The 65,953-nt window shown below is 39.3% G+C and overlaps 1 protein-coding gene across 3 annotated transcripts; it reads left to right on the forward strand.

Annotated features, from left to right (window-relative positions):
* The first annotated feature begins 1,604 nt into the window (after window positions 1–1,604).
* Window positions 1,605–35,138, forward strand: LOC125246034 (stonustoxin subunit alpha-like). 3 transcript variants are annotated; one of them, XM_048156884.1, is made up of 4 exons: window positions 1,605–1,924; window positions 1,988–2,176; window positions 33,101–33,136; window positions 33,345–35,138. In XM_048156884.1, exons 1-4 carry the CDS (start codon window positions 1,762–1,764, stop codon window positions 33,899–33,901), a joined length of 945 nt encoding a protein of 314 aa, XP_048012841.1. In that variant the 5' UTR covers window positions 1,605–1,761; the 3' UTR covers window positions 33,902–35,138. The 3 variants fall into 3 exon arrangements, with proteins under 3 accessions (XP_048012841.1, XP_048012842.1, XP_048012840.1); XM_048156885.1 differs by having other exon boundaries at window positions 1,606–2,113; XM_048156883.1 differs by having other exon boundaries at window positions 1,608–2,176.
* Window positions 35,139–65,953: the final 30,815 nt, after the last annotated feature.

Genomic DNA, 65,953 nt, shown 5'->3' on the forward strand with positions numbered 1-65,953 from the left:
ATGATGTCTCAAAAAAACAGGAGCAAGTGGCTGTAAGTGTATTGTTAGGGTGAAGAGCACCAAATGTGATGTGTACATGTGTCTCACCTCTGAAAAAAAACTGCTTTTTGAAGTTTCGTACAGAAAAAAAGGTGAAGTTTCAAGGATTATGGGGGGTTCATGTTCATAAACTTCCTCTCATAAGATTGCGTAATGTTGAATTTTCATGAACTGCAATGTTTTTTGTTTTATGTCAATGTTTTATGATACATGATGAACAGTATTAGATTTGTTTTTAACTGTCTACATTTGCAATTTAAATAATATTCACAAAAGACGTAATTAAAACGTAATATAAAGTATTATTCAGCAAAAGAGAATGGAATAAATAAATAGATGTTGGAAAATAAGTATAAGGTGTTGTTTATATTTACTGCTAAAGCTTATAATAGCACCAATTGATTCAATACAAACAACATTTCTGAGGAAAAATATTAACTATATACACTTACACTTATTCTAATTTATTTCCACTATCTAATTTATTTCCACTTTATGATATGGCAACATATCATAAAGTACTTTAAAATAAAAATAAAAAAATCAAATCAAAACACTGCTTCAGGAAGAAGAATTGGAGTGTTATGAATCAGCATGTCGAATCAGCTGTTCGGAGGGTTCAGCTGACCAAAAGTCAGACCAAAGTCACGTGATTTCAGCAGTTTGGCGGTTTGATACGCGATCTGAATCAAGATTCAATACACTGATTCATAATGCTCCGAAGCTTCCTATATAATGATTTTATGATATATTCTTAGGGCTGGACAATTAATCGAAAAGTAATTGAAACTGAAATTCAGAACCTCTAACCGACATAATTTTGCCATGTCGGTTCTTTCGGTTTTTTAATCCTGTTAATACTTCCCTCCTAAAAACATACTACCGCGTATGTAGCCACATGACTCTGTCCCGTCCAGTCAGTGGCATAAAAGCAAAAAATGGAGGTGAACGTCGGTTTGACACCCTGTGGCGCGTGAGCCTTACCTCTTCACTAAACTTTGTCAGTTGTATTTGTTTTATGGTTTGGACATTCAAGCGATTGGACGATCGGATGTGTGTTGTTTTATCGAGCTACCGCGCTCGCGCAGCTGCATTATGGCATGAACACTCATACAAACAGTAGCTGCGCAAAACGTGAAGATCGCGCACACAGAGAGGAACGCAGAAACTAGTTGTCAGCGCTGTCTTGTGATTTATCACTAAAGTAGCTTAGAAACTCAAAACCTATTATAGCATATATTTTTCTACTTTTGAAGGAACTATTTACAACCCACAGCTTCACAATTAATAGAGAGACGGTATGACTAATTCACACACACAATAACTCTCTCATTACATACTGGTACTGTACTAATTTATCTTTAACTGATTTACAACGAGCAGAAATCTGTAAGAAAGAGTAATGCATGTCTAGTACTGGATAGTTTGTACTGTTATTAAGCCCAAAGTTCAAAGTTCAGTGTTTTTGTAAGATCAAAGCTGCCAAAGAAAACACAACTTTAATCTGTCAACATTGCATACATTTGTAAAACATTAAGCCAACACAACAATATTTTCTGAGGAACAGTCATATGCTGTAGGCTATTTTGTCTGTCATTGGCTAAATTGTTAATCATGTGAGCATTACTGAAGATTATGGTATAAAAGCATTCGATTTGTAACACTCTGAACATACAGATACAGCACACACATCTCCAACACGCTTTAGCTAAAGCATTAAGAATGAAGTTCAGAGTAGCAGTTCTTCTGCTTCTGTACAAATGTCTTGTTTTCGCTCCGAATATCATATTCGCGACAGAATCTGCCGTCTCAGGATTGACTTGTCCTTTGAAAACATGCACAGATGTACTGAAGGAACTTGGAGCCACAGAGAAGCAACTAAAAGATCTGGAAATCAGACTGGCTAAGAGTGAAAATCAGACTGAGGAAATCAAAAAGGAAAAACAAGATCTGGAAATCAGACTTGCCAAGAGTGAAGCTCAGATTGAAGAAATCAAAAAGGAAAAACAAGATCTGGAAATCAGACTGGCTAAGAGTGAAGCTCAGATTGAGGAAATCAAAAAGGAAAAACAAGATCTGGAAATCAGACTGGCTAAGAGTGAAGCTCAGACAGAGGAAATCAAAAAGGAAAATCAAGGTGAGACGACACTCAAAAAAGTGATTGAAAGCAGATTTTTTTTTTCAAAAACATGAAAAAACAAGAAATTCAACTAGATTCAGGGAACGACTCTGTCCATAAATTTGGCAGCTTACGTGTGTTTATCTCAGAAATATTATCCTTATACTAGTTTATCTCAGATATAATAATTTCTTCGCACCTGCACTCACAACTACCTAATAGCCAACAGCTTTGTCACACTGCCTGTTTTATTATTGCTGACCACCTATCAAAATCTGTGTGGCAATGCTGCTCGACTCGCTGGACAGACAGAGATATAGTGAAGCCCAGACCTGTGTCCATTTAACCCTCATGTACTGTTCGAATTCTGGGTACGATCGTGATGGTCCTGGGTCAAATTGACCCTAATTGGATTCTATACATTTCCACAAAAATCACACTATAAAAAAAAACATACAATCATGTTTAAATAATTAACTTTTAATATCAATATTTTTCACACATTACAAAGAATAAATATCTGAATTTATGATTAATAAAAATATTTTTAACCACTATTTTTAAAATGGCCCCTCCCCCGACCTGTGGGACATTTACCATTATACATTTATAACAATAATATCTTAGTCTAAACCTAAAGTAATCTTGACAAACTATATATCGTTTGAAAGCTTTCAGACTCTAGTTTTCATATTTGGTGACTGATTTTCAAAATAAATGACAGAACAATAGATAAATAGCGATAGATTCTTCATTTGTGATGCGGTGCCAAACTATAACACGCTCTGATTCTTTCCTTATGTTTTTTTTTATGTGTTTTAGGGATCGAATTCAAATCAAATATTAATATTACTCCCCAAACTTCTAATGAATAGGATGTCTACTTCATAAATATTTTGAAAAGTATGGAAAATATGGTTCAGATCACTCAAACCATATATGGAAATTGAAGAATCACCAGTGGAGTTTTGATGTCATCTAGTGAAAAAGTTTGGTACTGCGCACAAAAAGTCTTACTAAAACTTGTTTTTTTGAGATATCAACCTAAAATTCAGCACAGAACTTGTTCAGATATGTAACTTTGATTTTCTTGATGTTTTAGAGTTGAAAATGTTTTGTAAAATATATATTTTATATAAAATATAAAAAATATATATTTTATATATTTTAAATTTTCATAAACTTTTTTAAACTTTACTTTTACAACTTTTTTTTTTTACTTTTTACTTCTACAATAATCTGTGAAGTTTTCCCTTTAAAAAGATACCAAACTTAAGTCTGTGCTCTGAAGTATTCAACATTTTTAACAATTTAAATTAGAAAAGTCATTTTAATATCTATGCTCAAAAAGTGGGATAGATAATTAACAGGTAAAACAACTTTATATTTCCACAAACTTTGAAAATAAAAAGCAGTTAAACTCATTAAGACACTGACACATCAGTACTAGAGTTGAGGAGTTCTGACATACAACACAGAAGTGTTTTGAATTTAGGGTCTGTAGTTGATTTTGAATGGTTGCCTATGGGGGTCAAATTGACCCACGAACAGTACGAACGTATAAAATTTCTGTATGCACATTTCACAACACATCAGTGTGTTGAAACTTTGCATGCATGTTCATGACCCTAAATGAGAAAAAGTCACAAAATTTCAAGAAAAAAAACAAAGGTTTAATATTATATCAGGTAGCTTGAAAAAATAAATGATAGGTAATTTTTACCATCTGTGGCTGACAAAATATTTTTCTGTATTGAAATAAGTGTGGAAAACCTAATTTTTTAGCTTCATAAGGTAGTAAAAAAATAAAATAACAAAATATAACCAAGAAATGTTATTATTTTGGGTCAGTACAGTTGCCTTAGAGCGTTAAAATATGCGGGTCAAATTGACCCGCGAACATCACGAACGTAATAGTAATTTTGTTTGTATATGTCAAAAAACACCAGCATGTTGAAACTTTGCATGCATGTTCATGATGATAAATGAGAAAAAGTAACAAAATATCAAGAAAAAAAAACATAGGTTAACCAGTATTTCCAACAACTAGAAAATCTAAACGGGTCAAATTGACCCCCAACCTAACATAAGGGTTAAATCATCATACTCAGATGTCATAACTTTTTTAGGAAACACTCTGAGATTTGGACAATGGAGGATCTTGAAATAATATGACAGATATAAAAAGAAATTAGAGGCGGGTGACGTCATGGACCAGGAAACTATAAAGCATACCGGTATTCAGAGAATGCTAGCTTCTGTTGTCTTCAGCAAGCGCTCTATGTTATCGTGTGTTTTATTTGGTGTTGTTTGTCTTATTACATATAAACAAGTCACAATCTCTTCGTCAGAGGACAAGAGTATCTCACACCAATCCAAATATTTATATATAAAAAAGACACGTATTATGTTGAGAAACAGCAGTTTATTGGGAGTTGAGCATGCCCCGGCAGCTCTCGAGGGAGCTGTCTGTGTGCACTGGAAAAAGAAAAAAGAAACTCGCTCTCAGAATACTGTGTTCCAGTGTTCCCCGCGGATCACGTCCCACTTCTGCTGAGGCAGAGCGGCGGCTCCATTCGTGGGGTTTACAAATGGATCTGACAGAGGGGTTAGAGACGGGCGCTGCCCTTTCTCTGCCCTTACCTGCCAGGTTCAGAGCCGTCTCCCAGGTGGAAGCACGCTCTGCTATTTCTTCCCCTGGGTTGAGGCACCGGTATTTCACATGCCCAGCTCTGAGGACGTGGATACTGTGATATCGATCTAAGGACTCGCCACCTCTCAGTCACACACATATCGTGTTCCAAAAGCACACGTTTATTATTCCAACATCAAAAACGATTCAGTTGTGTTGAAAACCATGACTGTTGTTTATTTGAAATATTCAAACCGTGATATACTTGTCTGATTATTTTCTCGATTTAATTGAGAAGTTAAATCAAACATCTTTCTGAATTTAGGGAGTGGAGCATGCACATCAGTTCAAAAACAAAGCACCTGACGGGGTTCATTCATAAAAATGTCCCAGAGTGTAAAGAAAGAAATGCACTAGCAGGAGTTTTTAGCTCCACTCCTGTTGGCTTTATTCTCGAGGGAATAAAAGTCTAACACAAGGCTCAGATCTCGCGTTTGCCGAGGCAGCGCGTGGATTAAGCCTGCAATAAAGAATATCCCAGCCAACATTCTATCATGGCCCCATATGGACTGTAAATATAGGGCCTACATGGGTTTGTCCATGGGTTCCATGTGGGCCCCATCTGAATTAGCCCATATGAATCCCATATGGGGCCTGACTGGGGTTAATGTGGGGCCCAAATGGGCAACGCATACAAGACCCATATTGGTCCCACTTATGACCCATCCAACAAAATAAAGTTGGGGCCTGACTGGGGCTAATGTGGGGCCCAACTGGGCAACACATATAAGACCCATATTTGTCCCATATATGACCCAGCCAACAAAACAACTGTGGGGCCAATGTGAGCCCCATATGGCTGTAAACATGGGGCCTAGATGGGTTTGTCCACGGGTTCCATGTGGGCCCTGTATGAATTAGCCCATATACATGTCATATAGAACCTAAGTGGGGCCCAACTGGGCAACATTCATAATCATACATCTGCTTGACTATCCCACTGGTCATTCATCTACAAAAAAAAAAAAAAAAAAAATTCACAAAAAATGCAAGGTGCAATTTACAAAAAATTCATCAGACCTTTAAAAGTTCAGTATATCAAGTACTTTATTACAATTCAGACATTTTCAATAAAAGTTTTTGAAAGTTTAAACACCAACATTACCATTTAAAACAGGGTGATACTATGCCAACAGCTGGTTTTACATAACCAAACTTATGTAACATTTCAAAATATTACTAATAAAAAAAATAAAAACAGTCAAGAAATTAAAACACTGGGAACAAAAACCTGGTAATTTTCTGTCTGTTCACCAAAACATCTGATGCTTCCAAACAGTAATAATATTTAAAAAAGAGAGCATTTTCTGAAAATTCATGAATAGACTTTATATGGAGAGACAGAAATGTCTTAATTTCATTAATAACATCACTTGTGTTTCAGAGATGAATGAAAGTCTTATGGGTTTAAAGCAGGGGTGTCAAACCCCTGGAGGGCCACAGCCCTGCATATTTTAGTTCCAAACCTATTGCAACACACATTACATCTAGTTTTCAAATAATCCTGAAGGGTTTGATTAGCTGGACCAGGTACTTTTAATTAGGGTTGGAGCCAAGTTCTGCAGGGCTATGGCCCTCCAGGATCAGCGTTCGACACCACTGGTTTAAATCAATAGAAGAGAGAGAAAAGATTTTTATATTTTGGGTGAACAATCCCTTTTAAACACTTAAAATCTCAACGACAACATAAAACACAAAAACGGTTTAACTTACAATACAGTATTAAAATACTTGGTCTCAACAATTTGTATGGATGGACACACACAAAACTGATCACAGTCCTGAAGACTGCTGTGACCTGATTGCTCTCTTTCCGCCCCTGTGAACCATTTTGAGAGTGCCTTTTCTATGTCTTTCTGGTTCACAGTCTTGGTCATTGCATTCTTCTTCAGTCCACCTATGAAAACAAAAGTTTACACACAATCATCTGAAATGTCCAGCTACTTACATTTTATTTTATAGTGTCCTTGTCACAGTGTAGGTGTACATGTAACTACTTAGTAATGTTAATTAACAACATTTTACTTACTACAGGATTAAAATGTTAGTTCTCCCCAAAATGAAAATTGTAATTTACTCACTCTCATGTTTTGTAGGTTTGTACTGACAGGAGGCTAAGTATATGATGAATTAACTAAATGAACTAAATTAATGTGCAATATATTTCAACAATGTGTAAAATGTAACAAACACTGTAAAATAGTGTTACCCATATTTGTTAATATTTACTGCTGTAGATAAGAGAGTAACTAAGCCAAGTAGTAACTAACTTGATGCTTTACGGCTCTGTAACATTACAAGCTTTAGCAAGATATGATAAGTTTGATGATTCAATCAAGATTTTTAGACATGTATCCAGGGCCTAAAATGAATTACCCTTAGGTGACTTGTGAGAGGGGATTTTTTAATTTGAGGGGTGGAGAAGGCATTTTATTTTTTAGACATTTTAAAATATATATTTATCTCATCTAAATGTTTGATCATGCACTGCATTTTTGTTTTGACATTCGTGAAATTGTTGCACAATAGCTTACAGACAGCACAAGCCTGATTTCATGAGCTGTATGTGAGGCAGTGTTACACCAGGTTCACACATACTGTTTGCAGTGTGTATGCAGTCTATGTGCAGTATGTAAGTTGTGCAGAAGCAGCACAGACTGTCCTTGTGCTTTCGCACAGGAGTCTGCAACTGATCCGTGGCTGTTTACTACAGACACTACATTTATCCATTATTTTAAATTCAAATCCAAACATTGTTACTGAAAATGCTTTTTCAGCTTTGTGATTCTTTTTTTTTATTATTTGTACAGTACAGCAATACAATCTTTCATAGATGTGTAAAATAAAAAAGAAACACATTATTCAATGATTTTTACTTTTGCATTGCAGTGCACATAAAATGCATGCTTGGCCACTGCTTTTATTCGCGCTTGGACACCTGAGTGGGCCCCACTCATTACAGCTGCCCCATCATACCCCTGACCTACAAGATTTTTCTTGTACTCCAAACCATACTTCTCCAAACAGCCAATTATTTTCTCAGTTAACCCAGCAGCATCCAGCTTCTCTGCCTCTTGAAATTCTAGAAAGCTCTCTGTTTTTTGTACCAGTTAGCATGGAAGCTCCGCTGGACTCCGCCTTGAAAGGTCTTTGGGAACTGTAGTTTTGGCTGGGTTGGGCCATCAGACCTAAATTTTGATATATCTAAAAGACAAAATAAAAATGTCAGATAAAGTCAAATAAAAATCACTTATATTCAAATACTACAATATTCCAACATTTAACACCTACAGTAATAGTTTATTTATAGTTACCTGAAATATCTATTTCTGTCAAAGATATTTTTAACATAGGCCAAGTCTCACCAGTATCTAATAGCAAAAGCACTGTGTCACAGACACGTCAGGTTCCAACATCACCCAATCACAACGCACACCGTCTCCAGAGTACTGATCACCGCCACCTGCACCTCATCACCTCACTAATCAACAGCACCATAAAGAGCACACACACACAGCACTCCATGTCCGGTCTTGTTCGCATATACTTCCTGTTATGCTTACCTCAAGGACTCCTCTTCGTATACTCACCTGTCTCCAGCGTGTCTCCTTCCCTCTGTGTGCCTCGTCTGCTGTGTGGGTGTGTTCCAGTCAGCTCCAAGTAACTCCAGCGATCTCCAAGCTCCAGCGTATCTATACCTGCAACGAAAAGGACAGTAACTATTCTATATACCACCAGTCTAACTTCATCTACATCCAGTTTACTTACCTGTTTGATGTCTCATGCTCTACTGTGGTCAATAAACAACCCATACCTGTTGATATCTGTGTCTGCCTCCTGTGTACCGTAACACACTGATTGTAACCATAATAAGCAAGGTGAACAATTATTGACATATGGTCCTTTAAATCATAACTTATAGGTTATAAGAATAAATAGGTTTTGACTTTTGTTAATGTAAAAAATATTTGAAAAGGCACTCTAAACACAACATACCATGGGGACCTGACACACAGGGTGCTGGTGTTTCAAGCTTTTTCTCTCTTCTCTTTCAATGTCTGAGCTTTCTTCCACCTCTTCACTCACTTCATGCTGTATTTCTTCTGTCTCATCACCTCTATCTAGCTCTTTGTCATCCATTTCTATATTTCTCTCTTCCACCACTTTATCTTCTCCTCTGCCTTCCACAACTTCATTTGTACCTTTTTCTGTCTTATCTGCAACAACTACAACACTCACCAGCGCAGTAGTTTTGCAAATATAGTACAAGAAAGAGGAGGTGGGTAATTTGCAAATACAGTACACTCAATGGAGGTGGGTAATTATTGAAATTGTCTTATAAAGTCATAATATATACACAGTTTTTGAATTACCGTAAAGCATTTTGTCACTCTCGCATTAACGTGAACATGAGGCGAGATTGTGTCGGGTCGGCGCAGCTCAAGTTGCAAGTGCTGTTTTCTGGCATAGACGTGCCAGAGGGGGTTAGTGCACGCCTCAAACACACCACTACAAGTCAATTAACCATCGTAAGGACTAAAAAAAAAAGTTATAGTTCTGCTTTAATCGTATATTTCGCCTTCTCGAGCTATAAGCTACAGGTCTTGTATTCTGTTTTAATCAGACACCCGCCCCCTCCTGGCCTAGTCTCTCACACACAGGCGCACACAAAACCAATGTCGCCAACGAAGCAACTTTGTCACTAGATTTTACTCTTTTTGAATAAGCCTTAGCTTACATCCAGTGGAAAAATACTGCCAATATGGCCCTGCGACCAAGCTTTTTCTCTCCCAGCTCAGGTCGTCTCTCTCGGTGTCTGTGCAGTGAGTGTTATATTAACCGTACCGCAGCTGATTCGTCATTTGTTCTCTGTTAATATCCAAAATCACTGCATATAGCTGCTCTTTAATGTTGGTGTATGGTGATTTTTGTCAGATCATGTCACAATTATATCAGGATTTTTCATGTCAGTGAAAGTAACTGCTGTTTAACGGGTCACGTTTAGTGACTGTTTATATTCAAGCCTGATGTTTTTAAAATCTCAAATCCCCCACAGTTCACAAGTTTTATGTTGTTAGAATGTAGTTTTTAAATTCTTCTGCATTATTTTCATCACCTGTAAAGTTAAGCAAAATTTTAGGAAGCAAAACTTTTTTTTTTTTTTTTTATTTTACCACTTCCTAAACATTTTATATTGTTTTTAAACAAAAAAACCCATACCCACCAAAAAAAGTAACTTTTTCCTCTCCAAGTCCTGCAGCTTCCAGGTCCTCCCTTTCAAACTTTGTTGGTGCAACAAATGCCTCGTTCTTAATGTGTCATGTCAAATTATATGTCATAGTATTGGCATAATGTCATATGTGAACACAAACATTCGCATACAGACAGACAACAGCTTTTTAAAGGGATAAGCAACGTATCTTACCGTCCACTGCGTTATGCCCTTGTGTTCCAGACGGAGTGGCTGTTCGGTCTGGGACATTTGATTGAGAACCACTATCCACTTCATTGGCAAGTTGTCTTAAAATATTAGCAATATGAGCCATGGTACTTGCATGATGTTTTATGCACAATAACTGATGCACAAGACATTAAAATGGCGCCACAAAACCAAATTAAAGTGGGATGAAGATTTGATCTCTCACTGTCCAATGACAGTGAGTGTTACAAGTGAGAGAGGGTTGGCTCTTCAAATTGAGGCTAAAGTTGATTGGTTGCTCCCACGTATGTACTGTCCAATGGCATTTTACCACTCGATTGACAAATGGATAAAGAAAAATGCATTTGCCAAATTCTTTTTAAAAACATGATTTAAATGCACATTTAAAATGATTTACTAATGTACTTTTTATTGATCTACGTTTTAAAAAATCAATTAAATAACCCGTTTCAAATCTGTCTTTATTTATACATTCAAAAAAGATTTTTTAAATTTGTTGTTTTATTAAACTACATTTAAAAACAGGAATTAAATAAACAAATTTAAATATGTCTATTAATTTGCCCATATAAAAAGTGATTCATTTATATATATATTATATAAAAACACACATTATAACATTCTCATTGCTTTAACATAGTTCACCATTTTCTTATTAATTTGCTGACATCACAACAATGAACACCTGTAAAGTATACACAAACCAGCCAAATGCCTTTGCCAATTTTGTAATTTTGTGATTGGAATCTTCTACTGCTACTTAGAAATATATAAAAGGACTACATAGAAGTCCAGTCGGACCATTACAAACAAAGTTGACTATAAAAATAGCAATGATAGCAGTGATGAACAATGGCAAGATCTAAAAGAGGTAAGGGTGCATTGAGAAAAGACTTGTGGGAAGCTGCTGGCGGAACAGAAGTGATAAAAAATTTTTTCATAGCTGAAAATATTGTAAATAAAGACACCACTCAGAAATCACCTATCTGGAACACACTATCCAACCAAATATTCGGAAAAGATACACAAAAAAACAGGCAATGTTTATATGGATGTATGACAGGAGAAATATAAGAACTACGTTACAACCAATGTGTTTAAAGAAACAGGAAAATGAAGCCAAAAGTATGCGGACAGAAAATTTGGAAAAAGACGAAACAGAAATGGATAGAGAGGAGTCTGAGGAGATCAATGACTGGGGACAGACAGACACTGAGTGTGACAACTTTGAGGTGATGGAGGTTCCTCCAACAATTGACAACCACAGTAACTCAATCCATGAACTAAAAAAGAATCCAGAAAAAAAGACAGAATCAAAAACAGGGGACCAAACTTATAGACGTGCCACAAAATTTAAAGTTTTTCTTCATTCAAAGGTATGGAACAAAATTTGCCCTTTGAAATGCTCCAATAAACTAAGACAACCATGGACCCACTACTTGTACAATCAGTTCAAGAAAAAAAATCCTTGTTGTCCCCTCCGCTTTACATACCAGCATGTCCGAGCAATAGGGAGCCGGTAGCGTATGTGTGGGTACTTAAAAATATGTGCAAAATGTACATTTTCAACATGCCGTGCAAGGTATTCCTTCACCATGAAGACCAAACCAGCCAAACATCAAACAGTTATTCCTTTAACTGTGTGCCGGACTGGAAACATCTTACACCTAAAAAAAGAACAACAGTTCAGACATGCCAGTAATGTCAGAAGGGGAAACATAGCAAAAACTGTCCTTCAAGGTGTAAGTACAGAATATTATAAAAGGCTGCAAAACACACCCATTCAGGAACTTCTTGCTGGTAACATCACTCACAGCCTAAACAGAAACATTTTGAAAGTCATTTCCCATGAAATCAAGAAAGCCATGCAGCAACATGACAACATTCTTCTGGAGACTCAGCTCACACAATCCTTAATCCGACAATGTGACACTGCCTCTTATGCCGAGTTCAGACTGCACGATTTTCAAAGTAGTCGGGTCACTGTTCTTTTCACACTGCATGACTATCTTGGCCAGCATTCAGTCGCTGCTGTGTTCAAACTGCACGATGGATCGGCGACAGAAGGTTTCACACTGCATGACTTTACAATAGGAAGAATCGCAGACAACTCTGTCTGGCACGCAAACTACGTTTTACAGCCAAACTCACGTGAGACATGACGAGGAAAACACGCGATATCACATGTTCAAGACCGGAGTTCTCACGTGAGACTGGCCCTGCGTCTCAATCAGCTCCCTAGCTCCCTAGGTCGTGAATCAGTATATAATGAAAGTGAATGTGGCTGATACCCTGATCAGTGCCCTGACTACTGAACTAGGGAGCTGATTGAGACACACGCTGGGAAATAGTGGAGGAAGATGTTAAAATGTATATTATACAGTTAAAAACATATTAGAATGGTGAACGCTGGCTGTGTTATGAACTATCTGCATATACTGACCAGCGTGGAAAACGAATGTGAAATGGAGCGCCATTTTGTCCCATTTTCGGGACATTCTAAAACGCTTAATGTGGCGTAATGTAAGTAAACATCATACTAATAGCCCAAAATTTGAACGCAACGCGTTTAATTTCACGTTAAACGCTTTCCTCCCATAGAAACTATGTACAGCAAAGCAGATGAGCCCAGAACAAAATGCGTCTTATTACACGTTAAGTCACTGTCATTAAGCGTTTTCATATTCTGGCTTATCTGCTTTTCTGTACATAGTAAACACCAAACTAATAAAGCATACTAAGTTTAGTGTGTTAATAACACTGTTTTCAGTAAATTAATTCACGTTATGCATTTTCACATTATGCGAATGTCCCTAATTTTCTGCATTCCAGCTTAGAAACGACACAATGGTGAAAGTGAAACTCACTGAAAATAAACTTGAACAAAATGTGGCTTTGTCATTTGTATTTATTACAGATTTATAACTTCTGATCCACTTGAATATGTAAGTGTTCACGCCATTAATAATGTACGAAAACACGTTTAGAACTGTCATTTGTGATGTAGCTCGTTGCGATCACTCTCCGTGTTCATAAAGCAACACCTCTGATTCATTGTTCAGCTTGTTATGTATTTATTCTATTTAGGACCAGTAAAACTTACTTGGTGTAGCGACTCCAATATAATTCATTTCAGAGCTGCATTACAGAGGGTCATGCTCATGTTATCCCTTAATGCTTTAACATGAAGAAATCAGGGCTATATGATGATATGCTGGCTGAGATCAATCTATATTGTGTTTATTATTTTATCTGGCAGATATATCGGTGCCATTTAGTTATTAAAAACTGCAATAGAGAAATATTTTTGGTCCTGTTTGTGGTCCGATAGGAGGCGGCAGTGTGATTTCTATGCGTGTCGTGTCCTGGCCACACGACTGGGCGATCGAAGGAACACAAGAGATTCAATTATTAGTCCATTTATTCTAAGCAAGTGCAAGCAGCTCTCAAAAAAATTAACGTATACAGTCGTTTTCTCATCTGGTGATTTGTATTTGTTGTCATTGTACGCTCCTGAGCGTGACCTAAAACATGGCGGCGACTACCCAGAATGCAATGCGCAGTGACGTAGTTTGCCAAGCTCTATAACCTAGGCTACCTCTAATTTGACACAAATCCAAATGTTTCAATATTAACGATTTGGAGGCTAAACTATATTTATTTATTATTTAAACGCTTTTATTGTAAACAGACTACTTAAAATGAGCAGTATAACTTTTTATGTATTTGGTTGAATGTTATTTTGACAGTTAGCCTAAAAGGCTGCGATGTCAAATTACTAAAACTGATGTTGTGCGCGTGAGGCGCCGACGCGTTCACTTGAATTTTCTTATAAAAGCGGAAACAATTTAAAATACTCAGACATTTATGGTCAAATATATGTAATACCATTCGAATCTGTGAAGGGTTAAATAGGCCTATTATTTTTGTACACTCACAATAAAAACAATATAGCTGCAAGCAGCAATTCGGGGCCAAGCCCCAGAAGGGGCAGTAGCGCAATACGGAGCAGGTAGAGCAAAAACAGCAGAAATTGAATGTACATGCAAAACAGCTGGTTCAGAAGGACAGGTGGAAATGAAATGAAAATCAATAGAAGTTCAGATGAGAATGAACACAGAATGAACTAAAAACACTTGTATCTAATTCAAGAGGAATAAAGATTAGTACAATGCTTATTTGGATAAAAAAGGAATCAAAATGACTCATTACACACAATTGCATAATGACCACCCAACACGGGATTCGAACCCACAACCTCCAGGTCCAGTGTCCATTGCGCATGTCATTGCACCACTGTGCAGGTGACTGTTGACACAACTGCCGAAGTTCACTAGTTTATGTGAAAATGGACTCAAAAAGAAGAATTTTTATGAAACTGCACTGAATGTTATATTTAATAACTTTACTTTAGATCATTCTGCAGCTCATCATGCTGTAGCGCAATACAGAGCAGGAAGAAGAAAAACAGCAGAAAATGAACAAACATGAAACACCTGGTTCAGAATTATGGGCGAGAATGAACTCAGAAAGTACAGAAGCTTAGATGAAAATGAACACAGCATGAAACAAAAAGCATTTATTTCTAATCTAGAGGCAATAAAGGAATCAAAACACACAATTTCATAAAACCACTCCACCCGAGATTCGAACCCACTATCTTTAGGTACAGGGCTCGTCAGGTACCTGGCTTTACACATTGAGCTACATTATGACACATGTTCAACATGTTGTGGAAGAGAACTTTTAGTGTAACAAAGAATTTACAAAAAAAGCATTTCTTAGCATGCTAACCATATTAGCATGCCAAGCTAACTTAATGCTAATGAAGCTCATGGTTAACTTGATAGCTGAAGAGCCACATTAAAAAGAATGACAACTGGTTAGCATGCTAAGCAATTAGCATGCTAAGCTAACTAGCATAAGATAACAATCAAAAGGAAGGTCACATTCAGAGACAAATATCTCGGGAACGGTAGCGAATATCAAAAAACCGTTCAGTCATTTCTATGCGGCTCGGTCCAAAGATCTTCTGAGCTGATTGTGGACAAAATAGGACAAAATTTGTGGGAGGAGTAGCGAAAAAACTGTTTTTCATTTATTTCAATATGGCAGACAGGTACATTTAAGGAAAATGACAAATGACACATCGTTGGAATTGGCATTAGCCAGGTAATAAAATGACATAAAGTATACACGTTTTGGAAAGTGTTTTCAAAAGTTATAAGCATTTTTGCAAAAAACATTATATCTGTGGAACAGTAGGTGGCGCTGTGTTGAAACTTCTCAGGTACCTTCGGGACCTACTAAAGGTCATACATACTAATTTTTGTGAAGATATGTCAAATAGTTTAAAAGATATTGAAATTTATGACAAAATTCAAAATGGCGGACATGCTTTTCATCCGATGTTGACAAATTCAATATCCCCGGATTCGGCATGGCCCAAGGAATCCATAGACACCAAGATCTTGATTTTCTAATAAAGTGTTCAAAAGTTATTGGCCAAAATATCCATTTTACAGATCTCATGACCTGTAGGTGGCGCTGTTCCCAAATTCGGCAAGGAACCTCAGATCATGGTCTTGATCAAGTGTACGAATTTTTGTTTTGATCGCTCAAAGTTTGGCTGAGATACAGCCTCTATAGCAATTTTGGGTAAACCTCATTAACTTCGTGACATCATAACTTTTGAACAAAGATGAATAAAAAAAAATCTGCTCAGTCATTTCTGTGCGGCTCAGACCAAAGATCACCTGATCAAAGTCTGGACAAAATTGGACAAATTTTGAAGGAGGAGTATCGAAAAAACGGACTACTGTACTTTTCAAAATGGCCGCTACTGTAATGGGTGGAGACTTAATGTAAGAATTTGAATAGAATCAGCATGAAGAGACAAATCAGATGTACTAAATTGTATTTTTCTAGAGCAAATGGTTCAAAAGTTATAACCTTTAGAATGTTGAATTTTTGAACTGGTGGTGGCGCTATAGAGTTGGTCCTTGAGACTCCAAAATTGGTCAGATTTCTAGACATGACCATCACTACAAGTGTGCCAAATTTCATCATTTTCTCATGTTCCGTTGATAGGGCTGCCATAGACTCCCATTCGGGAGGAAGAATAATAATAATAAAAGGGAAAACGTACAATTACAATAGGGGCTACAGCCCCTTTGGGGCTTGGCCCCTAATAATAAAAGGGAAAACGTACAATTACAATAGGGGCTACAGCCCCTTTGGGGCTTGGCCCCTAATGAAAATCAATAGAAGTTCAGAGAATGAACACGGAATGAACTAAAATACTTGTATCTCATTGAAGAGGAATAAAGATTAGCACAATCCTTATTTGGATAAAAAAGGTATCAAAATGACTCATTACACACAATTGTATAAAGGAACCCCACACAAGATTTGAATCCACGACCTCCGGGTCCAAGGTCCATTTCTCATCTCATTGCACCACTGTGCAAGTGAATGTTTCCACACCTGCCAAAGTTTATTAGTTCATGTAAAAATGAACTCAAAATGAAGAATTCTTATAAAGCTGCACTTTAGATCATTCTGCAGCTCATCATGCTGTAGTGCAATACAGAGCAGGAAGAGGAAAAACAGCAGAAAATGAACAAACATGAAACAGCTGGTTCAGAATTACGGGCAAGAATGAACTCAGAATGTACATAAGCTTAGATGAAAATGAACACAGCATGAAACAAAAAGCATTTATTTCTAATCCAAGAGGCAGTAAAGGAATCAAAACACACTATTTTATAAAACCGCTCCACCTGGGATTCGAACCCACTAACTTCGGATACAGGGCTCTTCAGATAACTGGCTTTACACATTGAGCTACTTGAGGATGCACATTCAACAGACTGTGGAAGAAACCTTTTAGTCTAACAAAGAATTCACAAAAAAAAGCATTACTTAGCATGCTAACCATATTAGCATGCTAAGCTAACTTAATGCTAATGAAGCTCATGGTTAACTTGATAACTGAAGAGCCACATTAAAGAGAATGACAACTGGTTAGCATGCTAAGCAATTAGCATGCTAAGCTAACTAGCATAAGACAACAAACACAAGCAAGGTCACATTCAGAGATGAATATCTTGGGAATGGTAGCGAATATCAAAAATCCATTCAGTCATTTCTGTGCGGCTCGGTCCAAAGATCACCTGAGCTGATTTTGGACAAAATTGGACAAAAATTGTAGGAGGAGTAGCGAAAAAACTGTTTTCCATTTATTTCAATATGGCGGACAGGTACATTTAAGGAAAATGACAAATGACACATCGTCGGAATCGGCATAAGCCAGGGAATAAAATGACATAAAGCATACACATTTTGGAAAGTGTTTTCAAAAGTTATAAGTGGTTTTGCAATAATCATTACATCTGTGGAACAGTAGGTGGCGCTGTGTTGAAACTTCTCAGGTACCTTCAGGACCTTCTAAAGGTCATACATACCAATTTGTGTGAAGATATGTCAAATTGTTTAAAAGTTATTGCAATTTATGACAAAATTCAAAATGGCGGACACGTGGTTCATCCGATGTTGACGAATTCGATATCCTCGGATTCGGCATGGCACAGGGAATCCATAGACACCAAGATCTTGATTTTCTAATAAAGTGTTCAAAAGTTATTGGCCAAAATAGCCATTTTTCAGATCTCATGACCTGTAGGTGGCGCTGTTCCCAAATTTGGCATGGAACCTCAGATCATGGTCTTGATCAAGTGTACCAATTTTAGTTTTGATTGCTCAAAGTTTGGCCGAGATACAGCCTCTATAGCAATTTTGGGTCAACCTCGTTAACTTCGTGACATCATAACTTTTGAACAAAGATGAATAAAAAAAATCTGTTCAGTCATTTCTGTGCGGCTCAGACCAAAGATCACCTGATCAAAGTTTGGACAAAATTGGACAAATTTTGAAGGAGGAGTAGCGAAAAAACGGAATACTGTACTTTTCAAAATGGCCACTACTGTACTGGGTGGAGACTTAATGTAAGATATTGAATGTGATCAGTATGAAGAGAGGAATCAGTTGTATTGACATTCATTTTTCTGGAACAAAGGGTTCAAAAGTTATAACCTTTACAAAAGTGAATATTTGAACTGGTGGTGGCGCTATAGACTTAGTCCTAGATACTCCAAAGTTGGTCAAATTACTTTTAATTACTATCACTACAAGCATGCCAAATTTGATAATTTTCCTTCTTATGGTTCATTGATTACCATACAGGGGGAAGAAGAATAACTACGAATTTGGACATAAAGGAATTGCATGTGATAGCTTCAGATTAGACCAGTTTTAGGCAGAATGCCTAGAACAGACACAAGTTCTGCATCTTTTCCTGCCACAGTACCTCATGCGGTCTGGGCATGTGTCACACTGAGTTTCGAACCCACGATGCAGAGCATTCGGGATCCGTGGCGTAACACATTGAGCTAATCAGCCATGCAAGTTCATCAGTATGCTAAGCAGAGGTTTCAGTGTGAGAAAGAGTTCACAAAAAAAAAAGCTTCATAGCATGTTAACCATATTAGTATGCAAAGTTATTTAATGCCAACTAAGTTTTGGTTAACCTGTTGACTGAAGACCACATTAGAAAGAATAGCAATAGTTTAGCATGCTAAGCAATTACTGTGCTAAGCTAACTAGTATAAGACAACAAACACAAGCAAGGTCACATTCAGAGATGAATATCTTGGGAATGGTAGCGAATATCAAAAATCCGTTCAGTCATTTCTGTGCGGCTCGGTCCAAAGATCATCTGAGCTGATTTTGGACAAAATTGACCAAAATTTGTGGGAGGAGTAGCGAAAAAACTGTTTTTGATTTAATTCAATATGGCAGACAGGTACATTTAAGGAAAATGACAAATGACACATCGTCGGAATCGGCATAAGCCAGGGAATAAAATGACATAAAGCATACACATTTTGGAAAGTGTTTTCAAAAGTTATAAGTGGTTTTGCAATAATCATTACATCTGTGGAACAGTAGGTGGCGCTGTGTTGAAACTTCTCAGGTATCTTCAGGACCTTCTAAAGGTCATACGTACCAATTTGTGTGAAGATATGTCAAATTGTTTAAAAGTTATTGCAATTTATGACAAAATTCAAAATGGCGGACACGTGGTTCATCCGATGTTGACGAATTCGATATCCTCGGATTCGGCATGGCACAGGGAATCCATAGACACCAAGATCTTGATTTTCTAATAAAGTGTTCAAAAGTTATTGGCCAAAATAGCCATTTTTCAGATCTCATGACCTGTAGGTGGCGCTGTTCCCAAATTTGGCATGGAACCTCAGATCATGGTCTTGATCAAGTGTACCAATTTTAGTTTCGATTGCTCAAAGTTTGGCCGAGATACAGCCTCTATAGCAATTTTGGGTCAACCTCGTTAACTTCGTGACATCATAACTTTTGAACAAAGATGAATAAAAAAAATCTGTTCAGTCATTTCTGTGCGGCTCAGACCAAAGATCACCTGATCAAAGTTTGGACAAAATTGGACAAATTTTGAAGGAGGAGAAGCGAAAAAAACAAATACTGTACTTTTCAAAATGGCCGCTACTGTAATGGGTGGAGACTTAATGTAAGAAGTTGAATAGCATCAGCATGAAGAGACGAATCAGATGAACTAAATTTAATTTTTCTATGACAAACAGTTCAAATGTTAAAACCGTTAGAATGTTGAAATTTTGAACTGGTGGTGGCGCTATAGAGTTGGTTCTAGAGACTCCAAATTTGGTCCAATCACTATTCATGAGCATCTCTACAACTGTGCCAAATTTCATCATTTTCTCATGTTCCGTTGATAGGGCTGCCATAGACTCCCATTCGGGAGGAAGAATAATAATAATAAAAGGGAAAACGTACAATTACAATAGGGGCTACAGCCCCTTCGGGGCTTGGCCCCTAATAACATTGTATCATAGTTAATGTTCATCTGTTATAGTTCTATTATGATTTTTATTCATTCAACAGATGGTTATAATAATGCCATTATCTCAAAGAATGGTTGTTTCAGTTATATGACTTTAGTGAAATATGAATTTGAAGCTAATGATTTTAAGGTGAACTTGTTTGAATTGAATAAAACCCTGAAATAAGACTTTGTACAATAAACCAGAGATGAAGGGTTTTCATATTTACTGTCATCTACCAGTGTCAGAAATTAACTTTCTCTTATGAAACAAATGATTTTCAGGGGTATTTTTCTTTTACATTTATATAGAATTTATTTCCTAATCTTATTAAATATGTATGCTATCTATAAAGTTAAATTCTTAAAGGATTAGTCCACTTTTAAATAAACATTTCCTGATAATTTACTCACCCCCATGTCATCCAAGATGTCCATGTTTTTCTTTCTTCAGTCGAAAAGAAATTAAATGAAAACACACAAAATATCGCATTGAACGTACTTCCGGTTTCCGCATTCTTCAAAACGCTTATGCTGTATGTCCCACGCCTTTCCTATTCTACTTACGGAACGAACGCGGCACCAGTTTCGTTTCTTCACGACACAATCACACAGAGGGTTTCCACAGCGTCATTTTCTATGCAATGTCTCGTTCCCTCTTCAGGGAACAAAGGTTACAGTCGTAACTAAGACGTTTTTTACACTTTCCGATTTCAATATTAAATCAAAAAACAAATGACCAAAAGATACACAGACCGAACACACTGAGCTTTCCTTTCCACCACTTTAGGGCCTCCATAGTATTGTGCTGTGCATTTATGAATTTTATTTTGTAAATATATTATTTTTGAGGCTGATCTGGCTCTTTGTGAATTGGTCAATACAATGTCAAATGTAATGAGCAAAACATTATTTTATCATAACAACAATGCATGCAAGCAAAACTGATCTTGCTTCGAATTGGAGATTATAAAAATGATCTCTGTTACATATTTTGTCAAACAAATAATCAGCTACAATGCAGAACACACACAGAAGTGAAGAACAAAATTAAGAAATTAGATATAAATTATCACCAATGCCAACACATTATAAAATCACCATATAAGTGAGTGATAAGTTTTAAAAAAAAAAGTGGACATGTTATGGACATGTTCTCAAGGTCATGATTGATTTTTACGGATTTATAAAGGATTCTTGATGCCCATTCATCATAAACATTTTACTTTTATTCATATTATATAAACTTTTTTTCACTTCAAAAGCTTATAAAGTGGGGCGATTTGACAATGCCGTATTGACTCTTATTCTACCTGGCAGAAATAAGGCGGTCCTGAAGACGGCGCGATTTGATCAGATGAAAGGGCCGTGCTCAACGTTTTCTAAAAACTCCTTACTGCAGCTTTAATGAACCCTTTGAGCCGTACGGTCCCACATATGGGATTTAGTTTGTTCGGCGATGTCACATGACTGCCAGATTCAAACTGTGCTTTTGCGCTTTGACTGCGAGACAGACATGCTCAGCACTTGTCATATGCAGTGTTTTCAGCCAAGTAATGTTTTTTTAAGGTTTCAGACATTTAAATACGCATAAGCACCAATAAAACAACACATTTAGAGTTTGCAAAATAACACTGATGTCAGACATGAGTGGAAGCAGCAATAACAATCCATTCAAATATAATTTGCCGACATTTAATCATATCAGACACACATAATGGGCCTAAGTAACTATAAAGTTTACTCTGTTATTCTTCCAGTTCACCAGCTACTTACTTTTATAGGGTTAAGACTAAATTTTCAGACTAGAATGTTGTTCCAGGATCAACAAAATATGTTGACTACTGAATATGACTATATGAATATTTTTGGTGTGCCAAAAAAACAAAACAAGATAACTTATATAGTGATGGCCGATTTCAAAACACTGCTTCAGGAAGCATCAGAGCTTAATGAATCAGCGTATCGAATCATGATTCGGATCGCGTGTCAAACTGCCAAACTGCTGAAGTCACGTGACTTTGGCGCTCTGAACAGCTGATTCGACACACTGATTCATTATGCTCCGAAGCTTCCTGAAGCAGTGTTTTGAAATCAGCCATCACTAAATAAGTTGTGCGCACATATGATCGGTTTCAGCGTGGAGCTCCGCTTTGTGTTTAACAACACCAGCCACGTGGATCCTAGCTCATATACAGAATAAAGTATTCATGTTTAAAGTTATAGACATATTTCACACATTCTCCTGCACCAAACATGAACCAGCACAGCGTATGCACACATATTTCATCAAGTCTTCTTCAAATGAATTATTATGTGCAAAATGGACACTGATACAGTGGTGTAGCCTATCTGAACACGATGACGTGATTATTCTAATAGAAAAAAAGACTGATTTAGATAGAAAATTCACAGAAAAATGGACAAAAAATAAATTAGGTCTTTATTCTTTCTGTGTTAAATTAAGTGTTGTTTATCATGAGTCTGTACTACTCATAAATGTAATGAAAGTATTATTAGCCCTATTAAATATTCTTTCGCATTTCTCCCTTGTGCTAGGGAGTTTGTCATTTTTCTCTGTGCTTATATATTAATATTCATTTCTACCATATTCTGTATAATGTGTGTGTTCTATATCTGTGCTTTATTGGTTGTTCTCTTCCCTCTTCCCCCCTCTACACTCCCACTTTTCCAGAGCTTTGAGGTGTGAACGACCAGGGGAAAACAGGAGGGGGAGGGGGGGCGCAGAAAGAACACCATCCCCGAAAAAAATATTCATAATTAAATTACTAAGTCATCACTCTAAAATGGAGTGTACTTGTGAAACATTCTCTGATTGGAGAAATATTTACATAATTTACAGCAAATTCTCATGATTGAAATGAGTCAGCATAATCCAGGAAGCCAATCACGAGATATTGCTCACACAATTATGACACATAAAACCCCACAAACACACAGATGCTAACTAAAACTAACATGTAGCTTTCATGTGTCATTTGAGCTCATAACATGCGTAGATTGTAGAAAATGGCACATCATTATTTACAGTGGATGCTCCCGATTGAAATTAGTCCAAGATCAACATGATCGCATGCATCGATCACGAGTTACTCCACGTAAAAGAACGATTTTAAATATAACCATCAGGGGGCGCCAATGGCTAAACAAAAAAGCTACCTTGGTTCCTAATGCTGTAACTTTTGATTTCTTTATGTGATCACCATAAAATTTGATTCAGTTCACATATAGAGTTATTGCACATCAAATATGAAATATATGTAAAATTTTACTTGAGAACTTTTTTTTGTAATTTTTGTAATTATTTTCATACAGGTATGCAAATAAATATTTGAACTTAACTAATTTATTAGCAATTTTCTTTCAAGTGTTTTTACAGACACAATGATAAATGTTACATAAAGTAAGTAATAATAAAGACAAAGTCACAGTTGTGAGATATAGCCTACACTGTCAGTCACAAGCCAAAACAACAAGACGATCACAGTTCGGTAACACTTTAGAATACTGTTTCTTACTTACTGTATCACTAATAAGGAATTACTGAAGAACTAATAGGTAATTCTTCATTAACACCTAATTCACTACTGTTAACTACTAATGAAGATGTGTTAACTAATCAGTATGAAATAGAATCTTATGATTTTGTTGAGTAACAGTTAGCTAATCAATAACTAATTAATTCTGTCATAACTCCTGAAGAACTATTAATTATCTACTAATCTACTAGGAAACATAACTATGAAGTATGTATTAATGAACAAACACAATTACATTGAATTGTGACCCTTTCTTATTTACTAATGTTATCAGTAGTAGTATTATGAAAAATAGATATTAATTAAATAAAATAAACTTTATCGAGGTTTTTGCCTGTGTGGTAAATAACTGTTTTGTGAATGTGTTCTGTAAGAAATCATTTTCGCAAATGAACCAAAACCCCACTCTAAATGCCTTCACAGCCAACTTACCTCATATTAGGTTTTATATTTCATATACAGTACTGTAAGTGTGTCTGTTTTCCTCAGCATTATTACATTACCATTGAGTAAATTCCAGTATGTAAGGCAATGACTGAAGGAAAGTGAAAATACAGGGAACTCATTAGTAATTAATAAAGAAGTATTAGATAATTCTGCAGGAATTATTAGAACCTGAAACTGTATTCTAAAGTGAAGATTAAAGGAACCCATTGGTAATTAATAAAGAATTACCACATAATTCTGACTCAAATCAAACTTACACTGGGAAAAAAAAAACACTATTAATGTAATAATCTAAACACCTTTGAATGCAACACATCCACTAGTTTCATGATATCTTCCTTTATTTCAGATACAATTGAGCAGAGACTTAGAACACACTCATTATACACAATAATGAATATTAATACATATGAGCATGGAGAAAATGACGACAAACTCCCAAGCACAAGGGAGAAATGCGAAAGAATATATAATAGAGCTAATAATAGGCTACTTTGATTACATTTACGAGCAGTGCAGTCTCAAAATCAGTCTTTTGTCTATTAGAATAATCGTGCCGTCGCGTTCAGATAGGCTACACCACTGTATCAGTGTCCAGTTTGCACATATAATTCATTGGAAGAAGACTTGATATGTGTACTACACAGTGCTGGTTAATGTTTGGTGCTGGAGAATGTTAGATGTCTATAATAACTTTAAACACAGATACTTTATTCTGTATATGAGTTATGATCCACATGGCTAGTGTTATTAAACTCACCACGGAGCTCCGCGCTGAAACCATCATACGCGCCCTCCACGTCTATATCATAACAATTGTATTTTTCATGTGTTCGTATTCAAACTCCAGTTCTGACCACATCGCGAGCAAAATACAAACGACACTCATGTGCTGCTGTGCTGGGAGAAACATACACACGGCTCGCGTGTTTGAATGCAGAGGTGAATGAACAGCACTTAAGTGACATTTGAATTCTCTGACCCATACCCTAAACCAATGCAGTCTGAGCCGGAAAGAGAATTAAAGCATAACCAACTCTTTTTTACCACATTCAGTGTTATGGAAAAGTACCATCATAACAGAAATTAAAAGCAACAATTTGAGACCAGAAATGCATCACGTAACTGTAAGAGTAAATAATAATTATAATAAAAAATAATTACCATGCACCCATTTGTAAGGAAGGTTGCAAATTAACTAATTTCTCTAGCCAATGTTGTCACGTCACGGGACAAAAAAACGAACAACCCGAAGACCCGAAAGATGAACTAATCAATTCTCTTTCCGGCTCATACTGCATTGGTTTAGCGTATGGGTCTACAGGTGCTGGTCATATAATTAGAATATCATCAAAAAGTTGATTTATTTCACTAATTCCATTCAAAAAGTGAAACTTGTATATTATATTCATTCATTACACATAGACTGATATATTTCAAATGTTTATTTCTTTTAATTTTGATGATTATAACTGACAACTTGTTTTATTCATATCAGACGCACATAGTATAAGTAACTATAAAGTTTACTTTATTTTTCCCTATCCCTTCCCTACCTCCAAAGTGGGGAATGGCAGAAAAAAATTGAGAAACACTGTCTTATAGGCTCCACTTCGGAAAAGTAATTTGGCACAAAGTGTGAATACCAGGACATCAGTCCTAAGAATGAGCGTAATTTGGCTGCGTCAGTGGGAGCTGGTCCTTACAATATAGCCTGAATATGCCAGTCATTGGGTTGTACGCCTTGCGCAGGAATGATGTGTCAAGTGAGGAAGGCTTCTGCAGCTGAACTTGCATTTTGCTCAATTCATTTTAAGACCCACGTGCTGTAGTGTTGTTAAAACAGCCTGCAGTTTGCGATCATATTCAGCTGCAGTGCGTCCATACACAATTACATCATCTAGTAGTTCTGAATCCCATGAAGGCCTTTCAGTATTGTAACCATAATTTTTTGAAAAGCTGCCAGCACAGAGGCCAAGCTATATGGTACCCGACGAAAGCGAAACAACACTTCATGAGTGCTAAAATCCGTTCGATCTCGGCTGTCCTTGTGATGCATCAGTTGGAGGTATGCATTGTTCAGCTCGATGCTGGAAAACATTCTGTCTTACACGGATGCAGTCCGGCAGTACTTTCCACAAGCGCAAAGTGCAGCGATCATTTAAGCAGTCTATTTTTTCTGCACTGCACCGCGCTGAATTAAAATGATAGTGCACTGTTCGCATTAAAATAATATTGATGCGGAAAAACTAGTAATTTCACCATAAACACATACAGTCTCTGTTACACTGTCAACACTTTTGGGTAAAGCAAGGAAAATGACACCTTACCAGGCATTTAGGTGAACAAGGAGACATAAACAATAGCACTTGTCTCTTCATGAAGGTGGAAAAACAAAATTCTTTATGACCTGAGGGATTTCTTGTAAAAAGATTTTAAATGCATAAGTCTTTTTCTGACGATGGGATCTCAGATAAGCAGCGCATACAAAGGGTGTTAGAATAAATTAACCTGAATTTGAATGAACGAATTCAAGGCAACAATGGCTGAAAAGATATAGATTTAAAAAAAAAAAAAATTATTTAATTTTGTATGATCTACATAGGGCTATAAATGTTTAATATAAAATATTTATTATGAAATGATACATTATAATATAAGGTTCCAGTTTAATAATACAAAAATACAGAAAATGGTTTTTATTTAAAAAAAGACAACATTCCTTCTGTATATTTACAATTTGAGCGCATCTCTCACCGTCTGTGTGACGCACACAAGAGTGTCCTTCAACGATTCAGTCGCTGTTCTGACACTGTTGTGCTCATGTCTTTCAATTCATAACATTAACAGAGTAAATAAAATAAAGGTAAAATGTGAGTAATTCATTGCAGAAAAGCATCTCTCAATCTAAGTCATTCTTCATTTAGGGGTAAAAACCTTTGCAGTAAATGATATTCATGATATTGTCTTGTTGATTTGACTTGTGACTGACAGTGTAGGCTATATCTCACAACTGTGACTTTGTCTTTATTATTTCTTACTTTATGTGACATTTATCATTGGGAATGGGAATTGGCCTGTGAGATTTACATGCCAGGCCCCTCCCTTCGGCATCCGAGTATAAATAAGGCCGGCATACTCACCTTCATTCATACTTTTGCTTCAGAGCCGATCGGCTGATCATCCTTTCACCTCCTCAAAGAGTGAATTTCTGAACTGAGAGAGCAAACAACAATTTTAATTGCTTCGACTGTCTGTTCTCTGGTGGCTGCTCGTATCTCTCCAGCTGGTTGGGAAGGCACGCTCAGCGGTGGGTGTGACGGCGCGCTGCCCACAGGACAGTGCTTCGGTTGGTGAGGTGTACTAAAAGAGCAAGCACAGGTGATCAGCATCTTTTTCAAGATGTCTTTTCGTCCGTGTGTTTCTGGATGCGGGCATTTCCTGACTTCCTCTGACGGCCACGATCGCTGTCTCACGTGTCTGGGGAAACCCCACGCTGAGGCAGCGCTCGTGGATGGTACATGCCCTCATTGCCCTCATGTTGGCATTGAGATCGCGACTCTCCTTCACGGAAGTGAGAGTCCCCTCTGCTACTACTCCTGCGCCAGCGGCTGTAGCGGCTGCTGGCCAGGTTAGTACTCTGGGAGATCTGAGGATTACAGTGGGAGCCACTTTGTCGGGTCCGCCCCCACGAACCTCCCACTCCTCCGCAATGCCATGTTCCATCGAGCTGCCGGCTGCTGCCGCGGGGCCCTCCTCGGGGGTGCCCCGTGTCACTTTCGGTGCTCCGGAGGAGGATCAGATGTTGCTCGCTGCATCGGGGAGTGGGTTTGCTGATTCAGAGGACGACGATGATTCCGAACTTCCGCCCTCAGTGGTGGTCGCTCAGTCTGAGGCGGACTCTGAATTGGCGGCCATGTCCCGAGTGCTCGCGGTTGGATGATTGGTTTCTGGGTTCGGGGCGCAGTTCACAGCCGCGTCCCGCCCCAGTGCCTTTCTTCCCGGAGGTGCATGAGGAGCTCCAGAAGACGTGGATGGCCCCTCACACAGCCAGAAACCGTTCTTCTGCCTCCTCCGCTCTCACTACCCTCGATGGTGGGGCTGCCAAGGGGTACGTGGAGATTCCACAGGTGGAACGTGCGATTGCGGTGCACTTGTGCCCGCAGTCCGCAGCCACTTGGCGGAACCGTCCGCGTCTCCCGTCCAAGGCGAGTAAGACCACGGCCGCTCTCGCTACCAAGGCTTACTCAGCCGCTGGACAGGCAGCTTCCGCCCTGCACGCCATGACAATCTTGCAGGTCCATCAGGCGAAAGCTCTTAAGGAGCTGCACGAGGGTAGTTCTGAGCCAGGGCTGCTGCAAGAGCTGCGCACGGCGACTGACCTCGCCCTCCGGGCGACGAAAGTCACGGCGCGCGCCCTGGGTCAGACAATGTCCACCCTGGTGGTCCAGGAACGGCATCTTTGGTTGGACCTGGCTGAGATGAAGGACGCCGACAAAGTTTGCTTTCTCGACGCCCCCATCTCCCAGGCCGGCCTCTTCGGCGACACTATCGAGGATTTTGCTCAGCAGTTCTCGGCAGTGCAAAAGCAGATGGAGGCCATTAAGCACATCCTGCCCCGGCGTGATGTTGCCACCAATCCGCCGCGGGCCGTGGCTCCATCTGCTCCTCGCCAAGGGCGTCCTGCTGCAGCTCAGGCTTCTGGTGGGTCGGATCCTTCCCATCCTCCACGAGCCTCCTGCAGAAAAAGCGACGCCCCCTGCCCAGGAAGAAGAAGACTAAGAAGCGGCCCTGAGACAGGAGACTCAGTGGTAGAGGAGGTTGCTCGGCAGGAGACGGTGACCGCACTGCTCCTTCCCCCGGGAGAGGGCCCGGGGATAAATCCTGTGTTCCCTTTTCTTTTTGTTCCGCCGTTGGCCCAAGGGTCAGCGGTACCCACGTTGTCAAAGAAAGAGCAATTTCCAAAACTCCTGGGTCATATAAGAAGGTCTGTGCTGAGCGTCCGCTCCCTCTCTCTCAGCAATTCCTTCCTTCGCCACGGGCAGGGTCTTGGCGCCCCGGGGACGCAGAGCCTCCCCACGTCACCCTGCCCACTTGGAGCCATGTGAGTGGACTCCACTCACAGCCTCAACTTCGGGACGCACTGCCTCCCGGGTTGGGCCACAGTGCTCCATGCTGCCCCCCCGTGGGTACTTCTGTTGTCCGGATGGTTCCACTCGTACGGTGCTTGGGGGCGTGGCTACGCCTTCCCAACCCGTCCCGTTGGCTCATTCGGACAATCAGACTCGGCTACGCGATTCAGTTCTCCAGGTGTCCCCCCAGGTTCAGCAGCATTCTGTTCACCTCGGTGACAGGTCCCAACGCCTCTGTCCTGCGGGCGGAGATTGCGGTTCTTTTGGCGAAGGACGCAATAGAGCCTGTCCCTCCAGCCGAGATGAAGTCTGGGTTTTACAGCCCTTACTTCATAATACCCAAGAAAGGCGGGGGGTCACGACCAATCCTGGATCTGCGTGTCTTGAATCGGGCCCTTCACAAGCTCCCGTTCAAGATGCTCACGCATTCTCACGTGCGTTCGCGCCCAGGATTGGTTTGCAGCCATTGACCTGAAGGATGCGTACTTTCATGTCTCGATCCTTCCTCGACACAGACTGTTTCTGCGGTTTGCGTTCGAGGGGCGGGCATATCAGTACAGGGTCCTACCCTTCGGGCTGTCCCTGTCTCCTTGCGTCTTTACCAAAGTCGCAGAGGGGGCCCTTGCCCCGCTCAGGGAAGTGGGCGTTCGCTTCCTCAATCGATGACTGGCTCATTCTGGCCCAGTCCCGAGAGCAGTTATGCGGACACAGGGACCTGGTGCTCAGTCACCTCAGCCAGTTGGGGCTTCAGGTCAACTGGGAAAAGAGCAAGCTCTGCCCCGTGCAGAGCATCTCTTTTCTCGGTGTGGAGCTGGACTCGGTCAACATGACAGCACGTCTCACCAACGAGCGTGCACAGTTGGTGCTAAACTGCCTGAATTCGTTCTCGCGGAAAACAGCGGTCCCACTGAAACAATTTCAGAGGCTCCTGGGGCATATGGCATCCGCAGCCGCGGTCATGCCGCTCGGATTGCTTCATATGAGACCGCTTCAGCACTGGCTTCATGACTGAGTCCTGAGGTGGGCATGGCACCGTGGCTCACTCCGTGTGATCATCACACCGAGTTGTCGCCGCACATTCAGCCCGTGGTCGGACCTTGCTTTTCTACGGGCCGGTGTGCCCCTAGTACAAGTGTCCAGGCATGTTGTGGTTACAACAGATGCCTCCACCACCGGCTGGGGTGCCATATGCAGTGGTCAGTCGGCGTCGGGCTCCTGGACAGGACCCCATCGCCACTGGCACATCAACTGCCTAGAGTTGCTAGCAGTACTCCTTGCTCTGCGCCCGTTTCGACCACTGCTGCAGGGCAAGCATGTACTGTAGCGCACATCAACCACCAGGGTGGTCTACGCTCCCGTCGCATGTCGCAACTCACCCGCCATCTCCTCCTGTTGAGTCAGCGGCAACTCAGGTCGCTGCGCACCTCCTACATCCCGGGCGAGCTCAATCGTGCGGCCGACGCGCTCTCACGACAGCTCACGCTCCCGGGGGAATGGAGACTCCACCCCCAGGCGGTTCAGCTGATCTGGAGCCGATTCGGGGAGGCACAGGTAGACCTGTTCGCCTCTCTGGAGTCAGCCTATTGCCAGATGTTTTATTCGCTGACCGAGGGGACCCTCGGCACGGATGCACTGGCACACAGCTGGCCCCGGGGCCTAGGCAAATATGAGTTTCCCCCAGTGAGCCTCCTTGCACAGACACTGTGCAAGGTCAGGGAGGACGAGGAGCAGGTCTTGCTAGTTGCGCCGTACTGGCCCAACCGGACCTGGTTCCCGGAACTCATGCTCCTCGCGACAGCCCATCCCTGGCGCATCCCCCTGAGGAAGGACCTCCTTTCTCAGGGGCAGGGCAACATATGGCACCTGCGTCCCGATCTGTGGAACCTCCACGTGTGGTTCCTGGACGGGACGCGGCAGACTTGAGTGGCCTACCGTCCGCGGTAGTCGACACCATCACTTCGGCCAGAGCCCCCTCTACGAGGCCCGCTTATGCCATGAAGTGGAGTCTGTTCGTTGAGTGGTGTTCTTCCCACCGGGAAGACCCCCGGAAATGCCCGGTCGTGTTGTGCTTTCCTTCCTTCAAGAGGGTTTGGAACGGAGGCTGTCCCCTTCCACCCTGAAGGTCTATGTGGCCGCCATCACAGCGCATCACGATGTGCTCGATGGCAAGTCACTAGGAAAGCTCGACCTGATCATCAGGTTCCTCAGAGATGCCAGGAGGTTAAATCCCCCTAGGCCTCACCTCATTTCCTCCTGGGACCTCTCTGTTGCCCTCTCGGGCCTACGGAGAGCTCCCTTCGAGCCCCTTGAGTCAGCTGAGCTGAAACATCTGTCTCTCAAGACAGTGCTCCTGACCTCCTTCAAGAGGGTTGGGGACCTGCAGGCATTTTCGGTCAGCGATTCGTGCCTGGAATTCAGGCCGGACTACTCTCACGTTATCCTGAGACCCCGGCCTGGATATGTGCCCAAAGTTCCCACCACTCCCTTCAGGGACCAGGTGGTGAACTTGCAAGCACTGCCCCCAGAGGAGGCAGACCCAGCCTTTGCGTTGCTGTGTCCTGTTTGTGCCCTGCGCGTTTACGTGGACTGCACACAGAGCTTTAGAAGCTCTGAGCAGCTCTTTATCTGTTTTGGAGGTCAGCAGAAGGGGAAGGCTGTCTCCAAACAGAGGTTGGCCCACTGGATAATGGATGCCATCACCTTGACTTACCAGTCGCAAGGCGAGCCGTGCTCCTCAGCAAAAATATGAATGAAGGTGAGTATGCCAATTCCCATTGGCTTGTTTTGTACCCTTGGAGGTGATTGGGCTCCCAGGCGAGACCCCATTACGTCAGTATCGATGTAACGTCTCCGTTCCCTCCTTCTGGGAACGGGGGTTACAATAGTAACCTAGACGTTATTTTACATAATTTACAACTCTAAACAATTTAGTTTATATTCTACATTAAACATCTATGGAACTGTAGATCATATAATAATAACAATTAATATCAAGCTTTGTTTATTGCTGCTAGATTATCTGAGAGGCATAACCAGTGTGAAATAATGTGTACCATTGTAATCATAATGTTGCTAATGTAAGGAGGGAACAGACACAGAAATTGGTTCAGTCTGGTGAACTGAAGGAGAGATCGACTCGTCAAACACTGGGTCACTTCTAACAGCACTAACATGACTCTACTGTAGCCCGGATTTACTGTTAAAATCACAAATTCAAATACTGATGATACCAAATATGTTATTAGAAGAATTTAAACCAAGACACAAGTTTTATGATTTTAATAACTGAAGCTGAAATGTGTCTTCCATGTATTCAGTAATTTTCATAATAAACAGTAGAATTATAATATACTGTCGGCTAATCAAATGATTGAGCAGGAGACATTTATTGATTGATCAGAGTCTCTTTGAAGAACATTACTAAGGAGATTGAAGTTTAATCCAAGTCTTATGAAGCGATATGATTTCTCTGTATGGGGAGCAAAGTGAAATTTGATCCTGTTCCCTCTGATCAGTTCATGTCTACAGAAGACAAATCAAATAATATCAATAATATTATCAATAATATTGTCAATAATATCAAACCCTCAGTAGTGTCTGTGTCAGGAAACAGCAGAGGCATTTCTATAAATATCTTCTGTGTTGGAGGATTTCTGCATGTGTGAGCGATGGATGCAGGGATCATTTTCTCCTGACATGATAATCACACTCTTCATGTCTCTTGATTTCCACAGACATTGTTTCCTGGACCAGGAACGACTTCCTACAATGTAAGTCACTGAGAAATCAAGCAGAGAAACTCACTGAGTGAGAAAACACGACAGAAGAGATTTAGAGTTGATCATGATAATGATGATTTTCACAGGATATCTGCTCAACTGTACTGAGACACTGCTGAAATACTGAACATGAAGAGTTCAGATACATTAAAAGATCAGATTGATCATTCCTGATTGTGATGTGTTTTATCTCCATCAGATTCCCGTCGGATCACTCTAGATCTGAACACAGTGAGTAAATACATCCGTCTGTCTGAGAGCAACACAGTGATTACTGGCACTTACCCAGAGCTTCAGTCGTATCCCCATCATCCAGACAGATTTGATCTTCCTCAGGTGTTGTGTAGTGAGAGTGTGAGCGATCAACGCTCTTACTGGGAGATTGAGTGGAGAGGAGATAATGTGGAGATATCAGTGTCATATAAGAGCATCAGCAGGAAGGGATGGGGTAATGAGTGTTCGTTTGGAACTAATGATCAGTCCTGGATTTTGATGTGCTATTCCTCCAGTTACTCATTCAGACACAATAAGATAGACACTAAACTCCCTGTAAAGCCCATCATCAGTAGAACAGGAGACTATGGGAAGAATTACTATAGAACAGGAGTGTATGTGGATCACAGTGCAGGAACTCTGTCCTTCTACAGCGTCTCTGGAGACACAATGAGCCTCATCCACACAGTCCAGACCACATTCAGTCAACCGCTCTATCCTGGGTTTAGAGTTTATTATGGATCATCAGTGAAACTGATTTGATGAATCAGAACAGAGAGACTCTACCCTTAATGCTATGAGCTGATAATGAATCAATGACAGTGAGACTCTACCCATAATGCTTTGAGCTGATGATGAATCAGATGTTATAGAGTCTGTTCATTACATTAATACTTAAATATCACGACACAATAAATTGATGAAGAACATGTGACTGTCATCAGTCATGTGATGTTCCTCTAGTGTTTGTGCTCCAATCATGAATCAGATATGAATTGATGATGAATATGAATCATCGTGTGAAATATGATCATTCTGACATCATCAAATATGACATTCATCATCTCACTTCATTAAATATATTTACTTTAACTACTGTTGAATTATTATGGATCATAATTCAGTTATTTTATTCACTAAAACGTGAAAATGTGCAGTTTGCTGAAGTGATCTGAACAGATATTAACTGAGATATAATGCAAATATGACTGTAGCTGAAGTATTTGTGTCAATACTGTATGGAGGACCAAATGACTCAAAATCACATGATGAAATAAATGTTGAAATATTGTAATAAATGTTGAACTCAGTGTTCATGTATATTGTGTCATGTGGTGTCGTTATGAGGAGCAGGAGTGACACTTACAGATTTAGATCCACTAACCCACTGAAAAATAACATCAACAATCAATTCATCAATTTAATCATTCAAACATTAATGGACGTTTTTACATGTTTGAATAAATACACAAACTTAAAACTGTTTATTTGATTCATGTTTTAAAACATAGATTAATAGAACAATAAAAAGTACATTAATAAATAATTTTAAATCTCTTTTTAAAAAGCATTGGTCAATTGCTTTTCTTTATCCATTTGTCAATTGAGTTTAAAACGCCATTGGTCAGGACACACGTGGAGCAACCAATCAACTTTCACCTCAGTCTGAAGAGCCAATCCTCTGTCACTGTAAATGTAACACGCGGTGTCATTGGACAGTGAGAACAACTATTCGTCAGAGCCATTAAATATGAGAGTTGAGACACTCTGACTGAAAGAGTCTGAAACCATCTACTTCTCTACTATATAGTAGGAGAAAAGCAGTAGGCAAGAGAATAAGTGTGTCAGAAACCTCAGTGATCATAAAAGAGTAGCGAGAATTACCCGGGTGACGTACCGATTCTCGTGAGATTCTGACGTGTCGAGATGCAGCAGGACTGTAAACACGTGATTGTTAGATCAATAAGTTTGAATAAAGCGTTGTTTCATGTGTTGTTGACTTGTGTGTGTGTATTTATTTATTGTGATGTTACTTTTATTCCTATTGTCAGTAAATCAAATATAATAATTGTATTAATTCATTTCTTGACTGTAAATTGCTCAACAGTGTCTGCAGTTGATGTGATTATGGCTTGTGTCTTGATTGTTGCAGTGCGACTTCTTTCTGCTTTATTTCTTTATTTTTATTTAAAAAACTAACTTTTCTCAGCCGGCGATGGTTTTAAGGATGATGGTTTACCCGAGACTGACTTTCAATTATCATTTGAAGTATTTTATTCATATCAGTGTGTAGGAAAACGTTCACTGTTGTAACAGCAAAAATATAATAAGATTACTCATATTTAATATTTGTTTTTAAAGGGTCACATGAATAATTTCCATCTTAAATTGTACATCTGTAAATTACATCATAAACTCTACACTTATGTGCTTTTTTAATTTTTTGTCTCACAAATAAATTCACTTATTTCTATTAATGAAAATGACTTAATCACAACATGTACTGCCTTTTTCAGGTTAAGATCATAATGAATAAAGCATTTTTTGTTGTCAAACATGCTTTTATTCTGTCTTGTTTATACTGTAACCATAAATAAAACACAAACTAAATATAAAATGCAAGATATAAAAAACTGCTTAAATTTTCTGTGTCATTGAGAAAGATCATTTTATCACATAAAAACATGTTCATGAATAAGTTTCTGTGAGAAAGATCCTAATATCTGACATATAAAAGCAGTCATACTTGCTAAAAGCTTGTGTGTGTCGAACAGTAATGAGGAACGATCTCAAACGCTCATTAAAGCAGAACTAAGTAACTTTTTTTACCTTCATAAATAGTTTTCAAAGTCCTTACGATGGTTAATTGACTTGTAGTGGTGTGTTTGAGGCATCCACTAACCCCCTCTGGCACGTCTACACCAGAATACAGCACTTGCAAGTTGAGCTGCGGCGAACCGATACAATCTCGCCTCATGTTCACGTTCACACGAGAGTGACAAAATGCTTTACGGCAATTCAATATACACTCACCTAAAGGAACACCATACTAATACTGTGTTTGACCCCCTTTCGCCTTCAGAACTGCCTTAATTCTACGTGGCATTGATTCTTTAGAAATGTTGGCCCATATTGATAGGATAGTATCTTGCAGTTGATGGAGATTTGTGGGATGCACATCCAGGGCACGAAGCTCCCGTTCCACCACATCCCAAAGATGCTCTATTGGGTTGAGATCTGGTGACTGTGGGGGCCATTTGTAGTACAGTGAACTCATTGTCATGTTCAAGAAACCTAATTTGAAATGATTCGAGCTTTGTGACATGGTGCATTATCCTGCTGGAAGTAGCCATCAGAGGATGGGTACATGGTGGTCATAAAGGGATGGGCATGGTCAGAAACAATGCTCAGGTAGGCCGTGACATTTAAACGATGCCCAATTGGCACTAAGGGGCCTAAAGTGTGCCAAGAAAACATCCCCCACACCATTACACCACCACCACCAGCCTGCACAGTGGTAACAAGGCATGATGGATCCATGTTCTCATTCTGTTTACGCCAAATTCTGACTCTACCATCTGAATGTCTCAACAGAAATCAAGACTCATCAGACCAGGCAACATTTTTCCAGTCTTCAACTGTCCAATTTTGGTGAGCTTGTGCAAATTGTAGCCTCTTTTTCCTATTTGTAGTGGAGATGAGTGGTACCCGGTGGGGTCTTCTGCTGTTGTAGCCCATCCGCCTCAAGGTTGTGCGTGTTGTGGCTTCACAAATGCTTTGCTGCATACCTCGGTTGTAATGAGTGGTTATTTCAGTCAAAGTTGCTCTTCTATCAGCTTGAATCAGTCGGCCCATTCTCCTCTGACCTCTAGCATCAACAAGGCATTTTCGCCCACAGGACTGCCGCATACTGGATGTTTTTCCCTTTTCACACCATTCTTTGTAAACCCTAGAAATGGTTGTGCGTGAAAATCCCAGTAACTGAGCAGATTGTGAAATACTCAGACCGGCCCGTCTGGCACCAACAACCATGCCACGCTCAAAATTGCTTAAATCAACTTTCTTTCCCATTCTGACATTCAGTTTGGAGTTCAGGAGAATAAATGCATTATAAATACATGCCCTAAATGCATTGAAGCAACTGCCATGTGATTGGTTGATTAGATAATTGTATTAATGAGAAATTGAACAGGTGTTCCTAATAATCCTTTAGGTGAGTGTACACATAGCGACCCCACACAGTATGATCTCACTTCGATCATACCAAAACGACATGTATTTCATCATCAGTCATAGCGGAGCCACTAAAAAACAGAGGAAACCATTGTCCGAAGATACTCGGAAGAGAAAACGTGAACTAGACCAAGAGAGAGCTCATTCTCGAGTCAACCTTGGACCAGCTTTAACGGAATGGCGTCAACTGAAACAGAGCGAAGGACTTTAAACCGATTCTGACGTGGCTTTTATGTTGTTGAACTTGTAAGTAACTTTGCCAAACAACTTTATTTTCTTACTATTTCCATTAGATCTATTGTTATTTCATGTTCTTCGAGATATAACCACTGTTATGTCATGTACTTAGCTTATCGGCTCGCAGAGATGCAAGCATGCTAATTCACCTGCTATGTTACTAAGTGGTGGGATTGATGAGTGTTTCTCTATTTGTCATGTACGGGCTTTATGTGAGACAACTGCAGTTCAACCGGTAGTTTCAATAGTATAGTAAATTCCCAGAATATTGTTTACATTGCGTCAGCGACTGGCTTCACTTTAGACCAATACAAGATTTCAAAGCTAATGCCAAGGCATGTGTTGCTCCTGACTGTTGTCCAAGTTGAGTATTCATTTCCTTTTGAAAGATTTACATACTATTGACAGTGTACTGCACTGGTGAGCGTTGTAGTCCAGAGCTGCGCTTGGAGCATTTACGACAGTGTGATTCACTGAAGGAACCTGCAGGGGGAGCTTCGCAAATCCTGCTTAGTTCTGCTTTAATCAGTGCAGTTTCACACCAGAACTTGATCATAATGCTTTGTCTCTCAATCTCAGTCATGAGTTTGTTTTGAAGTGATCATGTGACAGACACTGTTTAAACAAACAGCATCTGCTGGTTAAGGGAGGATTTGAAACTGGTTTGAGCTGGTCAAGTGCTGCTCATAAACTGGTCCTGGACCAGCATAGGTTCACTTTCAAATGGTGTCAATAAATAAAGCTGTATAACTGAAATAATTCTCTTAAAATAAAAGGCTAGCCTTCTTTCCATATTTTGTTCCTCAAATCAAGCCTCAAAATTGCACACATTTTTCTTTAAATAAAAGAGGAAAATGTATCACTTGGTTTTAATAGTGAAATCTTTGTAGTGTGTGTGTGTGTGTGTGTGTGTGTGTGTGTGTGTGTGTGTTGTGTGTGTGTGGTTTCCTACAAAGAAATGTAGAAAACACAATAGGTTACACACTATCACTGAATTAAATGATCTACACATCTTTACACAGCTCATATTTCTTATCAATATACATTGAGTGACACAGTGAAGTAAACGAACACTGAAACTGTGATGATTAAAATGGCATCTTAAAGATTCACAATAAGGTCACACAGAACACTATACAGTGACATCAATATCAGTTTTAATACACAATAAGTCCAGAATCACACCGAACACTATTGCAGTCGTGAAACTGTGATCATGAATCCAGCAGAACGTAACGATAACAGACATACTTTGACCCAAAATAATCATATTCAAACATTTAACATTAGTTAAGTTCATTACTTACACACACAAATGAAAGAGATCATGAAGAAGTGAGATCTTCACTCTCTCTGTCCCAATATGAACTAACACAGTAAGGTGGATATATGCTGCACCCCATCAGTTATATTTGGTGCTATACTGCCACCTGTTGGCACATTTGTGTAACTTAGAGGAGATTAAAGGGTTAAAATGAACCCAAAATGAAAATAATGTCATTAATTACTCACCCTCATGTTGTTCCACACCCGTAAGACCTTCGATCATCTTCAGAACACAAATTAAAATATTTTTGATGAAATCTGATGGCTCAGTGAGGCCTGCATTGAGAGCAAAGCCATTGAAACTCTCAAGATCCAGAACCCTCTATGGTACAGAGCTGCCATATGGCCACAATTCATTTCTACTCATGTCCTTGTTATTCAGAACAAACACAATATATTGTACTATGGGAATTAAAAGGCCTTAAAGTTGCGAATGATGTGCTGTTGTTAATTCCCATGACATTTGTATGTCCCTTAAACACTCTCTTTCCCACTGAAGACGCTGTAGAAGTGCTCCAGAAATTGCTCTATTTAACTAATTTCTACACATCTCTTCTCAGAGGGGATTTTTTTCAGCATCTTTGATAAGTAGATTATAAAGTTTTAATCACAAATCAACTTTGTCCAACAGAGTTTTACTGTAAATTGAGAAAATATCAAGGTTTCTTATGGCAGCTCTGTACCACAGTGGAACTGCAGCTTTTCCCCATTGGGATTTTTTATAGATAACTGCATCAACAATATGATTGCACTTATTTATTTATTTTAAAGTGTTTTTTGTAGTATAGTTGTATTTATGTATAAATAACTATCAGTTTCTAAAAGAAATGTGCATTTAAATACAAAAGAAAATCATAATTTTATAGAAAAACTACTTTTTTGACCGTTTTCCATTGTGGTACAGAGTTGCCATATGACAACGTTTCCCTAAGTTCCCCCTCAAAAATCCTTTTTGGATTTCATAACTGAAGCTATTTCATGCAATAAAAACTTATTTGAAAAAATACTTCATGGTTAGAACATAATGCATACCATAGAGGGATAAAGCTGCTAAAAACATATTTGAATCAGTTCATGTGAGTTCAGTGGATCTATCTTAATATTATAAAGAGACAAGAATAATTTTTGTGCTTCAAAAAAACAATATCTAGTGATGGGTGATTTTAAAACACTGCTTCATGAAGCTTCGGAGCGTTTTGAATCTTTTGTTTTGAATCAGCGGTTCGGATCGCGTGTCAAACTGCTGAAATCATGTGACTTTGGCGCTCCGAACAGCTGATTCGACACGCTGATTCATTTATGATCCGAAGCTTCCTGAAGCAGTGTTTTGAAATTGGCCATCACTAAATAAGTCGTTATTTTGTTTTTTTGGCGCTCCAAAAATATTCTCGTCGCTTTATAATATTAATATTGAACCAACTGTACTCACATGAACTGATTTAAATATGTTTTTAGTACATTAATGGATCTTGAGAGAGGAAATGTCATTGCTCCCTATGGAGGCCTCACTGAGCCATCGGATTTCATCAAAAATATCTTAATTTGTGTTCTGAAGATTAACGAAGGTCTTACGGGTGTGAAACGACATGAGGGAGAGTAATAAATGACAGAATTTTAATTTTTGGATGAACTAACCCTTTAAACATCTTGGTACATTTAAAATCCTTTTCTTTCTTTTGGCCTAATATTGTATAACCTCTAGTGTCCTAAAACAAAGGATAGGGATACAATAGTGTCATTGTTGCATGCAGCCAGTTCCAGTTATCAGGCTTCCACTTACCTGTGGTGGTGATCGAGCTTCACCCATTACAGCATCACTCGAGAGCAACTTCATTTCCTGAAGTCATGTGGTTTTAGTCTTCCTTCAATAGCAGAGATTCTGCAGGTTTCTCTGACTACAGTCAAACACTGCATGAAGTAAGTTCGGTTTTATGTTTTTATTTTCATGCATGAAAAGAGCATTTAGAGTGAATTGTTCAACATTACTTTGATAAGCAATAACACTTATGTTTACATATTTGTTTCAGGAGGTTCAGTTTGAATCGCTCTCTGGCATATTCTGAAGTAACCGATGTTGACCTCGATGCATTGATCACAGACATTGTTGCTGGAGAAGACCATCTGGGATCAAGGGTGTCAGGGCACAGTTGCGGGCAGCTGGAATTCGTGTACAAATGCACAGTACGCAGGAGCTTGGTTCGAATCAACCCAAGGGCAGCAGCACTACGGGTCATGTCACAAAGCCCACACAGAAGGTTGTACAGTGTTGCTGGTCCAAACTCCCTGTGGCACCTAGATGGCAACCACAAATTGATAAGGTAGATATCGGTTTCCCCTGTATTGCTAACTTTTTTTTTACTTGGTTTAATTTGCTGGATAACAACCCTATTGTGTCTAGATTATTTGTCAAGGTACCAGCACAATAACACACTACAATAACACAGCAACATGTCATCTAAATAACAATAAAACTCCAGAAAATATTTATGTAATTTTTCAATATTACACGCCCTAGTTTTTATCCATTCAAAAATGAACTAAACAAGATTGTGTGTGATGAACCTGTCATAGTTTGTCACTGGCAAAAGGAAACGTCAACCTCATGATTCTGCCCTTTCTTAAGGAAAATGATTATAAGTGGCAATGACAGGGATTTGTAAGTACTGTGTAAACTAAAGAGTTTCTGGGAAAAAAACTGAAGATTTGGCTGGTTTTACAGCAAAAGACGATGAAATGTTAAAGGGATAGTTCACTCATGAAATTCATCACATTTACTTACCCTTAACTTGTTCAACACCTGAATGAGTTCCTTTCTTTGAACACACAAGAATACACTTAAAAGAATGCTGGTAGTCATTGACTTCCATAGTATAAAAACAAAAATACTATAAACTTTTTGTGAGGCTTTTCAGTAACTTGTTTTTTTTTTTAATTAAATTATTTTTTTTCTCTTTTTCTATTTTATGTTTTAGATGGAGAATTGTCATTCATGGTGGTTTAGATGGCTAAAGTCGTCTCCATAGTCTTTCTCCATGCCTCAAACAATCAACCTGCAGCAGCACTGTAATCACTTCCTTTTTGAATGCTGTGGCCAGGTATGGAGTGCCTTCTAGGGTCAGAACAGATCATGGAGGAGAAAACCATGATGTCTGTGTGATGAAGAACATTTTCAGGGGCTCAGGGAGAGGCAGCGCAATAAGAGGCAGGAGTGTTCACAACCAAAGAATTGAGAGGCTCTGGGGTGACGTGGCGGGGGCTGACCAGTGTATATTACAATCTATTCCACTTCCTGGAGGACTGAAGGTATCTTGGACATAGACAATGAAATGCACATAGGGGCTCTTCACTTTGTGTATGTGCCAAGGATCAACAGGCATTTATCAGCATTTACTCGACAGTGGAACAACCATGGGCTGAGAACTGAACAACACCAGACACCCATGCAGATTTTTGTTCGAGGCTGTCTGGAACAACAAGGACAGCAATCCACTGCAATGGAAGAGATGTTTGGCAGAACAGCTGGACCAGCAAATGAAACTGTTCTTCAGACACCAGCAGCAGAATCAAGCTCGCAGGAGGCACCAGTGTTTGAGTGGCCAGAGGAAGTAGATGTTCCTCAAAGTCGCTTCTCATTGGACAGTGTTGCCTTAGAGCGACTGGATGCACACATTAATACACTCGCTGGTTCAGGAGGACAGCTGGAGTGGATGTCCTTCAAAGTGTTTTGTCGTTTTTGACGTCTCTGAATCCCCAACAGTAAAGAAATGGTTATTCCTGTAAATAACACAGCTTGTTATGGTCACCACTGAATAATTAAATGGACACTGAAGTTTGTTGTGGGCTGTGGATTGATCCACTTGTTGTATTTTGAGTAGATATTACAATAATATGTAAGTATGGTTAAGATGGCGTGACATTTTAAAGTAACTCATAAATAGCAAGGTCATCAATTGAAACTTGAAAATAAAAGTTTCTAGTTCCCACATTAAGTGTCCTCTGATTTACTTACACCTCACCACAACATCTTTACTGGAACGGTCATTTAAAAATGTAAAAGTAAGTCTTTAGGATGTTTTAATGTTATTAATATTTCATAAGAACATCCATTTTATATAAAACACTTAATTATAAAAGGTAAACTTGAGTGATTAAAGCCAATATTCCTCTAGTTCTACTTCTGTAGTTCTTGGTGCAGGGGGTTTAAACGCCTCTAATTCATCGGCTAATTTTCCTCGTGTCATCGAAGCGGTTCACAGTGTGGCTGGCTTGAATGAGGAAACAAGCACGTACAAAGCTCCATCTTTAGCCCTGAAGTTAGGGCATAACCTCAAAAAGATGGCTAACGTTATTGAATGTGAGGCAATGATGTCCGGTGATAAGAATACACTTAGCAATGTGCAGGCCTTTAAACAAATCTGCGACACTAAATGGAGTGAGTGCGTGTCGTCCCAGGCCCTCCAAAATTTGAGTGAAGCAAAATGAAACTCTCCACAACTTCTTCCCTTTGCTGAAGATGTGAAGAAAATGCACCAGTATCTTGACAGCCAGAGTAAGGAGTATCAGACAAAACTTGAAGAAGAACCAAGTATCAAGCACTGGGCAGAACTTGCGAAGGTGACACTCTGTCAGGTGATACTTTTTAATCGTAGAAGGGAAGGAGAGGTATCCAAGATGTCCCTTAATTCTTTTATATTGAGGGACACCTCCTCGACTCATCCAGATGTAGAGCTTGCTTTATCAGACCTTGAGAAGTCACTTTGCAAGTATTTCCAGAGGATTGAAATAAGAGGCAAACGTGGACGAAAGGTCCCCATTCTTCTCACACCAGATATGGTGACATCGATGGACTCGCCATAACTGTGATGTGCTCGATGAGAACATGTTCATGTTTGGAAGACCACAAGCACTCAGTCACTTCAGAGGATCAGATGTTATTCGTCAGATCGCTCAAAGCTGTGGAGCAGAACACCCAGCGGCATTATCCTCCACAAGACTGAGGAAGCACATGGCCACCATGTCCAAGGTCCTTAACTTAAAGGACAATGAAATGGATGATCTTGCTGACTTCCTAGGGCACGACATCAGGGTCCATCGACAGTACTATCGGCTACCTGAAGGTACATTACAGCTGGCCAAGATAAGTAAAGTTCTTATGGCCATGGAACGAGGACAGCTATCTGAATTCAAAGGAAGGAATCTCGATGAGATCCAGATTGATCCACAAGGTAAAACAAGCCTGAGTAAATAACCAAGTAAACTCATTTACACATTTTCTTCCATATTTTTTTTATTATTATTTATTTATTTGGCAGATGCCAATGAAAAAATAAAGCTGATTGAAAAATCTCAAATACCATGTTACAATCAGCAGGAACACCACTGTTGGTCATAGACATTTATTGAATGTAGCTGTTTAAAAAATATTTAGTTTGCTTCCTAATTATTTAGTTTGTGTGGTGTCTGTGTTTTCTAGAGACAGTACTGATGGACAGTGATGGATCAGACTCTGAGAACGAGAAAGAAATGACTGAAAATGATGCTTCAGATTCACCTTCAAATTCAGCAGGTATGTAGTCTGTCTTCTTTGCTTAGCAGGCAATAATGACCAGTGACCACTTGAATTAAAAACAAAAGAGCTGTTTATTGTAGTTTTGTGCAGTGTTATACAAGAAGGAATTCACTTGTGAAGTGCACATGTGTGCGTCGTTCACTATTCTCCTCCTTCCAGCATGCTCTCAGTCTTGCAAAGCATTATGGGCAACATATTCTGAAAGTGTACAGGACAATAAAGATTGTTTAAACTGTTACTGCTGACATTATTGGAGAACACTCTGACTATTATTAATATAATTTAATTCACAACAGTCTGAAAGGGAACGATGGGAAAGCTAGAAAAGGCTAAATATTACTGGAAGAAAAAAAATGAGTGTGCTTGCTGATATTTAGGAGTTGTTATTGAATAATCATTTATGTGTCCAGACAAATCAAAGAAGTCCACTGCTGGAGTTGGACAACACAAAAATCAACAACCTCCAAAAGGTAATACGATTTAAATGAAAAAGGATTAAGAAAACTTCTGATATTGTTGTACTTGTAAAGAGAGTGCATTCCATGCAGTGCTTTTATGATTTGCATGCTTTTTATTATTTTTATATCCTATACATGTTATATTATATTTTTATATCCTGAGAAGAAAAGGAAGTGAAAAGATCTCTTTTGTTGTTGTTTCACCTGTTAATCTTTGTTAAATACATGTGACACAATTACTGGTAATCATTTAGTCAGTATTCTATGCTTTTACTGAATATGGCATATATTGAAAGTCTTCTCAGTTGTGCTCATTTGTTTATAACAGACAAGAATGATAAAAAACTGCAGCTGAATGACAAGGACTTGGAGGAACCACACAAAACAAAGAGTAAGCTGTTTTTCAGTGTCTTGTGAAATAGGTCACACTTTCCATTTTTCTGTGAAAGTTCCGTCATTTCAATAGGAATCTGCACAAAAAAAAACCATTTTGATGATAACAGAATTCCCTTGATTTTCATGTGGAGGTGAAATTTGGAGAAGTTTGACATGACCATATAGAAAGTGTGTATTTTTCAGTGATCTGTATTGATGGAGCTTTGTTACAGAAGCATGGCAGTTCCAAAATGGACAAAAAAAATTTATTTTAGTGGTTTCTTCCTAGACAGTTCTGTCCAATACAACATGGTATTTTTGCAGCTTAATATTCAGACACTAGTCCATATCGCATTTTGATTTTAACAGAATCAGAATAAGCTTTATTGCCAAGTATGCTTGCGCATACAAGGAATTTGTTTTAGTGACGCCGGCCAGATGGCAAAAGCACAAAGATGGGGTAACTTGGATGTGAGGGATCCAGAGTGATTTTCTGAGCCCTTTTCCTCACTCTGGATGTATACAGTTCTTGAATGGTGGGCAGGGGAGCACCAATAATCCTTTCAGCAGTCCGAACCATTCTCTGTAGTCTTCTGATGTCTGATTTTGTAGCTGAACCAAACCAGGCAGTTATTGGAGTGCACAGGACAGACTCAATGTTGGCTGAGTAAAACAGTTTCAGCAGCTCCTGTGGCAGGTTAAACTTCCTCAGCTGGTGAAGGAAGTACAACCTTTCTTGGGACTTTTTAACAATGGAGTGAATGTCCCACTTCCGGTCCTGAGAGATGGTGGTTCCCAGGAATCTGAATGACTCCACTGCAGTCACAGTGCTGTCTATGATGGTGAGTGGGGGGAGAGCAGGGGGGTTTCTCCTGAAGTCCACGATCATCTCCAATGTTTTGAGCGTGTTCTGCTCCAGTTTGTTAAGACTGCACCACACAGCCAGCTGTTCAACCTCCAGTCTGTAAGAAGACTCGTCACCATCCTGGATGAGGCCGATGACTGTAGTGTCGTCTGCAAACTTCAGGAGCTTGACAGAGGGGTGTTTAGAGGTGCAGTTGTTGGTGTAGATGGAGAAGAGCAGTGGGGAGAGGACACAGCCCTGAGGGGCGCCGGTGCTGGTGGAGCAGCTGTTGGACATGAATTTCCCCAGTCTCACTAGCTGTTGCCTGTCTGTCAGAAAGCTGGTGATCCACTGACAGATAGAGCTAGGAACAGAGAGCTGGGTCAGTTTGGTCTGGAGGGCTGTTGGGATGATGGTGTTGAAAGCCGAACTAAAGTCCACAAACAGGATCCTCACATAAGTCCCTGTTTTGTCCAGATGTTGCAGGATGAAGTGCAATCCCATGTTGATTGCATCATCCACGGACCTGTTTGCTCTGTAAGCAAACTGCAGGGGGTCCAGTAAGGGTCCAGTGATGTCCTTCAGATAAGCCAGAACCAGTTTTTCAAACGACTTCATGATGACAGATGTTAGAGCCACAGGTCTGTAGTCGTTAAGTCCTGTTATCTTGGGTTTCTTTGGGACGGGGATGATGGTGGAGTGTTTGAAGCAGGAAGGCACTTCACACAACTCCAGAGATCTGTTGATGATCTGTGTGAAGATGGGGGCCAGCTGGTCAGCACAGGTTTTCATACAGGCCGGTGTAACACCATCAGGGCCTGTCCATCCAAAATTTGGCAAATTCCGCATTATACAGTAAATACATTTTTTTTGACTGGATTCTGCAATTCTGCATGCGTTTTCTGCATCGCGGAAATCATAGGACCCTACGTTATGTGACAATTTGTCAAGAAGGAAACACTGTGGGGGGTGTTGGGGTATGACTGAAATGTGAATGGGTCTAATTAAAGTATCAACAAAACTGCTATAGACTGCAGTGCAACTAGAGATAAAAGAATCGGATAAACATTTACAAAATCCCTTATAATTTGATTTTTAGATCTGTTGTTGTTGATCACCCTGGGCCAATATGATTCAAAATTTTAATTAGCAAAAACCTATTTCAGACCTGTATCTAAAATATTTAGCTACTGAAGGCTTAAACATGAAAAGAAAGGGAAGGGTTCTCCAGAACAAAGTTCACTTCACTAATTTCTCATGCAGTAATTTATGATTAAGATTTATGAAATATTTTGTCATTTTTGACTTGGTAAATTTTTGTCTCAGGTCCAGCACATATCTTAGATATTGACTGAATTACCAGAATTTTTGTTTCATGAATGTAAACGTGCCAGAATTTACAAATTTTCAACCATGCTAACTGGATTTTAGCAAAAATGTGTTGAGATGTTTTGTTGAGTCAATCACAATTACTAATTACTCTTATTTTATTCAGGATCTTCACAAAACTCATGGAGAAAGTGGTCTACAGAGGAGATTGAGGCTGTGGAGAAGACTCTGATGGACTGCATCAGGTCAGGAAAGGTTCCTGGGAAAGCTCAGTGTATGGAGTGCATTGAAAGCTCCCCAGCAGCACTTCAAGGGAGAAGTTGGGAAGGGGTGAAATTTTATGTTAAGAATCGTATTGACTCTTTAAAGCGAAAAATGTAACACAAAAGGTGAAAGGGCCTTTATCTAGATGTCTTTCCCACTATGTTTTTGAAGGCAACAAGTTCATGTTGGTTTCTTAAAGCAAAAAATGTAAAAGCAAAGGTGGAAGGGCCTTTACCTAGATGTTTCAACATGTTCAAAATGTGTTTGCTTGCAAAACAAATTTCACTATGTTAATAAAGCTTTCAAGTTAACACACTGACAAGTTAAATAAGTGTTTAAGAGAATTAAGAAGTCAGTTTTGTGTTGATTCACAAAGACAGTGTTAATGTGAACAATTGCTGAAGCTGAAATTGCACATTTTTATTTATATGCAGCCTGTTGCATATTGTGCAAGTAGTATTGAATATTGAATAAAAGAAGTGATGCATTTGATCTATTCCTCTACTCCTGAGTTTTGTGTACTGTTACAAGCCTAATATTTATAGAAATATATAGCAGTATGAATGGCAGGCATGTGGTGTTTTAATTCAGAGTGGATTCCAGTACGCACAGATCACTATTATTTAGACCATGATACCCATGGTGTCAATGATCCATGAACATTTCTTGCTTGTCATACAACATAACTTGTCTTAGTTGTTATTTGGACCTTTTCAGATTCTCAAAACTGAAGAAAATTAGATGTGTTAAACAGGAAGTGAGGTAAGGCTCGTTTTCACTGTTTACATCCCCAGAAATGGTCTATTCAGTAAAAATATAAATACAGACAGAATTTATCCCTTTCAAACAACTCTTTAATGATTGTCCAAGCTTAAACTTTGTTGTTAATCTTATAATGGCTTATAATTCTTATAAAATAGATCATCTATAGATAATTCATAGTAGTGACACCCGATGGTGGTTTGTGGTAAGACACAATAGCGACGTCCCCACCAGAATAGAAAAACCTGACAAAAATGAAGCTTTTTAAACTTAAGATTTTTTGATAATAAATATGATTTTTTTGGATAAAAAATTCCTCCTGACACCTCTGACTTAAAATTATGGCTTTATTGTATTTAGAAATTGCTGTCCCCACATGTAACCTCCTACTCATGAGTCCCCGCAATGTAGCAAAAACAAGTATGTGTGTGTGTGTGCAGTCAAAATAAACCTATTAAGAAATATAATTTAATTGAAGTAGATGACAGAATTTCTGAGAGCAAACCTGCCACCCTGTGGAATTCTTCTTTAATAAAGCGCACAGGTTTATGGCCAGGGAACTGTACAAAAGTGTGTAGAAACCGTTTCAGTGCCATGCATACTGTACGAACGGCTCTACACACTGTTGCCTTTCCCACATGCTCTGCATCGGCCACATTGTAGAGAAAACTCCCTGTAGCAAAAAAGCGCAGAGCAATACAAAGAATTTGTTCGGCGCTAAGCGCTGAGATGTGTGGTTTTAGTAGGTTTGTTAAATAAATTAACAACTCCCTAGAAAAACGATAGCGCTCCTGCAAATATTCGTTAGGATAAGAAAAGCCATCGATACGTGGTCTTATCACCCTCTCACGGCGAAAAACCCCCCGTATAATCTGTGCCTCTACGTCCACAGCAGAGGTTATCCGCTTACTTACTCCTAAACTTACCCGGGTAAGTCACATAACCTGCTTTCTGGAATACACCCCTGGAACAAACATGTAAACATAAGTATTATTGCTTATCAAAGTAATGTTGAACAATTCACTCTGAATGCTGTTTTCATGCATGACAAGTCATAAAAAGCACTTTAAAACCAAACTTACTTCATGCGGCGTTTGACTGTAGTCAGAGAAACCTGCAGAATCTCTGCTATTGAAGGAAGACTAAAACCACATGACTTCAGGAAATGAAGTTGCTCTCGAGTGATGCTGTAATGGGTGAAGTGCATTATGGTGTGTTCCGTGACCCGTAAGACCTTCGTTCATCTTCAGAACACAAATTAAGATATTTTTGATGAAATCCGATGGCTCAGTGAGGCCTGCATAGCCAGCAATGATATTTCCTCTCTCAAGATCCATTAATGTACTAAAAACATATTTAAATCAGTTCATGTGAGTACAGTGGTTCAATATTAATATTATAAAGCCACAAGAATATTTTTGGTGCGCAAAAAAAACAAAATAACGACTTATATAGTGACGGCTGATTTCAAAACACTGCTTCAGGAAGATTCGGAGCGTTATGAATATTTTGTGTTGAATCATGATTCGGATCGCATGTCGAACTGCTGAAATCACGTGACTTTGGCACTCCGAACAGCTGATTCGACATGCTGATTCATAACGCTCCGAAGCTTCCAATAGGCTTGTTTGAGATGAGCAAATTCTGCGCAGAACCGATCACCGGTGATCACAGCGAGATGCATGCCGGTTATAAATGTGTCCGAGGGTGGGCTGCCTTGCTCTGATGTCATGCCGACGTGTGTCAAAATCCTCTCGCGAGGGCGAGACGGCCTCATCGGGTTCTGCAGTCGAGCGCAGTTGCTCTCCACCGACTGCGCTGAGCAAAAGCACGATGGGAATTGACTTGATGACGACACAGCTTAAAGCTTATTGGTTTAAACAACCGTGATGTATTGATCTCTTTTAAAATGTTTGATTTTAAAACTCTAATACCATGATTTTATGTGTAAAATAATGTGCAAATATTCCTAAACTCTCTGACAGTGTGATCTCTCTGTGGGTTATGTGATTGTTATCAGATTTATAAAAATATATAAAAACATGTCTGTAATTAAAGTAAAAATGATTGATACACACATCTTTCTCATGGAAATAAATAACACGTACTTTGGGTGTATTGTTCATTATGTTTATTTTCACATAAAAGCAACAGAACTTAAATTACATTCAGTTTATCAGCAACACAGTGCACGAGTGTGAATCCCGCGATATCCGCCTTTGATCTCGTAGGTTCTGATGGTTCTGATCTACTACGAGAACAGAGAACCGTCCGTCTGTCCTGTACTTTTTTCACTCCTCCCCTCACTGCAGCCGCATACTCTCGGCTGAACTTCAGGCTAGGAGCATCTCAAACAAGCCTAATGTTGACTCATGATGTAATAGCATAATAATAGCATAGCACATTCTAATAGCATAGCGCACGTCAGAATCTCGTGAGAATCAGTACGTCACCCGGGTAATTCTCGCCTACTCTTTTATGATTACTGAGGTTTCGGACATACTTATTCTCTCGCCTACTGCTTTTCGCCTACTATATAGTAGAGAAGTAGACGGTTTCAGACTCTTTCAGTCAGAGTGTCTCAACTCTCATATTTAATGAATGAATAGTTGTTCTCACTGTCCAATGACAGCGCGCGTTACATTTACAGTGACAGAGGATTGGCTCTTCACACTGAGGTGAAAGTTGATTGGTTGCTCCACGTGTGTCCTGACCAATGGCGTTTTTAACTCGATTGACTCGAATGGATAAAGAAAAGCAATTGGCAAATGCTTTTTAAAAAGAGATTTAAAATGATTTATTAATGTACTTTTTATTGTTCTATTAATCTACATTTTAAAACATGAATCAAATAAACAGGTTTAAATGTGTGTATTTATTCATACATGTAAAAATGTCCATTTGTGTTTGAATGATTAAATTGATCAATTGATTGTTGATGTTATTTTTCAGTGGGTTAGTGGATCTAAATCTTTAAGTGTCACTCCTGCTCCTCATAACGACACCACATGACACAATATACATGAACACTGAGTTCAACATTTATTACAATATTTCAACATTTATTTCATCATGTGATTTTGAGTCATTAACACACATTTATTGTGTCCTGATATTTCAGTGTTAATGTAATGAAGAGACTATAACATCTGATTCATCATCAGCTCAAAGCATTATGGGTAGAGTCTCACTGTTCTGATTCATCATCAGCTCAAAGCATTATGGGTAGAGTCTCTGTTCTGATTCATCATCAGCTCAAAGCATTATGGGTAGAGTCTCTCTGTTCTGATTCATCATCGGCCCAAAGCATTATGGGTAGAGTCTCACTGTTCTGATTCATCATCAGCTCAAAGCATTATGGGTAGAGTCTCACTGTTCTGATTCATCATCAGCTCAAAGCATTATGGGTAGAGTCTCACTGTTCTGATTCATCATCAGCTCAAAGCATTATGGGTAGAGTCTCTGTTCTGATTCATCATCGGCTCAAAGCATTATGGGTAGAGTCTCTGTTCTGATTCATCATCAGCTCAAAGCATTATGGGTAGAGTCTCTGTTCTGATTCATCATCGGCTCAAAGCATTATGGGTAGAGTCTCTGTTCTGATTCATCATCAGCTCAAAGCATTATGGGTAGAGTCTCACTGTTCTGATTCATCATCGGCTCAAAGCATTATGGGTAGAGTCTCTGTTCTGATTCATCATCAGCTCAAAGCATTATGGGTAGAGTCTCTGTTCTGATTCATCATCAGCTCAAAGCATTATGGGTAGAGTCTCTCTGTTCTGATTCATCATCGGCCCAAAGCATTATGGGTAGAGTCTCACTGTTCTGATTCATCATCAGCTCAAAGCATTATGGGTAGAGTCTCACTGTTCTGATTCATCATCAGCTCAAAGCATTATGGGTAGAGTCTCACTGTTCTGATTCATCATCGGCTCAAAGCATTATGGGTAGAGTCTCTGTTCTAATTCATCATCGGCTCAAAGCAATATGGGTAGAGTCTCTCTGTTCTGATTCATCAATACAGTTTCACTGATCCTCTATAAACCCTAATCCCAGGATAGAGTGGTTGAGTGAATGTGGTCTGGACTGTGTGGATGAGTCTCATTGTGTCTCCAGAGACGCTGTAGAAGGACACAGTTCCTGCATTCTGATCCACATACACTCCTACTCTATAGTGATCCATATACACTCCTGTTCTATAGTGTTTCTGGTAACTCACTGTTCTACTGATGATGGGCTTTACAGGGAGAACAGTGTCTATCTTATTGTGCCAGAATGAGTAACCAAGGACAGGAGAGCAGCTCAAACTCCAGGACTGATCATTACGTCCAAACACACACTCATCACCCTCTCCCTTCCTGCTGATGCTCTTATATGACACTGATATAGACAGATATTCTCCACTCCACTCAATCTCCCAGTAACAGCGTCGATCACACACACTCTCTCTACACAACATCTGAGGCCACTCAAATCTGTCTGGATGATCAGGATACGACTGAGTCTCTGGCTGAGGTGTGTCAGTGTTAGTAATCACTGTGTTGCTCTCAGACAGACGGAGGCGTTTATTCACTGTGTTCAGATCCGCAGTGATCCGATGTGAATCTGATGGAGATAAAACACATCACAATCAGGAATCATCAATCTGTCCATCTTTTAATCTACACTGTAAACATGATTTCTGCTGCTTGTTAAATGATCTTCATTAAAATGAGTTAAAGCACACAATTACTGCACATTCTGTCCTGATTTAATGGAGTAAATCCACTTAAACACGTCAAACTGAAGTTCACTTCATCATTTATATGTGTTGAATGAACTGAAACTGGGCAGTTCCCAGCATGCTTTGCTCTGGTCTGGATCTATTCCAGAATCTGGAGTTCAGATCTGATGAGTTCATGTAGGATTTGTCTCAGATCTGAACTTGATTTAGGATCTTCTCCTCTCTCACAGAATCTCATGTGTAGTTGTGAATCTTAAAGCCTCCATCAGTTCGGTGATCGACTCTCAGGTCTGTTACCAAGAGCAGCTGCTGTGAAGAAACGCTCCAGATTCAAATAGAGCATCAAAACAGGTGTGATTTTAATGAAGAGCTGCAGAAAGACAAGTTTTGATCAAAGCCTGTCACATTATTCATCAGTGTTTTGGGTCAAAGTGTTCAGAAAGTCTTTCCATCGCTGATCTTCATAGTTCATCATTAACTCTTTCCCGCCAAACACAGAATTTTCCAGGTTTCCATGTTTTCACTGTTATACAGTGGTACACATCATCTGAGTACAGAATCTGCTTGATTAAAACTCATTTTAAAACTCATGATTTTGATCCTGAATCATCATCTGTCTGTGTCGATTATCTTTTCATCTTCCATTCTCCAGCGGAACCACTTCAAATAAAAAAAAAAAAAAAATATATATATATATATATATATATACAGCTATGGAAAAATTAAGAGACCACTCCAAGTTCAGAAATCAATGTTAAGTGGTCTCTTAATTTTTTTCCATAGCTGTATATATATATATTAAACAAAATAAGTACACAACTAATACTAAAACACATGCTTAATTAATACTTATACTAATATAGTGAATCAAAAAAACTAAGCTATTTAAATAATTAATTAGTTTAATAATTAAATAATGACTTTTACAATTTCAAATAATATTATTTGACACCAGTGGGGTTGTGCTACAGTTTTTCTGTTGCGTTAGGATGCTTCTGTAATACACTTTTGAGTCATGGCCATGGCCACCAAACAGATAAGATAGGATCTAAAGTTAGGATCTTTCTGAAATGTAGGAGCCAGCGTTGTGGATGTATTTCGGACTGTCACCAGGTGGGGGCAGTGTGTGCACAGAGTGGTTTAAACAGGTGTTTCTTACACCTGGAGTTAGTTGGCTTGGTGGAGGGGAACATGTACAGTTTTTTTACCACACACACACAAACAATAGAAGCCACACGTTGGATGTCCACTATCATCATCAAAGTATGTAACCATGTTTGCATTATGTTCAATAAAGTAGTCAAAAAGTTAAGATCGACTACAAGAGGACTTTGGTATGTGTAAAGCGTGCGTTGTATATCAAAGCTATAGGAGCTGTTGTGACATGTAATGTGTGTGTGTGTGTGTGTGTGTGTGTTGGATTTTGTGGTTTACGAGGACTGAATACACACCAGCATTACGGGGACATTTGGGTTTATGAGGACAGGTATCATGTCCTGGTAATTCACATGTCATTTACTAATTCCCAGAAGCTCCTTATATCCCACAAAACCCTGAAATTTCACTATACAGACCCTGCGTCCCAATGTCCATACTATCCATCCTAAATAGTATGTGAGATTAAAGGTTTAGTTCACTAAAACTGAAAATACTGTTATTAATTCCTCTCCCTCATGCCGTTCCACACCCGTAAGACATTCGTTCATCTTCAGAACACAAATTAAGATATTTTTGATGAAATCTGAGAGCTTTATGTCTCGTCCAGCAATATAATCAACACTTTCAAGGTGCAGAAAGGTACTAAAGACATCGTTAAAACAGTCACGTGACTGCAGTGGCTTGATAAATTTGATAAATTTGACGTAGGAAAAATGACTGAAAGCTTTCACAGAGATCAACAGAGCCATTAATAGCTACAGATGATGGTTTGACAAGTTTGTTCATCTCAGAGAAGAGAGATTTAGGTTTGCATTTGGCTTTATTAATGGTCCCATGACATGCTACTTTTTGGATGCTTTTATATAGGCCTTAGTGGTCCCTAGTACTGTATCTGAAGTCTCTTTCCCGAAATTCAGCCTTGGTGCAGAATTTCAGCCACTACAAGCCAGTCCCACAATGAGCTTTCCTCAGGACGTGCCGTTTCTGTGTCTGTAGCTTTAAATGCTAATGAGGAGGAGAGAGGCGGGGCAAGGTGGAGGGTGGGTGTGGCCTTAACCAGCTTGCGGCCACTTTAAGGCCCAATCCCAATTCTATTTTATACCCCTTCCCCTTGCCCCTTGAAACAGAGTATCAAGGGGTAGGGCTGAAAATATTCCCCTAAGAAATGGGACACCACTACTAGACCGCTACACGTCATCATAAGTCGTCGCTAGCTCCTACGTCATAGATGCGCCGATGTTTATCACACACTTCTAAGATGCCATCGATAGCTGTAGTGATCTCTGTTGCTTGGGCGACAGCTATTTTTACTATTAGTGCACATATCTCACAGTAATCAGGCACAAGCAACATAAACGTTTAACAGATGACTCACTCCCAAAGTTGTTTTGCTGTGTATTTCGATTTCAAGAAACGCTGCTCGTTTTCTGCACGAAAACGTATGAGCCTGCGTGTTTCCTCAGGAGTCCCTACATACAATACTGATGAATAAGCACGCAAACTGAATGCACTTTTTGTTTATATCATGTAACGTACACGTATTTATGGACGTAACCACAACAAAACAATACATTAATCAGGCATGCGGCAAAAACAAGTTAGCTGCCACCGGATTTGAATTTATGTTGTCAAATCAACGCGGGTTTCAATAAAATAAAAAAATATGTTGTGGAACTATCATAAAGTAAAAAACATTAGCGAACTTTTTTCATAGCGATTTTAACCAATCTTTTTTCGGAGAACATAACCGTATACATGAACACAAGATTAAAGGCAACATAAAACAAGTGATTATTTATTACTAAAATACTGTTTACCGTAAGAAAATACTTACATTTATGGGTCTCTCTGCTCGCTCGGTCGGCCATGTTGGAAATGTATCATACCCCTTCGTCTGAAGTGTGGTCCCGAAAAATCTTCGTTTGAAGGGCTACCTGGCCCTTCCCCCTACCCCTTCCCCTCCAACCAAATGAGAATTGGGACACCCCTACCCCTTCACGTGAACGCGCGAAACAAATGGGAAGGGGAAAGGGGAAGGGGGAAGGGGTAGAATTGGCAGGGTTCCCACTCTTTCATGAACACCAGATTCAAGGACTTTCAAGGACTTTTTCAAGCACTGTTTATTTTATATCAAGCACCTATCAAATTCACATTACATATGGAGCATCATGAAAGACCTCTACTGTACTTAACATTTTAATCATCTTATTGCATTTGCATCCATTTTAACCCAGAAGAGGAACAAAATCATTTTTACATTAATTTTGGAAATAAATTAAAAGTGTTTGCAGCTTTCTTATCCCTAATGCTAACAATTAACCCATACTAGTTTTGGTTTTCATTTTTTATGAATTACTACTTGAGTAAAATCATAATATAGAGAGAATATTATAAAAATAAATTTTGCAATTGAGTGAAAAAAAAAGGATTATATGGATCGTAATTGTGGCTTAAAGTCAGAATATATACAATTTATTATAGTTCACAAGTTCACATATCCATATAATTAAATAAAGTAAAGTTATGCGCATTTGGTGTGCTGAGGCCTCCGAGCTCAAAGTTTTGGCCCAAACCCAGAGTACTCCCCCCGGTGTGGTAAAAGTAGATAGAACTAGAAGTGAGGAAATGGGGTGGAGGAGGGATGCTGATAAACTCTCAGATGAACAGAGGTGAATTAATGCTGCGTTCACGCCACCTCGTATTTACCGTAATCTTGAGATGACATCACGTGATGTTATATTCGGAGCTGTTCATGTCCTTGGACTGGGAATTATGCGTTTCCATGGCACCACTATCAACGCCTAAAATGAATCTACAGTGGTCAGGTGGTACAGCGGCCACGTGGTATATGTGGGAGCTTTCAGAAAACTCCCAGCTTACAAGCTGTAATTACGAGCTCTACGAGGACGTGAACGCTTTTTACAAGCTAGAATCTCGTAACTACAGGAATTACGAGGCCGCGTGAACGCACCTTTATACCTCTTGACAATGGTTGAGTTGATTGCTCTCCACCTGTGCTAATTAGGTTCTGAACATGCTCCTCCCAAACTTTGTTAATAAAACATCGTATATAAGCTTGCAATTCTGAGAAAAGAAAGTCAGAATTGAGAGATATAAATGAGCACCTCTGAGAAAAAAAAAAAATCAGAATTGCAATTTATATATCACAATTCTTATGAGTTTCTTGTTAAATCTACTGTATTAAAGAAATTGAAAAAAAGGGGAAATTCAGTCAGTAAATTTTACTCAACGCAGAAGTTGTTTAAAACCGGAATACATTTCTTCTGTTTACATACAAGGACCAGCTGTTTGGTTACCTACATTCTTCAATATGTTCTTTTGTGTTCAGCACAAGACAAATTAATACAGGTTTGGATCTAGTTTAGAGTGACAGAATTTTCATTTTTGGTGAACTATCCCTTTAAGGACAAGTTGCATCATTTGTTGTCTGTCCCTTTAAGGCTCTTGCGTATTTAATATATTGACACTAGGGATGCACCGATCCGCCTTTTTCGCTTCCAATACCTGGGATTCAGTATCGGCCGATACTGATCCGATATTCAAGTAATAAGAAAAGTGCTAAATAAAAAGTGCTCAACTGATAATTTAACATTTTTTTCATAATACTTTCTTTTCATAATATAAATAAATGCATAGTAGGCCTATTGTTTATCCTATAAGTTTGTAAATATGAAAATGTGGACGAAATCAAGCTATTAAATGTCTTATCATTAAAATATAAAAATTAAAATGATGCAGCAACATATGATAGAAAGGACAGAACAAAAAATGCTATTAACAATCTTTCATTGCGCAAAAGTATTATAATATGAACGGCTCCCATACAGAGCGGCACAAAGCGCTTATGCGCATCCCGTGTGCAGAATGATGCGCTTGAAGCACCATGGAATCAGAGCGCAGCGGCAGCGCTCCGCAGTGAAAAGCTCAAAGCACAAAGTGAAGATATATTGATGCGTATTGACTGTATTACCGGTATCATTGTCTACAGATTAAGTATAATAATAGAAACATTGATTCATCTTGGAGCGAGTTTCATTGTGTTGACTGTCGTAACTGAACGCGACACGCAGTCTGAATGCTGAATGGAGAATGACTGACAGCCGCAGCGGAGGGAGGCATTTACGTGAACTTTAATTTAAACACTTAAATATTCATCTGTACCTCAAATTAAACTATGGAATGGCTTCAGAACACTTGGAATATAGTGCACAGAACCTTTATGGTGCTTTTTAATGTTTTTGTGCCTTTTGTGGAGCTTAACAATAACACAGATTAGTACACGCACAGTATCGGATTTGGATCGGTCCCGTCCGGCCGATACCCGATCAATGGAAAACACTCAGAAACTGATTGTAAAATAATATTCCAAAACAAATATACTAGGACTAAAAGGTATTTCACAAAATGTATTTCAAATTTAATTCAAGCACTTTCAAGAACCAATATTTGCTTTCAAGTACTTTCAAGGCCTTGAATTCATGTGTCTGAAATCCAAGTACTTTCAAGGACTTTCAAGGCGCGTGGGAACCCTGTTTAATATTACACTTTCACTAATGGCGATAAGCACTGGAATTACATTACGCAGAAGTTAATCAAACGTCATATGAATTTAGACAGTAGATGTGTTACTTTCAATTACTTTTCCTGTGACACGCTGCTTTAATGACAGCGAGGAGCGCTAGGAGCATAATAATTTCTCTTTAAACTAAACTGCAGATGTTATACAAAATATTTTTTCGAGAATGACGATCAGTGATGCACACTTAACTTAGATATTATGGAAGACACTGCTGGATTCGGTGGTCGAACGGTCCGTTGTCCAGTTTGAATAGTTTCAATGATAATATCTTACTGTATAACCACAGCTGCAGGAGTTGTTGATGTCGTGTGAATTATCTTCAAACAATTACCACTTGAAGGATATAATTTGAGGAAAACGGTAAGATTTGCACGTTTCCTTTTTAAAATACTTAAGTGAAGTGCCGAGAAAGACAATTGTATTTACACTGCAATACATAAGTAGGCATATCCGTTTACACTAAAAAATATAGCCTATAAACTTCCTAAAAGATATGTTCACCTTATCCGCAAAACTGCATACATTTGATTCGAATCGTTTAAAACAATTAAAATACTATTTGGCCAGAGGAAATGAATGAATCGACTCTATTCTAAAATCTTTATCTTAAGCATTTAATACAATTTTGTTTTTTATGCATATTTTGATATATTTATTCTAAAACATAAGAATATTGGATGATTTTTAGCAATGTAATATGTATGGCACAAATGTTAACCATGGTGTCACGTGGATGGGAATGTGTATGGAAATGATATGCAGATAAGGTTATGCATAGTAAAACTAGGCGTCATAAGCTCCATATATAGTGATTTCGGGGAGGAGACAGGGTGGAGATGCACGTACGCACAATCTTCCGCTCACTGGGATTTATAAAGAGATTTGTGCGCAGGTTCTGGCGTACGCGTGGTTTTATAAATCAGATTTTTTTTGTGCGTACGCAGAATCTAGCTTTTGCGCCTACATACACTTTTAGGATGAAATCTATGCAAAGTTTTATAAATGAGACCCCAGGGCTGGATGGATTGACTTCTGAATTTTACAAAGCTTTCTGGTCTCTTATTGGACAGGATCTGTATGCCGTGTTTCTTGAAAGCTCTGAATCAAAAGTCCTACCCCTCAGTTGCAGAAGAGCTGTAGTGACTCTTCTACCCAAGAAAGGAGATCTTGGTTATCTAAAACTTTGACAAATCGTCTTAAGAAATGTATAGCAACTATTATCAATGAAGATCAGTCTTATTGTGTACCAAAGCGATCTATATTTGACAATCTTTTTCTTGTGCGAGACATGTTACACTTAACTGAACTGCACAATCTTGATCTTGGTCTTGTGTGTTTGGACCAGGAAAAAGCCTTCGACAAAGTAGATCATGAATATCTGCTCAAAACACTTGAAGGCTTTGGCTTTGGGAAAGTTTTTATTTCATGGATAAGGCTTCTATATAAGGATGTTTATAGTATGCTGAAAATCAATGGAAATCTGACGAGGCCTTTTCCAGTACATAGAGGAGTGAGACAGGGGTGCAGTTTATCTGGTCTATTGTACATAATTTCTATTGAACCGATGTTGAAGATGTTGAGAGAGAAACTGCAAGAATGTATTACTTCCAACATTGATATATCTCACTTTGCCTCAGGTGGGGTAACTAAGGTTGGACATTTGGTTGATTTGATAAATAGAGAGTGGTTATCTGTACCTTCTTTTACAACAAAGATTGGAGGCAGATCAGAGAGAATAGTTGGAAATATATTGAAGAATTTGAAAAGTTATTTTCCTACAGCTTTGGGGGAATATATAAACAATTTTATGTCTGGTAATGATTACATAAATGTATTTTTTTTCCAGAAGTGTATATAACTCCACAGGTAGATCAAGTTGGGAATGATATTGGTGTTAATGTGAATATGTTGCTATCGTTTAAAGGTTTACAAAGTCTTCCTTTTTCTGTAGTGAACAAACTAAGTTTATATAATGTTTGTGTAAAGTCTTTCTTTGTTGGGCAGTTAAGAGAGAGGAGAGACAAAATGGAGAACTCATCTCTCAGAGTCAGGAAATAAATCACCTTCCTGGCGGTTACTTTATAAAAAAAACCCTACCAAAGAGGTCTGGTGATTTACAGTGGCAGATTTTGCATTGTGCACTACCAACAAAAGTGTTTTTGTTTACATGTAACTATTCAGTTTCAGCACTTTGTACTTTGTGTAATTAAATTTTTGGTGAATGTTGTAAATTATCCCCACTTTTCAATATTTTGGATAGAATTTTGATTAGTTTAGGAATAATTTTTTCGAAAACAGTGTTTATTTATGGGTGTAAATATTCTCGTGATAAATGGGAACTTTTCAAACTTTTTGGTTGGTCAAGCAAAATTCGCCATTTGGAAGGCATATAAAATTGAAATGGAAAGACAAGAAACAAATATGGTAAATATATTTAAGGCCTTGGTTGAGTCTAGAATTAAGTTAGAATATGAATTTAATAAAATGAATAGTGATCTTTTAATGTTTGAGAGGAAATGGTGTGTAAACAAAGGGTTGATTTTTATAGAAGGTGAAGAGATTTATTTTAACTGGTAAATAGTTTGTTAAATATGATGTTTTTTGTATGTTAAAAGTATCTTTTTTGATGGTGAATTAAATTGCTGTTTAGAAGTCAAAAAAAGTCTCTCTTTCTCTCTAATTTTCTCCCTACTTATCTCTCTTCTTCCCTAATTTCTCTCTCTCTCTTTCGTTTCCACCCAAATATCTCTTTTTTTGTTTATTACTTATTTAATTTATTTATTTATTCTATCTAATTTTTATTCCCACTTCTGTTTTCTGTTTGTTTTTTGTGATTGTTTGTTTGTTTTTCTTCTTCTTTCCTTCATTGTGTAACTTACTGTACTGGAAGGACAGCGGTGGTAGCACCAACAACAATAATATTAATATATTACCATAGAATATATACATCTACATAACTTACTCCCCCTTTTCATTTTTTCTTCTTTCTTTCCCCTCTTCTTATATAATTCTGAATCTAATGGAAAAATGTCTTAATAGTATTTGATATTAACAGGAATGTGCATATTACTACATATCTTTTAAATAGATATGTAAGAGGGAATATATGCAAGTATACATAATTTCATCACTTTTCTTCTTCTTCTTATTGTTATTATTATACTAGCAAATATCCTATATCTTCAACTTCGTCCATTACACTCAACAATTAAAATTACTGAATGTACCATGTTAGTTACAATAGATGTTATAAAGAAAAGGTATATACCGTATCCACATATATATATATATATATATGTATGTATGAATCGGTGTGTGTGTATATGTATTTGTACATATATTACATACTTTCTGTTATAGACATATATTAACCTTTTCTATATATACTGAAAACTATGGAATAACCTTTGCATTTTAATACATGATATGACATTTATATATACATTTATATATATACATGATATATGACATTTAGCTATATGTGTATCTTTTCTTCTTTATGTATCTCGATATGTTTGTACTGTTATCTTTTCTATCTTTTCTCTCTCTCTTCTTAATGTTATGTCACCTTTCACTCATTCAATAATAAAAAAAAAGAATTTAGAATGAAAGATGAAGCATACAAATATGCAGATTTTTAAATGTCAAAGCTTATTGAACAATGATGAGAATATTACTTTAGATTAAATTATATATACAACAAAAAAATCCTTTTTTTTCAGACAAGCAACTTTTTTACTTGGACAAGTGAATGACCAATTGGCAAGGCTAAATTAACAGCTGGGATTCATTTTGTATTTCCTGTACCTTTTACAAAATGTAGCAAAAGCGTCACAGAAACCAAATCTGAAAAAAAATTTAAAACTAGCATTTTTATAATTAAGATTATAACTTTAACAAAATGCTCTAAAATTGAGGGTTTAATTGAAAAAAAAAAAAAAAAGAAATAATATAGAACTCAAAATAAATAAAAATATGAAAATTTAAATTAACTTCCTGCTAATTTTCATCCCAAACTGATAAATCTTCCCTATCACTAAGCCCTGATGGTCTTCAGTCTGAAAGTAACTGCATGCATATATGATGTAGATTTTCAAAAGATATGCTTTTTTAGCTCTTGAATTCCATTCTCAGAGCTGTTTATCTTGTTATTCAAAAGTCCAATGTGATGTTTTAAGATTCTCATAGGCTCATTCTTCAACACCTGAAGAAACTGACTGAGGATGTCAGAGAGCTGCAGCACCAGAGCAGTGTAAACCAAAGCCTATTAATGCAGCTGACCAGAGGCTCTCAAGAGGTCCTCTTAAGGACAGGCCGCTGCTAGAGGATCTTGAGCATCGGCTCACTAATAATGTTGAGCTTCAGGAGAAACTGGTAATTTGGCAAGAACATCATTTTGAACATGAATCACATTACAGTTGACCTCAGAGTCTTCACATATTACTTTAACAAACATTCATCAAGTACATAAACACACAAACTATGAAGAAACAGTAAGCTTTTTGGATGTTGTATATGCACAAGAGTTTAGAAATAATATGTGCTGCAACCAGGGATGCAAATTTAGATTTTTATCTGGCATAACTTACTGGCAGTGATGGAAAGAGCACTGAAAATCCCCTAGCTATAACCTGCACAAAATTCCCTTTATAAATTTAATTTGGCAAAAGAAAACAAGTCCTCCCTATCCCGTCTTTCACCCCGAAATAATATTAAATTAAAATAACAAGCTTTAAGTTGTGTAATTAATGTTACTGTTACAGATCCCTTGGACTCTAATTCCCATGATCCTCCTGTTTCGTCACCTGCACTCACTTCCCTCGTCAGCTCCTCATCATCACTCATCACCTGCACCTGGACTCCATTATCAGCACTCCCTTTATATGGCACTCACTCCCTTCACTCCTTGTCCGTTCTCTGTTGTGTTAAACGTGTATGTTTGGTGTTCCTGCCCTATGTCTATTAAAGTGTACTAGTTTGCTGTGGAAATCCGTATCTGCCTCATCCTTCTACCAGCTACCGTAACAGAAGAACGGACCCTTAAACTGCTGGATTTTCCACAAGAAAAGAAAAAAAAGATGGATACTTTCCCCAGCTCCTTGGCTCCTGCTTCTCCCATGCCTCTAAGCTCCTTCACAGCCGGCGATCGTCTCATCGGGCTCCTACAGGTGGGTCGTTCGCTGGAGAGGTATGTGGAGGAGTTCGTTGAGCTCGCTTTTTTGTCTGACTGGCCTGAAGCATGTTTAATCTCCCTGTTTCTGGATGGACTGGATGATGACACTATCCGTTTTGATGAACCTGATTATCGTTTCTCCTTAAGTGAAACTATCAATTTAATTTTGTGGTTAAATGGCTCCAAATTCTTCGTGGATACGGTTCAGGATCAGTGTATGTCTCCAGTCCATCCAGAAACACGGTTGGCCGGGCCAGTCAGTCAACCTCCGTCTTCCTCCGCATACCCCTCCAGCGAACTTCCTGCCTGTTCTATGCTGGACCCACACTCCACTGCTGGGTCCAGAAGGCGGAGGAAGAGGAGAAAGCCCAAGTCCACTCCAGTTCCCGCCGCCGAGCAAACGGCTCCAGTCTCCGCCGAGCCCGCTCCCGTTCCTACGGGAATTCTCATTATATTTGAGGGGATGGACTGGCCCTCTGCTCCAGCGACCAAGCTACCATCTCCAATCTCAACCGCAGAGCAAATTTCTCCAGTCTCCGCCGCCGAGCCCGCATCTCCAGTCTCCGCCGCCGAGCCCAGTTCTCCAGTCTCCGCCGCCGAGCCCAGTTCTCCAGTCTCCGCCGCCGAGCCCAGTTCTCCAGTCTCCGCCGCCGAGCCCAGTTCTCCAGTCTCCGCCGCCGAGCCCAGTTCTCCAGTCTCCGCCGCCGAGCCCAGTTCTCCAGTCTCCGCCGCCGAGCCCAGTTCTCCAGTCTCCGCCGCCGAGCCCAGTTCTCCAGTCTCCGCTCCAGCCGCCGCCGAGCCAGCTTCTATTATGAACTTTATTGAACTCTCCAGCCCAAAGACTGTTTTCTCTCCCGCCTCCTCCAAGTCAGGTCTGCACTGAACCTCCACCTCAAGCCCCCTCGCCCAGATCTCCACTTCGGACCTCTGGGCGATTACCTTCACCCCGGCTCCAACCTCCCTCTGCTCCACCGTTGTCCATCAGTCCACCAGTATCACCAGTATCCATCCTGCCTCCACTCACACCTTGGTCACTCGTCAGCCTGCCCTCCCCTCTGGACTACATTCCTCCGTCTCCGCTCCGTCACTCCGTCCCTCGGTTTCAGTTGGCCTCCTCACTCCCCCCGGTGTTCGTTTTGTTGGCTGTCTTCCTGCTTCCACTGCGGCCTTCTGGAGCCCCGGCTGCGCTTCGGTCGGCGGAGCCTATTGTTCCGCCATCACCCGCCAGTCCTTCTGCGCCGCCTGGGCTCAACGGCATCAAGGCTTCGGCTCCTGACCCGCCATGGCTGCCTTCGGCTCCTGACCCGCCATGGCTGCCTTCGGCTCCTGACCCGCCATGGCTGCCCTCGGCCCCTGACCCGCCATGGCTTTTGAACCTGCCCTGGAGACCTCCACTCCAGTCTACTCCTCCCCCTGCTCCGGCTTGAGGTCTCCAGGGCGCCCACCAGATCCCTTGTTCCCCTGGACTCTAATTCCCATGATCCTCCTGTTTCATCACCTGCACTCACTTCCCTCGTCAGCTCCTCATCATCACTCATCACCTGCACCTGGACTCCATTATCAGCACTCCCTTTATATGGCACTCACTCCCTTCACTCCTTGTCCGTTCTCTGTTGTGTTAAACGTGTAACGTTTGGTGTTCCTGCCCTATGTCTATTAAAGTGTACTAGTTTGCTGTGGAAATCCGTATCTGCCTCATCCTTCTACCAGCTACCGTAACAGTTGTGACAGACATTTCATTTGTTTGTAATGTTCTATTCTCA

This window comes from Megalobrama amblycephala, linkage group LG14 (assembly GCF_018812025.1).
Source record: "Megalobrama amblycephala isolate DHTTF-2021 linkage group LG14, ASM1881202v1, whole genome shotgun sequence".
Lineage (NCBI taxonomy): Eukaryota > Metazoa > Chordata > Actinopteri > Cypriniformes > Xenocyprididae > Megalobrama > Megalobrama amblycephala.

Bases quoted from the DNA above. Each gene is read 5' to 3' on its own strand.
- LOC125246034 (XM_048156883.1), top strand. From the start codon at position 1,762: ATGAAGTTCAGAGTAGCAGTTCTTCTGCTTCTGTACAAATGTCTTGTT. The intron at 2,177-33,100 runs GTGAGACGACAC...TGATTTCCACAG, and splicing joins AATCAAAAAGGAAAATCAAG to ACATTGTTTCCTGGACCAGG. The intron at 33,137-33,344 runs GTAAGTCACTGA...TATCTCCATCAG, and splicing joins CAGGAACGACTTCCTACAAT to ATTCCCGTCGGATCACTCTA.